The sequence below is a fragment of the Triticum dicoccoides genome, chromosome 4A, assembly GCF_002162155.2.
Source record: "Triticum dicoccoides isolate Atlit2015 ecotype Zavitan chromosome 4A, WEW_v2.0, whole genome shotgun sequence".
NCBI lineage: Eukaryota > Viridiplantae > Streptophyta > Magnoliopsida > Poales > Poaceae > Triticum > Triticum dicoccoides.
In genome coordinates, this window is record NC_041386.1 from 486,073,586 (window position 1) to 486,145,674 (window position 72,089).

Sequence of the window (72,089 nt, forward strand, 5' to 3'; positions counted from 1 at the left end):
GTGCTACTCGCATACCCGCTCCCGGTCCTATCAGCAGCAGTCTTACCCTCACACTAAGCCCTTGTGGCATCTGTCGACTCGCAAAGCCCCCCGTGAGAAATACCACAACACAATGCTTGTCTCAAGTTGGAATCCCTTTCTTGTCCACAACCACTTGGTGAAGATGCTTGAATTGCTTACTCATATTGCAATGAGGGAAGCCTTAACTTAAGCCCGTATTCACATGAGCATTATCATGATGTGGACCGCAAGCTTCAAAGCATATAACCTCCGGCTTCTCATCTTGCACTTGGACTCCTCGAACCCGATGACCATCACCACTTGATGTCATCCACACATAGGCTAATTGAGATCTTTCCTTTTGATGCAAGCCCATGAGAAACACCTAACCCACATAGACATAACAAACACATAGCATGGGTTAGGTAAAAAAGCACAATTCACAATTACTTACCATACCACTAGATCACTTGATCCCATGTGGTACAATGTTTGCGCTTTGAGAGTTGACCATCTAGATATAATCTTCGAGCTTCATCTTGGTCAACCAACATCTTTACTCCAAGCTCCATCTTGGTTTCTTGAAAGACACAATGAACTCTTCATTTCCCTTCATTGCTTCAAGATAATATCACCAAAGACTCTTTCATGACCATATCAAGTTCCACTATGAATATCATCTTGATCACCACTTTCCCTTCTAACAACTCCATCACAATCTCTTGAGAGGCATAATGAATTCTTCACTCTAGTTGCTTGCTTTCAGACTTGATCAACTGAAACCCAACACGTGAGCTCACCATGATCTTGTCTTGAATCATAATTTGAATTCTTCTCTTTGATTATTCACTCAAACCCTTGATCCTTAAAAGTCCTCGTGAAACCTCACTGGATATGGGATCTCGAGAGCCAACACCTAGGCCTTGTGATCACGGGGTATACAGAGAGTTGACACTCGACCCCATGCGCATGGTACAAGCCCGTGTGCAAGGGGTATCCAGAGAAGGATACCATGAGGACTTCTTCAGATGCTTTGATGGCAGACTTCACAAAACAACCCAATGCACTTCAAGCATCACTATGGAACATATCTTCATATAAGATTCAATGCACTTGATGCTCCATAGGAATTTCCATTTAACTCTAAAGCATAGAGCAAATATATCTTCATATATATATGGACTTCATCCTTGATTCCGTCCAATATCCTTGAGGCACTATCTTCATATATATGGACTTCATCCTTGATTCCATCCAATATCCTTGAGGCATCATCTATGGACAAAACCTTCAAATATATCTCATTGAGAAACAATAGTCCATAGAGATTGTCATTTAATTACCAAAACCACACTTAGGGGCTACATGCCCTTTCACTAGGCCCTCTCTGGCACCCTGCCGGAGGGGGCCATCATCACCGGAGGCCATGGAGGAGGATCTCGGAGGGGCCATCATCGCCATGAAGGCCAAGGAACAGAGGGAGAACCTCTCCCCATCTAGGGGGAGGCCATGGAGGAGGAAGCACAAGGGGGAGAACCTCTCCTCCTCTCTCTTGGTGGCGCCAGAGTGCCATCGGGAGGGAAATCATCGCCGCGGTGATCGTCTTGATCAACATCACCACCATCATCACCATCCTCATCTCTTTTACGCGGTCCACTCTCCCGCACCCCGCTGTAATCCCTACTTGAACATGGTGCTTTATGCCACATATTATGATCCAATGATGTGTTGCCATCCTATGATGTTTTGAGTAGATATCCTTTGTCTTTGGGTTGATTGATGATCTAGATTGGTATGAGTTGTATGTTTTATTTTGGTGTTGTCCTATGGTGCCCTCCGTGTCGCGCAAGTGTGAGCGATTCCCACTGTAGGGTGTTGCAATATGTCCATGGTTTACTTATTGTCTGCGTTTCTTGAGTGACAGAAGCATAAACACGGATAAGTGGGTCACGACATATGGGATAAAGGGGACTTGATGCTTTAATGATATGGTTGGGTTTTACCTTAATGATCTTTAGTAGTTGCGGATGCTTGCTAGAGTTCCAGTCATAAGTGCATATGATCCAAGACGAGAAAGTATGTTAGCTTATGCCTCTCCCTCATATGAAATTGCAATAGTGATTACCGATCTTGTTAACAATTGCCTAGGAAAATTCCGAACACCGACCCATCATTATTCCACACTTGCTATTTATAATATTTAGTAATATATTCTAACTTTATGATAACAACACCTACTTCTATATTTTAGCTCTTCGATATCATGCAAAGTTATCCTCTTCATACCTGAGGGAGTCCTGGACTAAGGGGTCCTCAGGCGTCCGGCCTGTTGGAGATGGGCCGAACTAATGGGCTATGAAGATACAAGACCGAAGACTCTCTCCCGTGTCTGGATGTGACTCTCCTTGGCATGGAAGGCAAGCTTGACGACCAAATATGAAGATTCCTTTCTCTATAACCGACTTTGTACAACCCTAGTCCCCTCCGGTGTCTATATAAACCGGAGGGCTTAGTCCAGAAATATATATACAGCCATACAGGATAGACTTCTAGGGTTTTAGCCATTGTGATCTCGTGGTAGATCAACTCTTGTAATACTCATATTCATCAAGATCAATCAAGCAGGAAGTAGGGTATTATCTCCATAGAGAGGGCCCGAACCTGGGTAAACATCATGTCCCCTGTCTCCTGTTACCATCAACCTTAGAAGCATAGTTCGGGACCCCCTACCCGAGATCCGCCAGTTTTGACACCGACATTGGTGCTTTCATTGAGAGTTCCACTCTGCCGTCCTCAAAAGGTTTGATGGCTCCTTCAATCATCCACAACATTACTGTCCAAGGAGAGGTCTTCCTCCCTGGACAGATCTTCATGTTCGGAGGCTTCACACTGCGGGCCAACTCGCTTGGCCATCTGGAGAACATCGATAGCTACGCCCCTGGCCATCAGGTCAGATTTGGGAGCTTGAACTACGTCACGGATATCCACGGAGACTTGATCTTCGACGGTTTGGAGACCATGGCAGTCGCTCCTTGTCACCACAATGAACTTGACTTAAATCTGTCATCGGGCCATACCCAGGAAATTGCACCTGTAACCGCTCTGGCCTTAGATCTGGAGCAAATCGCGCCATCCGAGGATGGGAAGCTTAACCCCGCCACGAAAGCCGTAGATTCCGCGGTGTTGGAGCCGCACACAGACCTAACCTCGGGTGATGTCTGAGGGAGTCCTGGATTAGGGGGTGTCCGGATGGCCGGACTATACCTTCGGCCGGACTCCCGGACTATGAAGATACAAGATTGAAGACTTCGTCCCGTGTCCGGAAGGGACTTTCCTTGGCGTGGAAGGCAAGCTTGGCGATACAGATATGTAGATCTCCTACCATTGTAACCGACTCTGTGTAACCCTAGCCCTCTCCGGTGTCTATATAAACTAGAGGGTTTTAGTCCGTAGGACGAACAACAATCATACCATAGGCTAGCTTCTAGGGTTTAGCCTCCTTGATCTCGTGGTAGATCTACTCTTGTACTACCCATATCATGAATATTAATCAAGCAGGAGTAGGGTTTTACCTCCATCAAGAGGGCCCGAACCTGGGTAAAAACATCGTGTCCCTTGTCTCCTGTTACCATCCGCCTAGACGCACAGTTCGGGACCCCCTACCCGAGATCCGCCGGTTTTGACACCGACATTGGTGCTTTCATTGAGAGTTCCTCTGTGCCGTCGCCATCAGGAAGGATGCCTCGTCCCGTCTTTAAAGACGGCACCATTGCTAAGGGAGCTTTGGCTGTCGGCCAAACTCTCCGGCTAGGTGGTTTTCTTATGACCGCCTGTTCGGCTGTTGCGCCGACGATGACCTCTCGGGTCATCAAAAGCAATCTTCACATCAGCTCGGAACTCGTCGAGTAGTTGGATCCAATGGAGCTCTCTTCCATAAACGAGCTCTTGGATCACATCGCCGCCCTGGGAGTCGCTACGGATTACGACCAGATAGGGCCTAAACCCGATCTGAGAGAGATTAACTCTCCCCAGGTCACCCATCACGTTGCCGTGGTAGAGGGACAGTGCGACGACCCTTCATCTATCTTATGGACTAGCTATGTCCGGATTCCCGATCCCTCCAAGACGGATACCCACGGAGGGGAGGACATCACTCAAGACCTGAACCTAGAGTCAGGCGACGGGCTAGATTCATTGGACAACATCCAAGAATCCAAACTTCCTAGTTCGAAAACTCCTTGGCCTCTGAGTCTCAGATTGGGTGAGGTTTCGGATTTAATTCCACCCACCCACCCGAACATAAGCGATCTATCCCAAATTAGGCAAAAGCCCGAAGAAACAGTACATCATTACTGGGCCAGATTCCTCCTGGTTATGAACAGGATCAAGGACTACCGCGAGGAAGACGCAATCTCATTCTTCTGCAATAATTGCACGGACAAGGGAATCCTCAACGCCATAAGTCGCCATGATATTACACGCTTCGCTGACTTGGCGTCCATAGTACGAAAGTACTGTGCGATGGAAAGCGCCTGGAAAACCGAAATAAAATTTTGGGACAATCCGACCCTGAATACAAACCCAGTCCGAAATAAAAGGGTGCATCATCGCCAGACACCCGGGTTAAACACCAAAAAGCAAAAACCCTCTACAGGGCATGGAACCGTACTGGAAGGATGGCTTAATGGACCCTGTAAAATTCACAGTACAGAGGGCGCCACACCAACTCATAGCCTTAGAGCATGTTGGATACTCCGGCAGGTGGCCAAAATTGGCGAAGATCTTCTAATTCCTGAGGCCACAAAAAGCCACCCCAGGGACGCCGGTACGGTATTAACAGTCTTCGAGACTTTCGCATCAAATAATATGCGAAAAAGAACACTCCACAGCCTTGCCGAAGTCTACCAAGTAGCAACAATAAACCCATGGAGTGACACGGCTATTACTTTTAATGCCAGTGATGAACCTAAATTCTGAACAGCCCGAGCACCAGCCGCATTGGTCCTCAGTACAATAGTGGACGGATTTCACCTTACCAAGGTACTCATGGATGGAGGCAGCGGATTGAACCTCATCTATGAGGAAACCCTTCAAAAAATGGAAATAGACTGGAACCGCATGAGCGAAGCAACACAACCTTTAGAGGAATAATTCCCAGTCGGGAAGCGCGCTGTACAGGAAAAATCACACTAGATGTGGTGTTCGGCATGCCGGATAATTACAGGTCCGAAGAGGTCACATTCCAAGTGGCCCCATTCCGCAGCGGATACCATGCTCTGCTAGGGCGGGAGCGTTTACAATCTTCCGAGCAATACCCCATTACGGGTACATGAAGCTCAAGATGCCCGGGCCTAACGGAATCATCACCCTCGCTAGTGATCCGGACATAGCACTCCGCGCCGAAAATAAGACAGCCGCACTGGCCCTCGAGGCACTATCCGAAGCCCTAGCGGCTGAGGAACTGACTGCGCTACGCTCCACGGTGAACAGGGATGATGTGATACTCGAAAAAAGATCCAAGTCCACCTCCTTTAAACCAGCGGATGAAATAGTCAAATTCCAGGTCCATCCAACGGACCCCAATAAAACAGCTTCCATCGGGGCACAATTAAACCCTGATGTAGACGCCGCACTGCGAGAGTTCCTACGTGAGAACTGGGACATTTTTGCCTGGCACCCTTCAGACATGCCAGGAATCCCACGTAGGCTGGCCGAACACAGCTTAATTATCCTAAAAGGATTCAAGCCAGTCAAACAGGCTCTTCGGCGTTTTTCCGAACCTAAGAGACAGGCCATGGGAGAGGAGCTAGCCAAGCTATTGGAGGCCGGATTCATCAAAGATATAAAACATCCGGACTGGCTAGCAAACCTGGTGATGGTACCAAAGAAGGACAAATCCTAGCGCCTATGCGTTGATTTTAAAGACCTTAACAAGGCTTGCCCAAAGGATCCCTTCCCCCTCCCCTGCATCGATCAAATTATCGATGCTACCGGAGGACACGATTCGTTGTGTTTCCTCGACGCATATTCCGGCTACCATCAAATCAAGATGGCAGAGTCAGACCAAGCCGCAACGGCATTCATCACACCATACAGCCCATTCTGCTTCAACACAATGCCCTTCGGGCTCAAAAACGCCGGCGCAACATATCAGCGCATGATTCAGACATGTCTGGCAAACCAGATCGACAAAATAGTGGAGGCATACGTAGATGACATGGTTGTTAAAACAAGACATGTCGAATCTCTAGTAGACGACTTGAGGCTCACATTCGATAACGTTCGAACATACGACATCAAGCTCAACCCGGAAAAATGCGTTTTCGGCGTTCCAGCCGAAAAGCTCTTGGGCTTCATTGTATCTGGTAGAGGAATTGAAGCAAATCCAGCCAAGATCTGAGCTCTGTCACAATTGGATATCCCAAAGGACCTCAAACAAATACAAAAATTAACCGGATGCGTGGCGGCTCTAAGCCGCTTTATCTCCCGCTTGGGGGAAAAGGCACTACCCCTTTATCACCTCCTCCGGCGCACCGAACACTTCGAGTGGACGGATGCAACCACGGCCGGACTCGACGAAATAAAAGCCATATTGGCAACAAACCCAGTCCTGGCCGCGCCAAACATTGGCGAACCAATGCTATTATACATTGCAGCAACCCATCAGGTTGTAAGCGCAGTGCTCGTCGTCAACGAGAAACGGACGGACACAAATTCCCCCTTCAAAAGCCGGACTATTATGTGTCCACTGTCCTCACTCCATGCAAATCACGGTACCCGCATTATCAAAAGATTGCGTAAGCGGTATTTATGGCATCCCGGAAGCTGCGACACTACTTTCAAGAGTGTTCAACAACAGTAGCCTCGGAAGTGCCACTTAACGATATTATAAACAACCGTGACGCGACAGGCCGGATTGCAAAATGGGCCATTGAGCTCCTCCCGTTCGACATAACTTACAAGCCACGACGAGCTATTAAGTCACAGGTTTTGGCCGACTTCGTCGCAGAATGGACGGAGGCCGAACTCCCTAAAGAGTACGACACATATTCAAACTGGATCATGCACTTCGACGGCTCCAAAATGTTGGCCGGTCTAGGGGCTGGCGTCGTTTTGACGTCCCCCACAAGAGACACAGTTCAATACGTACTCCATATTATGTACACAGACTCCAACAATGCATCCGAATATGAGGCCCTTTTACATGGTCTCCGGATGGTAGTATCCATGGGCATTCAACGCCTAGAGGTGCGCGGGGATTCAAACCTCGCGATATCCCAAATAAATGGAGACTTCGATGCCAAGGATCCAAAAATGGCAGCTTACCGCAACGCCATCTTAAAAATGTCAGCTCGGTTTGAAGGGCTCGAATTTCACCATATAGCCCGGGAAAATAATCAGGCGGCAGATGTCCTGGCACGCATCGGTGCAAAACGCGATGTAGTCCCCCCAACATCTTCTTGGAAAGGCTGTTCAAGCCATCCGTAGTATGGGAAGGGGAACCCGGCAATAACAGCCTGGACCCAACCGCACTACCCGACACCGAACAATCTGACATAATTGGAGGCTCTGCCAATGAAACCACACCTTCAGCCCACGTAATAATGGTCGTCATCGCCCCGTGGACAGAACCATTCGTAGCCTACCAACTAGGCAGGAACTCCCAGAGGACCAAAACGAGGCATGCTGCATAGTGTGGCGATCTAAAGCCTATAAAGTCCATGAGGGAGAGCTTTATAAGAAAAGCACTACCGGAGTCTTTCAAAGGTGCATCTCCGAAGAGGAAGGGCGGAACCTTCTGGCTGAAATTCATGCCGGACTCGGTGGTCATCACGCTGCAGCTCGGTCCCTTGTAAGCAAGGCTTTCCGTACAGGCTTTTATTGGCCGACGGCCCGGGCAGACACTCAGGACTTAGTCCAATGATGTGTCGGTTGCCAGCTTTTTGCAAACCAAAGCCATATGCCACCCACCGCCCTCCAAATTATCCCCATCACTTGGCCCTTCGCGGTATGGGGGCTTGACATGGTCGGACCCCTTAAAGGCGAAACCCACAAGAAAAAATACTTACTGGTCATGGTGGATAAGTTCACCAAATGGATAGAAGCCAAGCCTGTTAAGACGGCCGAATACGGACCGGTGATAGACTTTATATCTGGGGTCGTACACCGTTACGGCGTCCCCCACAGCATCATCACTGATAACGACACGAACTTTACAGCCGATGAGGTAAAACTCTGGTGCAAAAACATGGGCATCAAGCTCGATTATGCTTCCGTCTATCACCCACAAAATAACGGCCAGGTCGAACGTGCAAATGGTCTTATCATGAGCAGCATCAAACCTAGATTAGTGCGGTCCCTTAAGGAATCTAATACGCACTGGGTAGAGGAGCCCGACTCCGTACTCTGGGGGCTGCGGACCACGCTGAATTGCACCACCGGATACACACCATTCTTCATGGTGTACGGCGCAGAGGCAGTTTTGCCCTGCGACATAATTCATGACTCACCTAGAGTGCGCATGTACGAAGAAAGAGAAACCGAGCTTGATCGGCAGGACGGTTTGGACGCCTTGGAGGAGGAGCGTGACGTGGCAAAAGCCCGTTCTGCATTCTATCAACAGCAGGCTCGAAGATATCAAAGCAGAGAAGTATGGGCCAAAAATTACAACGTTGGCGAATTAGTTCTACGCCTGCCGGACAAGAAAAAGGACAAACTCAAGCCCAAGTGGGAAGGTCCCTTCGTAATTGACCAAGTCCTGACTGGTGGAGCGTACCGCCTGCGAGATGCATCGGATAACCGACTCGAGCCGAACCCATGGAACGCAGCCTGTCTCCGAAGATTCTATGCCTAGCGCCGGACTCTGTGTTCGTCTCCTTCCTCTATCCATTTTTTATATACTTCCTGTCTTACATTTCTCTCCTTCTCCCCTTCCTTTCTCTTATAGCCTTTAAAGGCTCATCAAGTGACGCGCTATCCGCGCTCATTAAACCTGGGGGCTTCTTTAAACAGAAGCTTATTTATACGGGCTTCATGCCCAACACATGTGTCACACTTCCGCATGTACCTTTTATTCACCATTATATGCATCGATATGACTTAAGTTTTGGCCAAGCTGGGTTACCTGGCTCCTGTGCTTACCCCTACATTCCCGATTGTTCAGCTAGGTGGTAAAGGGAGCACCTCTGCGATTGTTACTGCTGGGTCAGCCGGATGTGTACCTCAGACTGGGTGAAGCCGAAAGCTAGCGTTCTTAAGGGAATATTTGGTCGGTGAACTAAAGATGATTCTTCACTTATTTATTTATGCGCCCCCAGATGTTTTTCCCGCGTCTCTTTTCGCAGAATGGACATGCACTTTAGGGCATGCCTCCCAGGGAAAGGAACCCCTAACAGAACTATTCTCCCTGGAAGATGTTTCTTACTAACCATGTAATATAACATAACTAGTTGGGCACTTGTCTGTTCAAGCACTAATGACCCCTACGCCTGGTCTCCATGCATACCCCGGTTCTTATATAACCGCAAGGGTATTCGGACACACTCCGGACCGTCAGGTCCCGAGGTTGAAGCGAAAAGGTCGGCCATGACAAACGATCTACAATCCGGCTAGAAGGCATTACACATGTCAATTAAAATTACATAGTCAATCTGACTGATTGTATTCCTCTTCAATACCATCTAATAGGCTGTCTAGTTTACAGTCCCATTGGGAATACTTTGCGGCCAATTCTACTTGGACGTATACTAAGCTCACAGGGATCTCCTTCCCATCGGGCCCCACAGGTCCGACCTCGGCCATGTGGTTTGGGTCAGCCTTCGTGTACCGCGTCTTCACCATGGCCCAGGCCTCCCTGGCGCCTTGACGGTAGGCAGATATCTTCCACAATCAGAAGCGCCGCCGCGCTCCTTTCAGCTTCTCTGCAAGCTTTCCAAGGCCCTCGGGCATGGAGACGGATGGCCACAAGGCCTGGGCGACGCCTTGCATCACCTGCCGAACTCGCTCGTGCAGTTGTGAGAGCTCGGGAAGAAGGTCACCCGTAGAACCAGGCATCTCCTCTGCAGGACGAGCTGTTAGCATACCTACAGACATTACTCTGTTAGTCGACTTCCTCGCCGAACTCTTTTTTCAAAGTTCGTTTAAGCACTTACTAAAAATGCCGCGTCGAAGCCGTTGATTCTCCTTCAAGGAGTCCGACAGCTGGGCACGAACATCCTTTAGTTCCTCGCCCAGCTGGGTGTTGGCATCTTGGAGATTATTCTTCTCCTGCCTCACCCTCGTAAGCACGCTCTCGCCGGCTTTTAACTGGCGCAATAGTTGTTGCTTATCCGGATCTACTCCGGCGCCATCTGCAATGTTATTGTCATATTTGCACACACGCCGCACTTCACAAACTACTTATCTTTTTGAAGCATATATTACTAGAGGGGGTCTCCTTGGGATCCCCTGTCGCGGCTAGTGTGGCCTCAAGTTGGGCTTTGCACTCTTCTAGCTCCTGGGACAGTTGGGTATTCTTTTCCGCAAGTACCTTCATTATAAATGATCCTTAAATCAGTTATTCTAACTGTTTTCAAGTCTCGGGGGCTACTGATATATATATATATATATATATATATATATATATATAACCATTAAATTTTCTCACCCGTATGTCTTTTACATATTGCTCCGTGGCTCTGGCTAGACCATTTTGAGCGGCACGGAGGTATGCATCTCCCGAATTGAAGGCATCCAATGCCTCTTGGGAGAAACAAGCGTCGCGAAGAACTGTCCGGCGACGCCTGTGGTTCATGGCACTCTCCACCTCGGAATTGGTGGCAGACAGCCTGTCTGCATCCTCTATCGGAGGAGCGTCCAGTGCGCGCCTTGTGTTCGCCTCCGCCTCCGGACCGGGCTTTGGAGCCTGGCTGGTGGAGGCGCGATTGGCAACCTCTCCGGATATAGTCCGGCGAGGTCTCTTTGTCCTGAAGAAAGCATGAGTGTTAATATTCCTTGAAGGCATAACACCTGAGAATGAGAGGGCGCGCTATACCTTTGCGGCGATGTCTCAGTCCGGACTGCACTTCTTTTCAACCCACGGGGCCCTACAGCCCCTCGTTGGCTAGTCGCCACAGGCTCGGCCTCCCGTCTCAAGAACCTCCCCTGCAAAACATGGTTGTTATCAGGAAACTGAAAACACACGAGGAGGGACCCTTTTCAAGGTGCTGGGACTTCGGTCTCAGTTACCTGGGAGGCCGGGAGTAGCCCTGGGTAATCGGCCATAATGGCCACCAAGGTGTTGTCCATGCTCAATTGATGAAACACCCCATCAATCAGCTCCACAGATAAGTCCGGATCCTCTTGGGAGGCCGGGTCAAGGGACCGTCCCGGATCCTCGGGTTGTGGAGAAGGGCTGTTTATTTCTTTAACAGCCTGGCGCAGTTCCTGCGCTGAAGTCATTAGACTATATATTTAACAATGGGAATATAAAACGGGTGGGCAAGTAAAAGTGTCCACTTACCCAACTTGGAGGATTGTACATAGTAAATCCACCCTGTGGGTTGATGCGGAGAAATTCCTCCTCTTCTCCCTTGTACAAAGCAGACAAGATCTTTATTAGGGCGGCAGCTAAATCCGGCCCCTTACGGCCGTGGCGGGTGGCGTCGTCCTCTCCGTTGAAGTCCCACATGGGGTGGCCTCTATACTATAGCGGCTGCACCCCTCGCATGATACGTGCAGCCATGACCCCGATCATGGTCAGTCCGGAATGAGCTAACAATCTTATCCGGCCCATCAGGTAAAGAACGTCCTTGTCGCTTTCCCTCTGAGGGCTCCGTGGACGCCAGCTTAGGCGCTTCTTCAGGGGAGCACTGTCGAACTCAGGTAGGCCGATCCGAACAGGATCCGGCAGCGGGACGTCCTCTATATAAAACCATTCCGAAGGCCAGTCCTCGAACGCCTTCTTTGGGGTTCCGGATAGATATCCGGTCCCGGTGATGCACCACACTTCGGCTCCGCCCACTTGATATATTGACCCTTTCTGAGAATGGGGCACAAGGCAGAATAGCCTCTTCCACAGCGCGAAATGAGCCTCGACACCCAAAAACAGCTCGCAAAGGGCTATGAAGCCCGCAATATGCAATATGGAGGCAGGCGTGAGGTTGTGTAGCTGGAGGCCATAGAACTCCAGGAGCCCCCGGAGAAACGGATGAATTAGAAATCCGAGCCCTCTTATTAAATAAGGGACAAGGCATACCCGCTCTCCTTTGGAGGGATTGGGGGCGCTCTCCGCTTGCTCTCCGCCATTATAGGTGGCAAGTCCGGCTCGAACCGGGACCATATAGGCCGGGGGGAGAAATCCCTTGGTCTGGAGCGTCACTAGCTCGCTGTGCGGGATGGAGCATCTCTCCCAATCTCCAGGCTGAGGCCTGGAAGGGCGAGAGGAGGAGCTGCGACGGCTGCCCATGGTGGAATGGACCTTTGTCGGATGCGCTTTGATGAATACTCGCGGAGGGGAGAAGGTGTGGTTTGGATCTAAATCCTCGTCCCTTTAAATAGGCTGCTCATTTACGCGGCTAGGAGTGTGAATGTAAAAACACCCTAACTTTTTGTATTCGTTTGACACGTGGAAGACGGCCATTATTGGGCGTAGAAGCCAAGGAGCGCTACATTTACAAGAAACCGGACATTATTCAACAGGTATACGGAATTTGGAGGAGAACCCGCCTTGCAATGCCGAAGACAATTTGCGCGCCGGACTCGTCGTCATTGAACCCTGGTTCGGGGGCTACTGAGGGAGTCCTGGATTAGGAGGTGTCCGGATGGCCGGACTATACCTTCGGCCGCACTCCCGGACTATGAAGATACAAGATTGAAGACTTCGTCCCTTGTCCAGAAGGGACTTTCCTTGGCGTGGAAGGCAAGCTTGGCGATACGGATATGTAGATCTCCTACCATTGTAACCAACTCTATGTAACCCTAGCCCTCTCCGGTGTCTATATAAACTGGAGGGTATTAGTCCGTAGGACGAACAACAATCATACCATAGGCTAGCTTCTAGGATTTAGCCTCCTTGATCTCGTGGTAGATCTACTCTTGTACTACCCATATCATCAATATTAATCAAGCAGGAGTAGGGTTTTACCTCCATCGAGATGGCCCGAACCTGGGTAAAAACATCGTGTCCCTTGTCTCCTGTTACCATCCGCCTAGACGCACAGTTCGGGACCCCCTACCCGAGATCCGCCGGTTTTGACACCGACAATGTCCGTTTCATCGGAACCTCGGACTCGTTTCCGGCTATAAGGTCCGAACTATCTGCGTCTGCGTATGTCGAGAAGGATCGGTCATCGATCACCGAATTCAGTGCCACAGACATCTTCCGGCACTCATTTAGGAGACGAGCTGAACTCATTAAAAAATCTGTCCTTAGCGGGGGACTCAAAGCCGAACTGTATCTGGTTCGAACTGGAGGCCGATGACGGGGAATTTCGCTTCCCACGCGCCACCTACTACATAGCCACTGTCGAGGACTTAACTGACATGCTCGATTACGGCTCCGACGACATCGATGGTATGGACGACGATGCAGATGAGGAGCACGGCCAAAACCCGCCGTTCACCGGACGCTGGACGGCCACGTCTTCGTACGGCGTATACATGGTGGATACACCTAAAGAGAATAACAACGATGACAAGGAAAATCCAGTGGAGGATGAGCCTCCTAAGAAACAACCAAAGCGCCGGTGTCAGTGGCGCTGCTCTAAATCCCGCCGCAACAAGGATAGCAACACCGGCACAAGAGACGATAACACTCCGGACGGTGCCGAAGACAGAGAAGATCCCGATGAACAAATGGCCGAACAGGACGATCGGGAAGATGGGCAAGTTAGCCCTGATGAACGGGCCATAAACGACGACTCGGAGGGCAACACTATCTTCGACCCTCCGAGGATGAGGCGAGCCTTGGCAACGAAGATTTTATCGTGCTTGAGGAACCTCTCAAGCATGAGCGTGTTAAGCGCCAGCTAATAGCCACTGCAAGGAGCCTGAAAAAGAAGCAGCAGCAACTCCAAACTGACGAAGATCTGCTCAACGATAGATGGACTGATGTCTTGGCAGCCAAAGAAATACGGCCTCAAGCGCCCAGCCAAAAGTTACCCGAAGCGAAAATTGCTACCTCAATTTGACGATGAGGCACCGGAGCCCGTACCATCATCGCACAATGCGGCTGACCGACCACCACGCGGTCGGGATAAAGCAGCAACTCAAGCCGAACACCAGCCCACCCCACCTTGCCGTAAAGGCAGAGATAAAACAGCTCGGGGCTATACATATGACCTTCGGCAGGACCTGGACAGTAGAGCAAGACATACCAGATCAATCTACGGATCGCGAGGACGTGCCTCAACACGTTACGACGGCTATCTATTCGGACGTGACAGGCCTAGTCACGCCCAGGACGAAAACCACAGACGGACTCCATCGGAGCTACGCCGCGATGTGGCCTGATATAGAGGCGCCGCACACCCTCTTTGCTTCACTGACAAAGTAATGGATCATGAATTCCCAGAAGGGTTTAAACCCGTAAATATTGAATCATACGATGGAATAACTGATCCCGCGGTTTGGATCGAGGATTTTATTCTCCACATCCATATGGCCCGCGGAGATGACCTTCACGCCATCAAATACCTCCCACTCAAACTCAAAGGGCCAGCTCAGCACTGGTTAAATAGTCTGCCAGAAAATTCTATTGGCAGCTGGGAGGACTTGGAAGAAGCCTTCCTTGACAACTTCCAAGGTACATATGTCCGGCCACTAGATGCCGATGACTTAAGTCACATAGTCCAACAGCCTGGAGAGTCAGCCAGGAAATTCTGGACTAGGTTCCTAACTAAAATGAACCAGATTGTCATCTATCCGGATGCCGAAGCCCTAGCGGCCTTTAAACATAGCATCCGTGACGAATGGCTCACCCGCCACCTCGGCCAGGATAAGCCGAAGTCCATGGCAGCACTCACGGCACTCATGGTCCACTTTTGTGCGGGTGAGGATAGTTGGCTGGCCCGTAGCAAAAACACAACAAGTGAAACGGGCACCTCCGAGGTCAAAAATAGCAATGGCAAGCTCCAACGCAGCAGACACAAACACCAAAGCAATGGTGACAACACAGATGACACGACAGTCAACACCGGATTCAGTGGCTCCAAGTCTGGTCAGCGAAAGAAGCCATACAAAAGAAACAACTCGGGGAAATCTAGCTTGGACCACATACTCGACCGTCCGTGCCAGATCCATGGCACCCCAGACAAACCAGCCAATCATACCAACAGAGATTGTTGGGTTTTCAAACAGGCCGGCAAGTTAAACATCGAGAACAAGGAAACGGGATCGCAAAGCAAGGACGATGACGAGGAGCCCCGGCAACCAAACATAGGGGGACAGAAGAAGTTTCCCCCTCAGGTCAAAACGGTGAACATGATATATGCTACACACATCCCCAAGAGGGAGCGCAAGCGCGCGCTCAGGGATGTCTATGCGATAGAGCCAGTCACCCCAAAATTCAATCCATGGCCGTCATGCCCGATCACTTTTGATCGTCGGGATCATCCAACCAGTATCCGTCATGGTGGTTCAGCCGCACTGGTCCTCAACCCAATCATTGATGGATTCCACCTGATGCGAGTCCTCATGGACGGTGGCATCAGCCTCAATCTGCTCTATCAGGATACAGTGCACAAAATGAGCATTAACCCATCATGGATCAAGCCCACAAAGCCTACCTTTAAAGGAGTCATACCAGGTGTAGAGGCCCGCTGTACAGGCTCAATCACACTCGAGGTTGTCTTCAGATCTCCGGATAACTTCCGAAGCAAAGAGTTAATCTTCGATATCGTCCCCTTTCGCAGCGGCTATCACGCACTGCTGGGACGAACGTCATTTGCTCGATTTAAAGCGGTGCCACATTATGCTTATCTCAAGCTCAAGATGCCCGGAACATGCGGCGTCATAACAGTTAATGGAAACACGGAACACTCCCTCCGTACCGAGGAGCACACCGCTGCCTTAGTAGCAGAAGTACAGAGCGGCCTTCTCAAGCAGAACCTCAATTCAGTGGCCGAACTCCCTGGCACTATCAAGAGAGTTTGGACTATTCTACAGCAGGATAACTCGGCTCGTCGAGAGCTCGATTAGAAATTTGGCCTCCGTCCCAGTCCCGATCAAGTGGCGGCATTCGCACCGCGCGTACATAACTACACACTCAAAATACCATGGGCATAGACGGAGGCATACCTACCTTGTGATCCACAATACGGCTCGACCGTTCCTGGACACATATACTTTCACTATTCCCTTTTTCTCCTTTTCAGGTTTCTTTTCCGCTGGCCTCCTCTGACGGCATGACCAGCTGTCCTTTCGAAGGATAAATACACCAAGATGGCAAAAAGCACATACGTACAGGGGAATTTCTAGGTGGTTTCTTTAACGATCACTCTACCTATTTTCAGGACCCACACGCAACTCTCCCTTGGTTGTGACATGTTAAATATCATGTTGCTTATCGCACTACTTGTATCAATGCGCTTTGACGTATTAATCAAATTATAATGGAAACAATTTGCGGCCCAAATTTTAGGGCCCCAGCTCATTACCTTTGCTCCATTTCTGTTTTCCTTTTTCTATTGATAACCTTATTAGACAACACTCGTACACTTTGGTACGTTTCACATTTGCCAGGGGCTTCATAGCGCCCCACACTACGGCAACAAAGTCCGAACACTTTTTACAGTATAGTTCGGCACCCCGAATTTAGCACTATATGCATTGGCTCCGAATCATGTCTTTGGTCAATAGTTGGGTTTCCCGGCTCCTGTGCTTGCTACCTTATGTTCCGCTATATTGGCTAAGGTAGTAAAGGGAGAACTACTGCAGTTGTGCCCTGGTTTACTCGAAGGAGCACCTCAGTAGAGAAAGCCGAAAACTGACTGTCATGATGCGGCGAGAGCCGGTCAGCTCTTCGGAGGTCTCAAATCTTTAGAGATTTTTTCCGCGTTACGCGAGGGATTGGTACTTGCCCGATCAGCTGTTTACAGCTTCCTAGTTTGGATACCAGGGGCTGCACCTATTTTTTTTGTCAAACTCCTATGGCTAAGTGGGGGTGTTCAAGCCGAATAGTCTGATTGCCTGGTTCGTTGCGCTAAACACCTCCTTCAAGGACCAAACAATTGGATCAAGAGTGTTTAGATTACATATCGAACACCCCCGTACTACCTACGTGGGGGCAGAAGCTGATGACTGGCCAACTCTCAGATTTCATACAATACGGCCGCACAGGAGGTGATTTTTTTAAACAAACATTATATTACATAACAACTTTGTTTCATCATACAAGGTAGAGACAACATGGATGTATTCATTCAAAGATAATGTCTTGCACACATTGCATCGCCACAATGCGAGACCCCTCCAGGACGTCTTCAAAATATTGCTCGGGCGTGCGGTGCTCCTTGCCCTCAGGTGGCCTCTCGGTCACAAGCTTGACGGCGTCCATCTTCGCCCACCACACCTTGGCACGGGCAAAGGCCATGCGCGCGCCCTCGATGCAGACCGACCGCTTGATGATGTCCAGCCGAGGGCAGGCATCTACCAGTCGCTTCACGGGACCGAAGTAGCTGCTGGGTATAGCTTCGGTAGGCCACAGCCGGATTATTAAATCCTTCATGGCCAGTTCGGCCACCCTATGCAGCTCGACCAGCTGTTTTAGCTGATCGGTGAAGGGCACTGGATGTTCTGGTGCAAGGTATTGCGAACAGAACAACTTGTCCGTCGAGCTCCCTTCTTCGGCTCGAAAGAACTCCACAGCGTTTGACACACTGCACGGCAGATCCACAAACGCCCCTGGAGAACTCCGAATTCGGGTTAGTAAGAAATACTTCTTCTTCACATACTTGCTTTGCACACTAAACGCCTTACCTTCTGCAATCTTCTTGGCCTCCTGAATCTCCTGGAGGGCGCCCTGGGCTTCAACCCGGGCCTCTTCCGCGCTTTGGCGAGCCTTGGCGAGTTCGGTCTCTCGAGCCGAAACATCACACTCCAAGGCCTCGCACTTTTTCACAGCGTCCTGGAGCTCTTGTTGGACCTCGTTAAGCCTCGCCTTGAGCTTCTTACGGGCGGCTTGCTCCTTGGCAACTTTCTCCTCGGCTTCGGCCAGGGCCTTTTTAAGGGCCTCGACCTCGGTCGTCGCTCCTACACATATTATGACAACCCGGTCAATACACATCATTTATTCTTTCTGAATATATAGCGAGTCATTACATACCTTGCTTGTCTTCTAGCTGCTTCCTCACCTGGCCGAGCTCCTCCTCGGCCCGCTCCAGTCTCTGCTTTAGTCTGGAGACTTCAGCACTGTGTGCAGTCGTAGCCAGCAGCGACGCCTGCTTATTCATATAAGACACATTTAGTCAGATTCCTGCAAAAATGAATTGATCCTCTGTCCGGCCTTGCTTTCCAAACACCGGACAGTGTCTCAGTGGCTACTGTCTATACTAGGATTTTCTCTTTTGCGTCGCTTACCTCTAAACCTGTCAGCAGGCCGCTGCAGGCTTCGGTCAGTCTGCTCTTGACGGACTGAACCTTCTCAATCACTGTACCCATAAGGATATGGTGTTCCTCCACAATGGAAGCGCCTCGTAGCGCTTCCAGAAGATTGTCCGGTGCCCCCAGTTGGATAGAGGTCACAGGTGGGATAGGCACACCTCCTTTTTTCAAAGGAGGCTGCATGCCGAACTCCGGAGCAGTATAGGTCTCCAGAACCGTATCCGGATGGGGGCCGAACTGAACATGGCCCCCACGCCAGTCTCCATGGGGATCTGCTCCCCCATGTGTCCGGCGGTCGAGGTTTCGCCCTCTGGCGCCACTCTGACGGCCTCCTGAGACTCCCCCTGGCCTGGGAAGATCCTTCGCCACAACACCTCGGCGTCGCCCTTGGTCGTGGGAGAGTAAGCGACCGGCGGTGACTCCCTGGCCATCGCCTTTGAATCCAACAAGCCTCTTGATGAGGATCACTGGGAGCTGTCGTGGGCCAGACTGCAATAACGTGATTAACCATATTAATACCATAAAGAGGAGAGGCCGGATACAGGGATGCATCTGGGCTTTTTTAGTACTTACGATGCGGCCAGGGGTTTGCTTCGGGGGGGGGGGGGGTCGCTCTGGGCTGATGTCGACGTCCCACACGAAGTTATCCATGAGGGGGCCCTTCCCCCTCTTGGGCGCCTCCGCCTCCAGATTTGTGAAGGCTGCCCTCTTCTTCCTCCCCCCATCATTGGGAGAGTTGCTTTCCTCCGCCTCCTCATCGTAATCTTCGGCGGCCGAGGAGTGAGTCTTGTCTTCGGACGTCATGCCCGAAGCGCCCTTGCGGCGAGGGCCACCTTTGGCCCCCCTTGGCCTTCTTCTTGTCCTTCTTATCCGGTGCCTTGTAGGGCGCCGGAACGAGCATCTTTTCCAGGAGAGGGATGACTGGTTCTTCTGGCAGCGGAGCCGAACATTGAATCCACTCCGCTTTCTCTGTCCATACCTAAAAGGATAAGTTAGTAGAGTTTAGTTACCCTCCTTGGACAAGCAAGTAGAGGGTACGCCTTGAGATGTGAAGGACTTACCGCATTGGCAGGATGGGAAAGATCGTGCCCACGGTCCGATTCTATGGCCGGCAGCTTCTCGTCGCCCTTGAAGAGCAGCTACCAGGCATCTTCATGAGTGGTTCCGAAGAGCCTCACCAAGGTCTAGTGCTTCTCCGGATCGAATTCCCATAAAGGGGACGTTCGGCTTTGGCAGGGGAGGATCCGGCGAACTAGCATCACCTGGATCACATCGACGAGCTTGATGTTTCTGTCCACCATGCTTTGAATGTGCGTTTGCAGCGCCATCAGCTCATCCGACGAAGACCAATTTGGGCTCTTCTCCATCCAGGAGGTCAGCCGCATTGGAGCTCCTAACTTGAATTCAGAAGCCGCGGCCCAGGTGGCGTCGCGGGGCTCTGTGATGTAGAACCACATCTTCTGCCACTCCTTGACAGTATCCACAAATGTGCCTTTGGGCCATGTGACGTTGGGCATCTTGCTCACCATGGCTCCTCTGCACTCCGCATGTTGGCCATCTACCACCTTCGGCTTCACGTTGAAGATCTTGAGACATAGTCTGAAGTGGGGCTGGATGCGGAGGAAAGCCTCACACACGACAATGAATGCCGAGATGTTGAGGAAAGAGTTCGGGGCTAGATCATGGAAATCTAGCCCATAATAGAACATAAGTCCATGGATGAAAGGGTGGAGTGGAAACCCTAACCCGCGGATGAAATGAGGGAGGAACACCACCCTCTCATTGGGCTTCGGTGTAGGGACGACTTGCCCCTTGGCCGGAAGCCGGTGGGTGATCTCTTTCGCAAGATACCCGGCCTCCCAAAGCTCGGCAATGTCCTTCTCCTTAACGGAGGAGGCCATCCACTTGCCTTGCCCTCCAGACCCGGACATGGTTGAGTGCTTGCTCGAGGTGGAAAAGATAAGAACTTGGGCGCTGGAGCTCGAGAATGGAAGGGCAGAGGAATAAAGAAGGCGTGGGTGAAGAAAGGGAATCCTTATCCCCTTATAAAGGCAGTGAATATCGAACGCCTCCCCACTCGCCTTAAAACTCGCCTATTCCCAAGGGTTGTGCAAACGACACGGTTGGATTACCCATGCCCGTATTGATGAGAATCCCGCAATAAGGGCACATGATCTCTGCTTTGACAAGACGTGCCAATGGAAACCGCATCTCGAAATGCGAAACCGCAGACGAAAACGGTTCGAAATAATGACAGGGCAGACATGATGTCATCTAGCAAAAAGTTGTCAGAGGATGGGACTCGTGAAATATTATACTCTCTACGACTGTGTGTGTGGTACTTGTGTTGCAGATCCGGATATGTTCGTTGCATCCGAAGACAATCTTGGAGTATTCGGAAAGGGGAACCCGCCTTGCAATGCCGAGGACAATCTGCGCGCCGGATACCTCGTCATTGAAGCCTGGTTTAGGGGCTACTGAGGGAGTCCTGGACTAAGGGGTCCTCGGGCGTCCGGCCTGTTGGACATGGGCTGGACTAATGGGCTGTGAAGATACAAGACCGAAGACTCTTTCCCGTGTCCGGATGGGACTCTCCTTGGCGTGGAAGGCAAGCTTGGCGACCAAATATGAAGATTCCTTTCTCTGTAACCGACTTTGTACAACCCTAGTACCCTCCGGTGTCTATATAAACCGGAGGGCTTAGTCCGGACATATATACAATCATACAGGCTAGACTTCTAGGGTTTTAGCCATTGCGATCTCGTGGTAGATCAACTCTTGTAATACTCATATTCATCAAGATCAATCAAGCAGGAAGTAGGGTATTACCTCCATAGAGAGGGATCGAACCTGGGTAAACATCGTGTCCCCTGTCTCCTATTACCATCGACCTTAGACGCATAGTTCGGGACCCCCTACCCGAGATCCGCCGGTTTTGACACCGACAATACCCACAACATAGTTTTATTTCTCGTATCTAGTTGGAAGCAAACGTTCGGTGTACGTAGAGTTGTATCAGTGGCAGATAGGACTTGAGAGAATATTGATCTTACCTTTAGCTCCTTGTGGGTTCGACACTCCATACTTATCACTTCCACCTTTGGATATTGCTACGATGATTCCCTGCACTTGGGGATTATCATGCTCTTTTCTGGCGCTGTTGCCGGGTAGCAATAGCGTGGGGTTGGTATTCTTGTGTGTGCTTGTTTGCTTTCTTCACTAAGTAGATTTTGTTTTTCCTTTTTGTTTCTGTTTAGTTGTGGGTGAAACATACAAAAAAAATTAAAAGAATGAAAATACCAAAAAAATTACTTGCCTCTCATTCCTAATTTTTTTTTCAAAAAGAGAAGTGATTGGAAAGTTATGCATTGAAGAAGTGAGGGTCGACCTTGAGCACTTGTGTTCATGCTCATGGAAACAATGTAGAATTTTTCATGGAAGTTTCTCTGTAAATAATTATCCCCTTGTATATATCCATTGTATTATAAAAATAATGTGCCAAACCATGGTTTTAGGATGATTAGATTGCTTGTTTACTATGTGCAGAACAAAAACAGAAACTTTGGCTGTAGCGCGTGATTTTACATGTTTTACTGGAAAGTCGAATTGGTCTGAAACTTTTTGCACATTACTTCTGTACATTTTTTTTAAATTTCATATTTTTTCTAGAATTTTTGGAGTTATAGAAGTTTACTAAACTTCCATATTACTACAGACTGTCCTGTTTTTGACAGATTCTGTTTTCTATAAGTTGTTCGCTTATTTTGATGAATCTATGAGTAGTATAGGGGGGTATGAACCATGGTGAAGTTGGAATATAGTAGATATAGTTCTAATATGAAATTGGAATAAGTTTGCAACAGTATCTAAAGGTAGTGATTTGCTTTATTATACTAACGGATCTCACAAAGTTTTTGTTAAAGTTTTGTGTGGATGAAGTGTTCGAAGATCGAGGAGCTATCAATATGAGAAGAATAAAGAGAGGAAAGAGTTCAAGCTTGGGGATGCCCAAGGCACCCCAAGTAAATTTCAAAGATACTCAAGCATCTAAGCTTGGGGATGCCCCGGTTGGCATCCTATCTTTCTTCTTCAACAATTATCGGTATACCTCGGTTTTTGTTTTGTTCACATGATTTGTGTCCCTTGTATTTTTAGTTTTTCTTTAATAACCATGCTAGTATGAGATATCCCTTCATTGATTTATAGAATGATTCATGTGCTTCACTTATATCTTCTGAATATGACCTTATAGAATGCTCTTTGCACTTCACTTAAATCTTTTGAGTATGTTTTATAGAATGCTTCATGTGCTTCACTTATATATTTTGAGCTTGGATATTGGTTAGCCTATATTAATTGTAGAATGCTCCATGAACTTCACTTATATCTTTTGGAGTATGAATAATACTATCATCTAAAGTGGGTTTGGAAGAGTGTCAACTCTAGAAATTAGTGACCCCACTATTCCGAATGAGAAGAATTTTGCTTATGTGGAGAGTAGAAAATTCTCTATGCTTCTAGATCATGAAAAGAATGCTTTATGTGATGGTTATATTGATGAATTCATTCATGATGCTACTGAAAATATTATGAGGGAGGAATATATGCTTGTAGGAGTTGCAATAATATCAAATTTCCTCTCTATGTGCTTAAAGTTTTGAAGTTATACTTGTTTTGCCTTCCTATGCTAGTTGATTCTTGTTCCTATAAATTATGTTCTCACAAAATCCCTAGGCATAGGAAGTGGGTTAGATTTAAATGTGCTAGTCATATTCTTCATGATGCTCTCTTTATGTTTCAATTCTTTTCTTTTATGTGAGCATCATTGAAATCATCATGCCTAGCTAAAAGGCATTAAAGAAAAGCGCTTGTTGGGAGAAAACCCAATATTTACCCTTACTGTTTTTGTGTGTTTACATGATTAAGATACTGCAGTATTCCTGTTTTATTGCTTTTGTTTCAATAAAGTGCCAAGTAAGACCTTTGGGAAGACTTGGGTGAAAGTTAATGTGATCTTGTTGTAAACAATAGAAACTTTGCGCTCACGAGATTAGCTGCCATTTTTACAGAAGAGTGCTTTTGAGTTGATTCTTTTTGCAGAAGATTAAATGACAAATTCCTCACATCCACCAATTTATTTAATAATTTTTGGAGTAGCAGAAGTACGGTTGCTATTCAGATCATTACAGACTTTTCTGTTTCTGACAGATTCTGTTTTCATTGCATAGTTTGCTTGTTTTCTAGTTTCCATGGCTTATATTTCTCAATATAAATTGTTGAAATGATACGGTACAGTAGGCATTGTGTGAGAACAATTATGAACCTTGCCTTTTACAGTACCAAAGTGAATGGTTTACTCTTTATCATACTAACCTATCTCACGAAGTTCCGTTAAATTTTGTGTGATTGAAGTTTTCAAGCTTGCGGATGCCCAAGGCACCCCAAGGTAATATTCAAAGAAGACTCAAGCGCCTAAGCTTGGGGATGCCCCGGAAGGCATCCCCTCTTTCGTCTTCGAAACTATTGGTATACCTTACTCGGAGCTATATTTTTATTCGTCACATGATATGTGTTTTGCTTGGAGCGTATTTTCAATTTTACTTGCTGTTTGAATAAAATCATTGGGTCTGAAATCTTGAATGAAAAAGAATCCTCCCATGGCTAGTTAATTATTTTACTACTCAGTGTCCTCACTTATATCTTTTGAAGTAGTTTGTCATTTACTCACGTGCTTCACGTATATCCTATGAGTAAATGGTTGAATGAATTGAATATCATAAATCTGAATTTAGATATGTTTCATATGCTTATAACATGTGGAGTAATGACTTCACACATAATAAGTATAGGTAGTAAACTTATTGAGAGTTAGCAAACGCAGAATTGGTCACTTGAACAATTCATGAAAGAACATTGAAGGAAGAGAGATTTCACATATAAATATACTATCTTGGACATATTTTGTAATTGTGAGCACTCATTAAAATATGACATGCTAAAAGGTTGATGTTGGACAAGGAAGACAACTTAATGGGTTATGTTTTCCTATATCCGAAACGTTATATTGTCTTGGATCATCCAACATGTTGAGCTTGCCTTTCCCTCTCATGCTAGCCAAATTCTTTGCACCAAGTAGAAATACTACTTGTGCTTCCAAACATCCCTTAAACCAGTTTTGCCATGAGATTCCACCATACCTACCTATGGATTGAGTAAGATCCTTCAAATAAGTTGTCATCGGTGCATGCAATAAAAATTGCTCTCTAAATATGTATGATCTATTAGTGCAAAGAAAATAAGCTTTATACGAACTTGTGATAGGGAAGAAATAAAAGCGACGGACTGCATAATAAAGGTCTTTATCACAAGAGGCAATATAAAGTCACATTCTTTTGCATTAAGATTTTGTGTATCCAACCATAAAAGCGCATGACAATCTCTGCTTCCCTCTGCGAAGGGCCTATCTTTTACTTTTATCTTCTACCCTTATACAAGAGTCATGGTGATCATCACCTTTCCTTTTTACATTTTATCCTTTGGCAAGCACATTGTGTTGGAAAGATCCTGATATATATATCCAATTGGATGTAAGTTATCATGAACTATTATTGTTGACATTACCCTTGAGGTAAAAGGTTGGGAGGTGAAACTATAAGATCCTATCTTTCTCTGTGTCTGATTAAAACTTTGAACCCATAAATATCACGTGAGTGTTAGCAATTGTGAAAGTTTAAATGATAGTTGAGTATGTGGAGTTTGCTAAATCAAAGCTCTGACATAGACCCTTCCTGAAAATAAGATGAATTGCAATTGTTTGGTGACTGAGAATATAGTTTGTTAGTTTCAAGAAAGTTTGTGATCTATACTTTAACATGTGAATAGCTTGTTACTTGATCATGAAAAGTTTTATGAGTTGAGCTACTGTTATGATATATAATGATGCTAGAAAAAGTGTTTGGAACTATCATTGATCAAACTTATGCACTTGCTAGCATTCACACTTCATAAATTATTTCTTTTATCATTTACCTACTCGAGGACGACCAGGAATTAAGCTTGGGGATGCTGATACGTCTCCAACGTATCTATAATTTATGAAGTATTCATGCCATGTTTACAATATTTTTATATGATTTTGGTATGATTTGATTAGAACTAACCTGGACTGACGCTATTTTCAGCAGAACTACCGTGGTGTTCTTTTTGTGCAGAAATAAAAGTTGTCGGAATGGGCTGAAAATCAACCGAGATTTTTTCTGGAAAATATAAAAAATACTGGAACGAAGAGTTATTGGAGGGGAGTCTCGTGGGCCCCATGAGAGTGGAGGGCGCACCCACCCCCCTAGGGCACGCCCTCTACCTCGTGGACTCCCTATGGGCCCCCCCCCTGACTTGTTCTCGACGCCAACATCTCCTATAAATCCCCAAACTTCCAGAACTTGACCTAGATCAGAAGTTCCACCGCCGCAAGCCTCTGTAGCCACGAGAAATCAATCTAGGCCCTCTCCGGCACCCTGCCGGAGGGGGCCATCATCACCGGAGGCCATGGAGGAGGATCTCGAAGGGGCCATCATCGCCATGAAGGCCAAGGACCAGAGGGAGAACCTCTCCCCATCTAGGGGGAGGCCATGGAGGAGGAAGCACAAGGGGGAGAACCTCTCCTCCTCTCTCTCGGTGGTGCCGGAGTGCCATCGGGAGGGGAATCATCGCCGCGGTTATTGTCTTCATCAACATCACCACCATCATCACCATCCTCATCTCTTTTACACGGTCCACTCTCCCGCACCCCGCTGTAATCCCTACTTGAACATGGTGCTTTATGCCACATATTATGATCCAATGATGTGTTGCCATCCTGTGATGTTTTGAGTAGATATCCTTTGTCTTTGGGTTGATTGGTGATCTAGATTGGTATGAGTTGTATGCTTTATTTTGGTGTTTTCCTATGGTGCCCTCTGTGTCGCGCAAGCGTGATGGATTCTCGCTGTAGGGTGTTGCAATATGTCCATGGTTTACTTATTGTCTGCGTTGCTTGAGTGACAGAAGCATAAACACGGATAAGTGGGTCACGGCGTATGGGATAAAGGTGACTTGATGCTTTAATGCTATGGTTGGGCTTTACCTTAATGATCTTTAGTAGTTGCGGATGCTTGCTAGAGTTCCAATCATAAGTGCATATGATCCAAGACGAGAAAGTATGTTAGCTTATGCCTCTCCCTCATATGAAATTGCAATAGTGATTACCGATCTCGTTAACAATTGCCTAGGACAAGTACGCACACTGACCCATCATTATTCCACACTCATTATTTATAATATTTAGTAATATATTCTAACTTTATGATAACATCACCTACTTTTATATTTTAGCTCTCCGATATCACGCAAAGTTATCCTCTTCATACCCACAACGTAGTTTTATTTCTCGTATCTAGTTGGAAGCAAACGTTCGGTGTACATAGAGTCGTATTAGTGGCAGATAGGACTTGAGAGAATATTGATCTTACCTTTAGCTCCTTGTGGGTTCGACACTCCATACTTATCACTTCCACCTTTAGAAATTGCTATGATGATTCCCTGCACTTGGGGATTATCACCCACCATGGAGCGACGTCTGCATGAAAGTTTATTGCCACGCAAGGCTCATCTCTTTTGCTCTACATATTCAGTTACATTGTGTACAATATCTGACATGCATAGGAATAAAACATAGTGAAATTATGTAAGGAGTGCATGCAGAAATCCAGAGTGATAGTAGCAAACTGTGGATAGACCCAAAACCAATGATAGCATGCAGATAATAGCTTCAGTTAAAAAATACAGATAATGGCTCCTTTAATGTTTATTTCCACCCAACATGAAACTCATAGTAGAAACCCGAGATTAACCAGATAGTAGACAAATATTATTGATTGTTGCCCCAATATGTACCCCACAACCATTTAAAAACTCAAGTTTGAGCATTAGTATAGACCTAACTTGGAGTCTAATAGGTGAACATGACGATAAAGTAGCATGTCATCATATTAAGTGATGCATAACGTAAGCAGACATGAAAGAGTGCGACCTCTCTTGCGGACCCGTGTAGTCCTCAAGGTCATCTGCTCAGTTGATGATGGTAATGCAGTTGTCGTGGCTGCCGGCGGCGGGGAAGAAGATCTGAGGCGGCGAAAGACAGTTTGGAGAGCAGATCCCTGCTGTGGTGAACCCTTCCGTCGTTGGAGCAGCTGAGCTAGGGTGGAATACAGTACAACAGGAGCGGGACAAACCACACAAGGTTTTCTTTGACACATATCTATAACAGAAGTAATTGTGTAAGGGCTTGTTTGAATTTGAGGATTCTACAATGCAGGGATAGGAAATACACAGAAATATGATAGGAATGCATGTGCAAAACAGAGAATTTAAAAACACATGATTTCTGCCAATCTGGGTGTTTGGTTCACAAGAATTGGAAGATCACAGGATACAAAGAAGCATGGTGAGATTAAGTCAAACCACAAGAAAATGTACGGTTATAATGCTATTATGCTACTATCTCTTAGTCTTGTGCTTCATGAATAGGAATTTGAAAAGGAGGACAAGTAGATATTAAAATTCCTACAGTTTTTATTTCAAGGAGACGCTAAAGGAACAAATCCTACAATTTTCCTTTGCTCCATTCCTTTGAACCAAATGCATGAATAGTAGTACCATAGGAAACTTTCCAATTCCTATGTTTTTCCTTCACTTTTCCTTTCAAGCACTGGTGATTCTAGTAGGCAGGCTTGAGCAGGGAAAAGCCTACACTCAAAAAATGTTTTTGTGCTACTCCTACTACTTTGGACCGAGGCCACTGCCCTACTAGCTCAACTCCCAGGCCTATCTACAAATGCACATCTCAAATGCGCAGAGATAAATAATGATGGCATTCAAGAGAGTCCATCACGGATAGCTAAGTTGCCTGGTACCTCACTTCTTGTCATATAGTAGGAGAAACTAATCGTATTTCATGTTACTACGTGTGATCAGTGGAAAATATATATAACAAGTAGAGTAAAAAAGAGATGCAACAAGTGTACAACCTCTTTGGCGAAGCCATGTCGATCTCAGCATGATTGGGTTGGTCGGTGAGGATGCTCTGGCTGATTTGGCTGTTGGAGGAGGGGAAGAAGTGTAAGTGCATCTAGTGCCCCTTATTTATTTTGGTGTATTGAAGACTTATAGGTTAAGGGACTAATGTGTTTGTGAGTGTACATAGGTTTATAAGTCTATGAGGAGTTTTATATTTACAGAGAAAGTCGACCCCTAAAAACGAAGTTCTTCGACTGAAGACTTTGGATTTCTGAAGACTTTGAAAGTGAAGAAATTGGTGTGACCTTGAAGACTTGGTATTCATTAGAGGAACATGAAGCGTGAAGACTTTTGTTTTCGTAGTTTCATTTTCTCTTTATTTATTCATAGGAAACACCGTACTGTTAAAGGGGTCGAGGAAATACTAAGGAAAAATTTCCATGTGATGCTCAACTCAAAATCCTACACCTACCAATCCCTTCGAGTGAAGCCATTGGAAATCTCATACAGTTCAGTCAATTTCTTCAGTGACAGAGATGAAGTTCTTCTGGTCACTGAGGAATTTGTTCTGACTGAGGAGTTAGGAATTCGCCAGTGCGGATTGCCTACACAGTGAGGAACATGATAGCCCTGAGGTATTTGATACTCAAAATTCCGACCGTTGCTGTGCTACCCGCCAGCTGTCCCAAATATATCTACCCACCTAACGGTCATATCATTGAAGGGCATTTATGTCTTATCATGTCGGGCTGCTCCCTAGGCTATAAATAGCCGCCCCCTACAACCACTAGCTGGTTGGCTGCTCCGAGAGAAACTGACACTTGTCATTTGAGAGCATCCCATCCCCTGAGGACTTTGAGCGAAAATCATCAAGTGATGAAAAACCAAACCCAAACACCTACAAACCCAAAGTGATTGAGCATCATTGAAGAGATTGATCCTGCGTGGATCCGATGCTTGTTACCTTTGAAGACTGTGCATCTTCTAGACGGTTAGGCGTCATGGTCTAGAGCATCCAAGAGGAAATTGTGGATCGCCGAGTGACCGAGTTTGTGAAGGTTTGGAAGTCACCTGAAGACTTACCACGAGTGATTGGGCGAGGTCTGTGTGACCTTAGCTCAAGGAGAATACGGTGAGGACTGTGTGTCCAGGACTGTGTGTCCTAAGGTTTAAATACCTAGCCGCTCCAACCAGACGTACAACTGTCACAGCAGTTGGAACTGGTCTACCAAATCATTGTCTTCACCAAGCCTCCTGGTTCTATTTCCTCAACTCTTTCGTTTCCTCAATACTGTGTTGTGTGCCTGTTCATATCTGTTCGAAGACTTTGACTGAAGACTTTCTCAATTTCCTCAGTTCAATTTCTTGAGTGTGTTTGTCTTCATCCCGTGTTATCCTGTGTTTACGCTTTCTGTACTCTATGTTTGTCTTCATTTCATTATGATGACCATGCTTGTGTTCTGTTATGTTTACATCTGAGTACTTATTCCACTGCAAGTAGTTCTTCGCTTAGGAATTTCCTCACCCACAAATTCCTCAGTGAAGAATTCATAAAAATTGCCTATTCACCCCCCTCTAGTCGATATAACGAACTTTGAATTGGTATCAGAGCAGGTTACTCCCTTGTTCTGTGTGATTTTGGTTTTACCGCCTGGAGTTTTAGTTATGTCGACCGCAGGTATGAAGACCGTGTCATGCCCCATCTTTGATGGTCACGAGTATCCCAAGTGGAAGGCCATGATGAAGAAGCGCCTCATGGCAATGAACAGCAAGCTGTGGACCGTCACTGAGATTGGTCTTACCGATCTGTGCAAGATGGCGGAAGCTGATGACATTCGCAAGTACACCCTTCCCAACCTCACGGCGAAGGACATCATCTGCTCCTGTCTGTCTCAAAACCAGTTCAGGAATATCATGCATCTCGATCATGCAAAGCTTATCTGGGACTATCTCTCTGAGGTCTATGATGGTCATCGAACCCGTCATGATCCTTGGTTTGAGGATTTTAAGGAATCACTCAAAGCGATGACATTCGAACCAGAATCATCATCTTCTACACCATGCCTTATGGCAGAAGATGCCAAGGTAACTGAATGCTACCTATCCGAGTCCAGTGATGATGAAACTGGTGATGAATTTGGACCCAGTTATGTCAAACTTGCTTCCCTTGCCACTAAACAACAAAGAGCTTTGGAAAAGGTTCAATACATGCTAAATAAGATCGATGATATGTTGGCTGAAGAAATGGATCAGTCAAAAGCTTTGGCTGAAAGTCTTCAAAGACTTCAGTCTAGGTTTGACAACCTTCAAAGTCATCATAACACTCTCTTATCTGATCATGAGAAGCTTTCTTATGAATTTCTTCAAAGAAAGCAAGATCTTGAAAAGCTAAGAGTGAGTTATGAAGATCTTCAGAAGGAGCACGATTCATTACTTGCTCAACAAATCAACGCTGCTTAGGAAGAATTTGTTCCTCCATGTTTGAAGTGCATTGAACGTGAATCTGCTAATTCTTCACCTGAATGTTCAAATGCTTCTAATGCTACAATTTCTTCACCTGTCTCTGCTATCACTAATTCTTCATCTGAGGACATTGCTAGTATCACTGATGATGCAGGGCTGAAGGAATTGTACATGACAGGCATGTACAAAAGCCTCAAAGGGCATCAGACTCTTTGTGATGTGCTTAAAAAGCAGATCCTCAATAGGAACCCTAGGAAAGAGGGTCTTGCCTTTGAGAGGAAAATCAATGTTGATGGAACATATTGGAAGCCTGAGTAGTACCCCAAAACCTCATGGGTTTCTGCAAAGGGTCCTCCAGTAGATCCATCTAATCTATCTGGCTTTACATGTGATTCTCCTCATTCTGCTGTTGAGTCATTTGACTCCAACTATAAACTATTCAAAAATCAGAATGGTGAAGTATTTTCTAGATATGTTTGCACTAACTACAGGAATGGTTCCCCTATGAAGAAAATCTGGGTTCCCAAAAGGTGCCTTGAAAATCTTCAGTGAATGTCATCATGACACCACCTGTGAAGAATAGGAACCCGAGATCAAATTCTTCATATGGACCAAATTCTTCATATGGATCCAAGTCCTCATACGGACCAAATTCCTCATGTGGATCAAATTCCTCAAGAGGATCAAAGTCCTCATATGAATATCATCGTGCTAACTCCTCTGTTTCGCAGGAAAGATTTAAGGGCTATGAATATGAGCATTATTCTTCTAATTATTATGTTCATAAGTCCTCGAAGAATTTCTCTGCTTATTCATATGCTTACCCTAACTCTTCTTATAAGAAATGAAGTGGACTGGCTTCTATGCCACCTTTCTCGTATGGATCTCGCAGAGTGATGAACTCTTTGCCACCTCTTCAGATGTGGGTGGTGAAGAAAAAGAACTAATTTCTTCTGCAGGGTCAGATCTCGACATGCTTAAACGTCTGAAGAAATTGCTGGAGACCTGAAAATGCCTGAAAGGACGCAGGCTAATCATGAAGAAATGAATCCTCATTTCTCACATCCTAACACTAGTAGAAAAAGGGCCTTTAGTCCCGGTTCTGGAACCGGGACTAAAGGGTCGGTACTAATGCCTATCCCTTTAGTCCCGGTTCAATCCAGAATCGGGACTAAAGGGCGCAGCCATGTGGAGCTCCACCTTTAGTCCCGGTTGGTAACACCAACCGGGACTAAAGGAAATTTTATGAATTTTTTTGAAATTTTTTTTTGATTTTTTTTGATTTTTTTATTTTCAAATTTCTAAATTATTTTAACCTCTAGTCTGTAATCACCACCCCTCATCACTTCTCAATTTATCCTCTAATCACCCCTCATCATTCCAAATCATCTAACTTCCCGAACAGGCACCCATCCTCCCACTCCCCCAGCCTCTTCAGATGTGGGTGGTGAAGAAAAAGAACTAATTTCTTCTGCAGGGTCAGATCTCGACATGCTTAAACGTCTGAAGAAATTGCTGGAGACCTGAAAATGCCTGAAAGGACGCAGGCTAATCATGAAGAAATGAATCCTCATTTCTCACATCCTAACACTAGTAGAAAAAGGGCCTTTAGTCCCGGTTCTGGAACCGGGACTAAAGGGTCGGTACTAATGCCTATCCCTTTAGTCCCGGTTCAATCCAGAATCGGGACTAAAGGGCGCAGCCATGTGGAGCTCCACCTTTAGTCCCGGTTGGTAACACCAACCGGGACTAAAGGAAATTTTATGAATTTTTTTGAAAAAAAAATTTGAATTTTTTTTTGATTTTTTTATTTTCAAATTTCTAAATTATTTTAACCTCTAGTCTGTAATCACCACCCCTCATCACTTCTCAATTTATCCTCTAATCACCCCTCATCATTCCAAATCATCTAACTTCCCGAACGGTCACCCATCCTCCCACTCCCCCAGCCTGAGCACGCTTAACTTCCGGGTTCTATTCTCCCTCGCTCCAAGTGTGCACTTGTTGTTTTCCTGACAATACTAAGATGTCAAATCCTATTAACCTTTAGGAATTTTGCTTGAGCATGAAGTGACACATTTCATAGTTTTATTTTGAAACTATTGTTTTAAAAAACAATAATTATTTAGTAACACTAATATTTCTTGAATAATTAGTTTGACCATTGTTTGACCACAATTTGACCACAGTTTGACCAGATTTGACCAAAATTGAAATAACAGAAATAATTATTTAGTAACTCTAATATTCTAGAATAATTAGTTTGACCATTGTTTGTCCACAGTTTGCCCACTGTTTGAATTTTTTTCGATTTTTTTCACTCTAGATCTTAAATGCCCCGTAACTTTTTTCTATTAGGTTTTTGAGGATTTTGAAAATGTTTAACGGGGTTCCTGCTTTCTACTAGTGTAATACTGCTTTATCTGTTTGTTGCTTGATGAAATTGATCTGATGAAATTGATGTCATATTCTTCACTGATGAAGTATATGAGTTCGTAAGCTGCACTAATTCATCTGCAGGATGATCAACCCAAAGCCAATGAGTGGGTCCTCGATAGTGGATGTACAAATCACATGACTGGTGACAAGAATCTCTTGATGGATGTTCCCTTATCTCCATCGCATCTGAAGCATATCATCTTCGTTGACAAAGGCAAAAGTCAGGTATTGTGTCTAGGTAAGGTTGCGATCTCAAAGGATCGACACATGGACAAAGTCATGCTTGTCGAGTCCTTAGGATACAACCTCACGTCTATCTCAATGCTTTGCGATCTTGATATGGTTGTTGTCTTTGGCAAGTATCGTTGTGTTGTGATCTTGGAGGCTGACAATTCCAAAGTCTTCGAAGGCTTTAGGAGAGGAGACTTGTATATTGTTGATTTCTCTACAGGACCTCAACCAGCTGTATGTCTACTTGCAAAAGCTTCAGAAGGCTGGCTATGGCATTGACGACTTGGTCATGCAGGCATGAGGAATCTACACACGCTCGCGAAGAAGAAGCATGTCATTAGCATTGAGAATGTCAAATTCCTCAAGGATCACTTGTGTGGAGCCATCGAAGCTGGAAAGATGACCAAGGCCAAACATCCAGCAAAGACAATCATGACTACCACTCGACCATTTGAATTGCTTCACATGGATCTCTTTGGTCCTAATCGTTATTCAGTAGTTACAAATGATTCATCTCTATATGGCTTTGTTATTGTTGATCATTACTCTCGTTACACATGGGTGCATATTGTCACTTATAAACATGAGGTGCAGGAAGTCTTCAAACGATTTTCCTCGAGGGCTTCAACCAACTTTGGTGTGAAGATCAAGCACATCAGAAGTGACAACGGAACCGAGTTCAAGAATTCCGGTCTTGCTGACTATCTTGATGAACTTGGTATTACTCATGAGTTATCTGCTCCTTATACTCCTCAGCAGAATGGCGTCATGGAGCGCAAGAACAGGACTCTTGTTGAGATGGCTCACACTATGCTTGATGAGTACAAGACGCCTCGTCGTTTCTAGATTGAGGCAATTGATACTGCATGCCACATCATCAATAGGGTATATCTTCACAAATTCTTCAAGAAGACTGCTTATGAACTCCTCACTGACAAGAAACCCAATGTGAGTTATTTCAAAGTCTTCGGTGCTAAATGCTGGATTAGAGATCCCCATCACAACTCAAAATTTGCACCAAAAGCACATGAGGGTTTTATGCTTGGTTACAGAAAGGACTCGCACACCTACAGAGTCTTCAACAACATTATCCACAAAGTTGTTGAAACTGTAGATGTGCGGTTCGATGAAACTAATGGCTCGCAAAGAGAGCACCTACCTTCTGTGTTAGATGAACAGTTACTTGAGGAGACTATCAAGTTCAAGGCTACTGAGGATGTCATTCCTACAGAAGAATCTGTTGAAGAAATCATTCCAGAACGTGAAGAACTTCATGCTGATGCACCTGAAGAAAATGGTGCTGAAGAAAATGCTGATCAAATTCCTCGACGACAACCCGCTCATCCTCACGTTGCAAACGAAGTGCAGATTGAGAAAATCATCAGCGACATCAACATTCCAGGTCCTCTCACACGCTCAAAAGCTTCACATTAGTCTAACTTTTGTGGGCTCTTTGCTTTCGTCTCTATCACAGAGCCCACTAAGGTAGATGAAGCATTTCTGGAGCCTGAGTGGATTCAAGCTATGCAAGAAGAATTACATCACTTTGAGATCAACAACATTTGGGAACTGGTCAAACGTCCAGATCCTCGCAAGCACAATATCACTGGGACAAAGTGGATCTACCACAACAAGCAAGATGAAAATGGCCTTGTGGTGAGGAATAAGGCACGACTTGTAGCTCAAGGCTACACACAGGTTGAAGGAATTGATTTCGATGAAACTTTTGCACCTGTTGCTAGACTTGAGGCTATTCGCATATTACTTGCTTATGCTAATCATCATGATATCACTTTATATGAAATGGATGTGAAAAGTGCATTCCTCAATGGTAAGCTTGAGGAAGAAGTATATGTTGCTCAACCCCCAGGTGTTGAAGATCCAAAGCATCCTGACAAAGTCTTCAGACTTAATAAGGCCCTCTATGGCCTCAAGCAGGCCCCTCGGGCGTGGTATGATACTTTGAAGGAATTCCTCATGAAGAAAGGCTTCAAACCCGGTTCACTTGACCCTACTCTTTTCACTAAATCTTATGATGGTGAATTGTTTGTGTGCCAAATATATGTTGATGATATTATCTTTGGCTGTACTAACCAACGTTACACTGACGAATTTGGTTATATGATGAGGGAGGAATATGAGATGTCTATGAGGGGAGAATTGAAATTCTTCTTAGGTCTTCAAATTCATCAACAGTGCAATGGCATATTCATATCTCAGGAGAAATACCTCAAGGATGTACTGAGGAAATTCGGCATGCAAGACTGCAAAGGGGTAAAAATTCCAATGCCCACAAATGGCCATCTATGCACTGATGAAAATGGTATTGACTTCGATCAAAAGGTATACCGCTCCATGATTGGTTCATTATTGTACTTATGTGCATCTAGGACGGATATTATGCTTAGTGTTTGCATGTGTGCCCGATTTCAAGCTACACCAAAGGAATCACACCATAAGGCTGTGTAGCATATTATTCGATATCTAGCTCACAGACCAACACTTGGATTATGGTACCCCAAGGGCTCGAGTTTTGATCTCATTGGATATTCAGACTCTGACTATGCTGGTGATCATGTGGACCACAAGTCAACATCAGGCACATGCCATTTCCTCGGACGATCTTTGGTCTGTTGGTCCTCGAAGAAACAGAACTGCGTATCATTGTCTACTGCTGAAGCTGAGTATATTGTTGCTGGTTCTTGCTGTGCTCAATTGTTGTGGATGAAGCAAACTCTCAAGGACTACGACGTCAACATGAAGAATGTGCCTCTCTACTGTGACAATGAGAGTGCAATCAAGATTGCTCATAACCTAGTTCAACACTCGAAGAAAAAGCACATTCAGATTCGTCATCATTTTCTTCGTGATCATGTGTGGAAGGGCGACATTTCTATAGAGCATGTAAGGACTGAAGAACAGCTAGCCGATATCTTCACTAAGCCCTTGGATGAGAAGAAGATTTATCAAGTTGAGGTGTGAGCTAAATATCCTAGAATCTTTGAATGTTCTTTGAAAAGGACACTCATCCTAACACTTATGCAAAATTGATGACTTAGATGTGAAACACATGAAGAAATGTTTTTCTTCAATCAATGAATATTAACACTCTAAGTGTGAAGAAATTAACGAAGAATTTGATTCTTAGAACCCTACGATAATTGTACGCGGTGTCTGAAATCATCATTCTTATACGGTGGGTCATGCCACCACCAAAAGTTGAAAATCTTCAATTTGAGTTTTTCCTCAGTTTTTGAAATTCCTCAGTTGTTCAATTTCTTCAAATTTGCAATGTCTTCACCATTTCCGTTGTTTTTCTTCATTGGCTATAAATATATATATGTGAGTTTATGTCCTCTTGCTATTTCTGCTAAGGGAATGTGATCGAACCCTCCCCCCTCTATGCTAAACTCAACCCAGTCTATTCACAATTTCTTCATGTGCGTTCTATTTGGAACACGTACACAATCTTCACTGTGTCCTTGTCAGATGAAGAATTTGCGAACGTAACGTTAAAACTTATCTTATCTGAATTTTCAGCGTTTGTCGCTCAAGCTGTTCCGATTCCACGATAATACTTATCTATTCACCCACGATCTCACATGATCGCCACCTCCCAGTACATGGGTGACACATGTGAAGCGAATGAGAAGGGTCAGGGGCACGTTCATCCAAATTCTTCGGGCGAACAGGTTTTCACTTCGGCTATAAATACCCCTCCCCTTCCTCACTTCGTTTTTACTCCACTCGACGTCACTCCCGCTCGAGCTTCTCAAACCCTAGCGCCGCCGCTACTTCCATCATCGCCGGTGAGGAAGAGCTTCACTGCCTCGACCTCATCGCTGTCGTACTCGCGCCGGCTGCGGATTTCTTCACTCCGCCGCCGCCATAGCTGTCTTCCTCCGCCAAGTTAGGGCGTGGAAGATCTGAACTGACGAGCTTCACATCTACACTTCCCAGTTCGTCGTGTTCTTCATCAAGGGTAATTAAAAGTTACTTTTACTGCCCTCTTTGATTCAAATGTTTTCTACAAAATCTTCAAAGGTGTTTATTCCTCAAATCATCACACACTGAACACCTCTCATAACATATGTTCTTGATCTGTTTCCCTAAGCAACATTTTTCTTCAAGATTCCTCAATCGTGTGGATTTCCAATCTGCACAACTCTAACCTAAGACAAAGAACGCTTAGTGTTGGGGATATGACTACTGGGCGTAAACCGGCCAGGACAGGCCGGGTTAACTTCATTAGTAGTCAAGTATGCTTGAAGCCCATGAGGATGTTCTGTAAGGGCCCAAGGCCCAGAATCGGTTTAAGGCCTGTAGCCGTGAACCGGCATTAGTATGTAACTTGTGTTGTAAGTTAGAAATAGCGGAAACCGAACCGGACACGTTTATGAGCCGGTCTCGGGACTCTGTAAACCGACGGGCGTCACCCATGTATATAAGGGCACGACCCGGCGGCAGTTCAGGACAACAGACAACAACTCGAGGACTAGGCGAAGCATATTCGCTCCCTGGTCATCGAAACCCCATCAATTCCATCACAACTAGACGTAGGCTTTTACCTTCATCGAAGGGGCCGAACTAGTATAAACTCTTTTGCGTCCATTGTCCGCTTTAACCCCTTCAAGCTAACCCATAGCGATGGCTCCATGACTAAGTCCTTTCATGAGGACATCTGTTGTGACAAAACCACGACAGTTGGCACCCACCGTGGGGCTATCGCACGATGGTTTCAAGTTCTTGGAGGGCAACTTCGAGGACTCAAGGGTTACGCTATGGGCCGGATGACCAAGAGTCGTCGCGGCAAGCTCTACATCGACGATGCAGGATGGGGCCCCTAGGTCGGCTCAATCGAGTACGGGTACCGGGTCCCCTTTGGTGGCATACACGTCTTCCTCGGCAAGATTAGTGAACTGGGCCCTGAGCCGGACATCTACACCGACCTCGTCGAAACAGCTCGGCGCGCACGATCTTCCCGGGTCAATCCGGCCGTGAAGCGTGCCTTCAGGGGAGTCATCCATGGAGGGGAATACGAGGATGGATCGGAATCTGGTGGTGAGACCGTTGTTTATTCCGGCGATGAGTCATCGACCGGAGAGACCGAGTCGTTATATTAGTTACAAGATGGCCGGATTGGGGGCTGTTCCGATGGCGACAGTATTCCGGACCCCTCTGATCTGCCGAACCGAGTTGGGATATTCATGGCCGGTACACAAGCAACGATCCACTCTTCAACCGCACCAGCAATGATCTCCGGGTCAGTAAGGCGACGGCAGCCAGGGCAGGAGGCCCTGTGCACCCGCCGGCTCAAGTTTTATCTGATCTATTTGATGCGTTGGCTACGCTCATGGCAGAGGCTAACCCGGTAGATCAGGATGCCCACAATACGAAAATCGCAAAGGTGAAGGATCAGATTACTCAGGCCAAGGCCGATTTAGCACCTGAGAATGCCAGGATGACCGCAGAACGGGCCGCTTTGGACGCACAGGCTTATCGGCTTATGCTGGATCAGAACACATCGCATGAAGTCCTGAAGAGGAAGCACCGGTCTCGCCTACCTCCGGTTTATGAGGCTAGGGACCTCTTTAACACCCCAGGCGCAGGGACTAGTAACCCACCGGTAGTAAACCAGGCGGAAGCACCTAGAGCGGGCACGCCGGTTCAACCACGCTTTATGGATCCACCTCGTTAGAACAATATTATGCCTCAGCCTGTCCCGACGCCTCCGGGTCATTATTCTAATCCGATGGACAATCTTGTTGCTGCCGCTTCACGACTGGAGGCCATCCCAATTGAAGGTGATTCTCCGGCGGCGGTGGAAACGCGCCGAGTTAAGGAGCTTCTTCGAACAGCTTTGGTTCAACAAGAGGCGTATTCATACAGCCGTGATCGAATTCATTCCACCCCTCGTCCAAGCCGGAGCTACAGCAGGCGTATGGATGAACCGGCCGTGTCAAGCAATGCAAGGAACCGTGAAGCGCCCTATGGCAACAACCCGGCAGGTGGCGTTGGTGATGCCGAGGAAGTGGTAGACCGGGCCCGAGCGCGCAGCAAGGCCGAATTAGCGGCGCAGTATGAAGCTCGTCAGCTTATACCGGTTCGTCCGACCACATCAGTCGAGCCAGGAGTTACCTCTAGTTCTTCGGGGGTTCCGTGCCTTGTCCCTGCATTATGCAATGTGCGCCTGCCCAAGGATTTCAAGGGCCCGCGCAAGGTGCCAAATTACACCGCCGATTTATCTCCAGAGACATGGGTGGAGAGCTATGAGATGGTCATGGAGATGCTTGATGTGGATGATGCGGCGTGTGCGAAGTATTTCACCATGATACTAGAAGGGACGACCCGTACTTGGTTAGAAAGTTTACCGCCAACTCCATCAGTTCATGGGCCGAGTTGAGAGCCCGGTTTATCCAGAATTTTAAGGATACATGCAAACAGCCTATGTCGATAGTAGATTTAGCTGCCTGTGTCCTGGAGGAAGGAGAGTCAACAACCCGTTGGGTACGCCGGGTCTCGAAAATTTTGCATTCGTCAGACCGCATCAATGCCGATACAACAGTTATAACCTTGGAAGGCAACTGCCGGTTTGAACCTCTGAAGTTGAAATTGGGACGGTTAAAGCACCATTGCAACGATATGGGGACCCTCATGGCTGCGTTAGTGAAGTATGCCGATTCTGATAGTACCAAGGATCCCGAGTCTGATGATGATAAGACAGGGAAGGGAAAAAAGAGCGGCAACACCAAAGCGCAACACTACAACTCGGCGGGTCATGGAAACGGCGGCAGGCGTAAAGCGGATAACATCATGGACTTTGTGGCTAATACCAACACACAGGACAAGGGCCAGCGACGAAAGGGTAAACCGCCGAATCACAGCGGAGCGCCTAATCCTAACCCGGACCGCCTGTCTTACATGTTGAACCAGCCTTGCCCAAAACATGGGACGAAGGAGATGCCGGCCAACCACCTTTGGAAGGACTGCTACATCATGCAAGAGTTCAAAAATTCTAATGCTTTCCGGTATGATCATGGATCAGGTGGCGGTTCAGGATCCGGATCTCATGGGTCGGGTTATGGTGGAGGAAATTCCGGTTCAGGCTTCAATGGTAATCAGGGCGGACATAACAATCAAGGTAATCAGAGCAACCAGGGTGGTTACAATCAGCAGCAGCAGCAATCGGGTTATCAGAGCAACCCGAAGCAATTAAATAGTGGGCAATATCATGTTTTCACCACTAGTTTGGACAAGCATGACTGAAAGGTTCATAAGCGGGCAGTGAACTCTGTTGAACCGGCAGTGCCCCATTACTTACGCTGGTCCGAGCAGCCAATCGTGTGGAGCAGGGAGGATCATCCTCCCCGGGTTGACAATCCGGGTTAACTGGCATTGGTGGTGGCGCCTCAGGTGGGAGGTTATAAGTTCACCAAGGTACTCATGGATGGAGGAAGCAGTATCAACATCCTCTATTATGAAACCTTCTGTCGTATGGGGTTAACAGATAAAAATCTTAAACCGTCCAATACGGTGTTCCACGGCGTGGTACCTGGTAAGTCAACATATCCTGTTGGCAAGATAGCTCTAGAGGTGGCTTTTGGAGATGATCATGACTCCAGATAAGAAATATTGACCTTTGAGGTGGGAAAATCCAGAGTCCATATCACGCCCTGTTTGGACGGCCGGCTTATGCCAAATTTATGGCACGGCCCTGCTATGTTTATTTGCAGCTCAAGATGCCGGGTCACAAGGGAACAATAACTGTCCATGGGAGCCGCAAGATCACTTTGGAGTGTGAAGAAGGTGATGCGGCCTATGCTGAGTTGGTTTGTGCCACGGAGGAATTAAAATTTTGCAAGGATAATGTTGATCCGGCAGACATGACTCCGTTGAAAAAGCCAACTACGGAGCATGATCTAGCCCTGAAGTTTAAATCGGCTGCTGAGACTAAGCTTGTTGACTTCTTACCTGGCGATTCGTCCAAGCAGTTCAACATCAGTGCAAACTTGGATCCAAAATAGGAAAGCGCGCTCATCGAGTTCATCCATGAGAATCGGGACATCTTTGCGTGGAAGCCTTCTGACATGCCAGGTGTACCGAGGGAACTCGCTGAGCTCACTCTTAATGTTGATCCTAAGTATAAACCGGTGAAGCAGTTTCTCCGCCGGTTCAATGAAGAACGACACAAAGCTATTGGAGAGGAAGTGGCTAGGCTCTTAGCGGCTGGATTTATCGTTGAAGTTTTCCATCCTGAATGATTAGCTAATCCGGTGCTGGTCCTTAAGAAGAACAGCACCTGGCGTATGTGTGTGGACTACACAGATCTTAACAAAGCTTTTCCAGCAGATCCTTTTGCTCTCCCCCGTATTGATCAAATTATTGATGCTACGGCGGGTTGCGAGCGTTTGAGCTTTCTGGATGCATATTCTGGTTATCATCAGATCAAGATGGCAGTTAAGGACCAGGAGAAGACGGCCTTCATAACTCCCTTTGGAGCCTTCTGCTATGTGTCTATGCCCTTTGGGCTCAAGAGTGCCCAGGCGACTTATCAACGGTGTGTGCAAAATTGTCTTCATAAGCAAATCGGCCATAATGTTGATGCCTATGTGGATGATATTGTGGTCAAGTCAAGGAAGAAGGAGACTCTGGTTGACGATTTGAAGGAAACCTTTGATAACCTGCGGACATACAAGATGATGCTCAATCCGGCCAAGTGCGTCTTTGGTGTACTGGCAGGCAAGTTATTAGGCTTTCTGGTATCTAACAGGGGCACTAAGGCTAATCCGAAAAAGATCACAGCTATAACCTCCTTGGCTAAACCAAAGTTTATCAATGACGTTCAACGCCTGGCTGGCCGGATTGCCGCGTTGAGCCGGTTTATCAGCCGCCTCGGTGAGAAGGCGATTCCTTTGTATCAGATGCTGAAGAAAACGAATAACTTTGTCTGGAGTTCTGCCGCAGATGAGGCGTTTGAGGACTTGAAGCGGCATTTGGCTAATCCGCCCGTTCTTGCTGCTCCGGTTGACAAAGAACCATTGTTGTTATATGTGGCAGCTAATGCTCGAGCCGTCAGCATGGCTATTGTGGTGGAGCGCAAGGAGGCATGCAAGGAATATCCGGTTCAATGTCCGGTTTACTATATCAGTGAGGTACTTATTGAATCCGAGCAAAGGTACCTGCATTGGCAGAAGTTGGTGTATGGAGTTTTTATGGCAAGCCGGAGGCTTAAACAATACTTCCAAGGTCATCCCATCACAGTGGCCAGCTCTGCTCCTTTGGGAGATATAATCCAGAATAGGGAGGCAACTGGACGGATTGCCAAGTGGGCTATAGAGCTTGGGCCTCATGGGTTGAAATACATACCTCGGACGGCGGTCAAATCTCAAGCACTTGTGGATTTCATCAACGATTGGACGAAACTGCAAGCACGGGAAGAGAAGCCGGATCACACCTACTGGACTATTCATTTTGATGGGTCCAAGCAATTGGAGGGCTCGGGGGCTGGAGTTGTGTTAACTTCCCCACGAGGTGATAAGTTTTGTTATGCTCTCCGCTTAATGTTCCATTGTACTAACAATGCACTGAGTACGAAGCTTTACTCCATGGTCTTCGGATGGCTAAGGAAATGAATCTAAGCCGAGTTAAGTGCTTCGGTGACTCGGACCTGGTGGCACAACAAGTGTCTGGCACTTGGGATTCCAAGGATCCGCTCATGGCAGCATATCGTCGTGAGGTGGATATGGTTGCAGGTCACTTCAAAGGTTATCAGGTGGATCACGTGGACCGACGGAAGAACGAAGCGGCGGACGCTTTGAGCCGATTGGGTTCTCAACGTAAACTGGTCCCGCCTAATGTCTTCTTGGATGTTTTGCATAATCCATCTGTCAAGCTTCCCGGTGAAGAGGATCTGGCTATTCCTGATCCGGAAGCTCAATTGGTGGCGGCTCTTCATGTCATCCCAGATTGGACGGTTCCTTATCTCGCGTACATGAACCGGGGCGAGTTACTAGAGGATGAGACTCTAGCCAGGCAGATAATCCGGCGGTCCAAGTCCATGACTATTATCAATGGAGAGCTGCATCATTGCAGTGTGTCAGGGGCGTTTCAACGCTGTGTGTCTCTTGAGGAAGGATGTGAAATTTTGCGTGAGATCTACGAAGGAGATTGTGGTCACCACGCCGGTTCAAAATCTTTGGTGGCTAAGGCGTTTCGCCATGGTTTCTATTGGTTGACTGCTCATGCTGATGCGGAGGACCTGGTCAGACGATGTGATGGCTGTCAGAAGTTCTCAAGACGTGCTCATGTGCCGGCTCAAGAATTGAGGATGATTCCAATTACTTGGCCGTTTGCGACTTGGGGGTTGGATATGGTTGGGCCTTTCAAGAGGTCCAAAGACAAGAAGACCCACCTCTTGGTGGCGGTTGACAAGTTTACAAAGTGGGTAGAGGCAGAGCCCGTTAGCAAGTGTGACGCAGCCACGGCGGTTCAATTAATCAAAAAGGTGATTTTCCGGTTTGGCTTTCCACATAGCATTATCACTGACAATGGTACCAATGTATCCAAGGGTGCCATGAAGGAGTTCTGTCAACGTGAGCACATCCGGCTTGACGTATCATCAGTGGCTCACCCACAGTCCAATGGTCAAGCGGAGAGGGCCAATCAAGAGATCTTGCGAGGTATCAAGCCCCGGCTTATGGTTCCTTTGCAGCGGACGCCGGGTTGTTGGGTTGAGGAGCTACCGTCTGTGTTATGGAGCATCAACACCACACCTAACAGATCGACAGGATACACCCCGTTCTTCATGGTTTATGGAGCGGAGGCGGTTCTCCCCAGCGACATCCGTCATGATTCACCCCGTGTAGTGGCATATGTTGAACCAGACAACGAGAAAGCACGACAAGACGCTCTTGACCTGTTGGATGAGGAGCGTGACATAGCGGCTGCCCGCTCGGCGATTTATCAGCAAGATCTACGTCGCTATCACAGTCGCCGAGTTAGAACCAGAACCTTTCAAGAAGGAGATTTGGTGCTTCGGCTCATCCAAGATCAGACGGATATGCACAAGTTATCCCCACCTTGGGAAGGACCTTTTGTGGTCAGCAAGAATCTGCACAATGAGTCATACTACCTAATCGATTTTCGAGAGCGCAAAGACTCACGCACATCGGAGGAGGAGACCAACCGGTCATGGAACATAGCTCATCTTCGGCCTTACTATACTTGAGCCATAGGCTCTGCTTATGTACATATTATGATGATGTATATATTATGATCAATGCAATAAAACCGGAACCTCAGCTAAAGCGGGATCTCTGTCATTTTTACATCATGTGTGGTTACACGGAGTTTCTGCCCTTAAAGCGGCTTCCGGTTTACCCCTTGAGTTAGCTTCTCAAAAGCTTTATATTATATCACTTGGGGGTTTGGTCGTGTCCGAACCATAGCAACACCTTTGGATAGGCGAAAGCCATAGCATCACTTGGGGACTTGGTCACGTCTAAACCAGTCACGCCTCTTGATCGTCCTAGTGCCATAACATAACTTGGGAGCTTGGTCGAACCCGAACCATAGCTACACCTCTTGATCGGCGTAATGCCAAAGCATCATTTGGGGACCTGGCTGACTCGAGCCATAGCTACGCCTTTTTGGGGGCTTGGTCGTGTCCGACCATGGTAATGCCTCTTGATCGGCTCAAAGCCTCATTTGCAATGGTTTTACTTCTTCCTTTGCTGGAATTCTGTTTTTTTATAAACATTTCTTTTGTTGTGTTTTCAAACCGACATTATTAAACCGGTTCGACTGTCAGTTACAAATTGACGGAACACAGTCCAATCTTAATCCGGAGACTATCTGCCCGGTTTGATTTTCTGTTACCATCCTATTATGGGGTAAACCAGTGTTTATCATAAGCCGGAACGGTTTACATGGTACATCGATCTTATAGGAGCTATTTTCTCCTCCAAAGTTTGGGTTATCAACCCCGCTTCAAGGTTGGCCAGCCAACATCATACCTGACGGTGGCAGGTATTATGTATTTCCATATTTGGTTATATGTTCTAACCTAAGTTTTTTTTGAACAAGGGATGTTCTAACCTAAGTTATCATCTTTGATTTTACATACATGGATATCATGACCCATCTGGCGGTAAACCGCCAGGGCCTTTTAAGCTTCTTAACTGCAGAAAACAGTTTGGAAAACTATGATTCAAACAGGCATCAGTTGAAGATAAATATGCACGAAAGCATATCAAGACCAAGTTTATCAACTAGCCTATTACAAGGCATTCCAGTGCCCAAAAAGGATCATTGTTTTTTACATGTCACAACATGCAGTGGTTTAAACCGGCCTCCGGTTCACGCTTGCTCACCAGCTTGACCGGATGGTTGCGGATCATCTCGCGCCGGTTCAGCTTCTTCCTCCCTACCCAGTGGCTGGAAATCGACAGTTGCCCAGTCGATTCCAGTTAACGCTTGAAACACAACTTCATCACTGATCAACAACGACGGTTCAATGTCAGGAGCATAAGTATGCTTACGGATTGGGGGTATAAGGTTCTCCGCTTCAGGAATTGGTGCAGCAACCCGCTTGTTTTGATCATCATATTGGGCTTGATAGTAGGACAGATCTGCCTCTTCAACCAATTGACAAGCCAGAGGGCGCACTTCCCGGTTTATAGTTCGGATATCATCTTCATCAAATTCTGTCCCGTCTTCCTTCAAGCTGGGATAGCCTTGGGCCGCTTCAACAGGATCAAAGTCAGGCACCCATGCTTTAGCCTGGATTAAGGCGTTCAAAGCACCGGTTCTAGCAGCAGATTTCTTTAGCTCTTCAACCTGGGCAGGGAGCATAGACAACCTTTTAATAGTATCTTGGATCAAGGTGGGCGGCGGATTGTTGTGGGAAGTAGTGTAGATGATCCGTTGTGCACCCGTGTACAGTTGCTCTATCAAAGTATAGGCATCTTTCAACTTCTTCCGCACATCTGATCCCAAGTGGCCAATGCGAGTTCCTGTATCATTGCAAGGGTTAGTAAACCGGCAGCTACATGAAAAGGCCTGTTTAATTCAGAAAACAAGGATGCTTACCAAATACAACGGCAGTCATGGCATGAACTTGTCGCTTCACGCTGGTCAATTCATCAACCACCGGTTTAAGAGGGGCCTCTGCTTTTTCAGCCCTTTGCTTGAAAGCAGATTTCTCAGTCGCCCAATCCGCCCGCTCTTTGTTGATGCCCTCTTTAAGCTTTTCCATGGCGCTTAAAGCGCTGGTCAATTCTTCTTTTGCCTTGGAGGTTTCTGCCTATTGCGACTTAAGGTTCTCCTGCAAGTTGGCGGTTTGACTTTCTCTCTTGCTCAGCTCAGGCTGCATACAAATAGTTATACGATGAAATGACAGTACAGATTTGAAGTGCCAACCACATAACAAGTTATGCCCTTGGTACTTGGGGGCTAATGCATATTTGCTCTTCATCGTACAGTTTCTACAAAGTCCCAAGCTCAATACAAGTATTCAACTTGGCACTTGGGGGCTAATGGCTATTTGTTCAAAGACTACTGATACATGAATTTTTATTCTCTAAAGTCCCGGTTTAACTTCGTAAAGTTGAACCGGCCTTTGGGGGCTGCGTCAGCAAAGTTCAGATGAATTGAGGTTCACATTGAATATTTACTCAAGTCCCGGCTTAAGTTGATATCTTAAACCGTCACTTGGGGGCTACTAGAGTTGATAAAGCTACCAAATAATACAAGAAGGGAATCATATAGGAAGTTACCTCATATTTCTCCTTCATCATATTGACTAGGCCGGCTTCATAGTCGCGGCTGGTGTACAGCCGGTTCAGATAACCGAATGAAGATCTTCAGCATTCAGAGCGGCGTATGTTGATAAATCAGCACTCCATTTGCCTTTGCCAACCGCGGAGAATTCCTGTTTTGCAGTATGTTTTGACAAGGCAACAGGGATGCTCGGTTCAGTACGACCAAAGCCAGTGATAAGCACATCATCATCTTTTTCTTCCGCGGCGCGTATTGGGGTCACCGTTTGTCAGTATTTTTTGCTAGGCTTGTCGGTTTATCAGTCGCTATAGAGCTGGTCGGTTGATCAATAGGACCTGTGGCATCAACTTTTGCCTGTTCAGTAACAAGGTCATGGTCTTGCGGCGGTGGGCCATTCAGCACGTCGTCAAGGCTGGCCTCTTCAGGGTTTGGTATACCCTCCGGTTCAGCAGCTGCATTTTCCTCTGCTGTTTTGTTCAGGCGAGCTTTCTTGCTTGGTCTGGGCTTGGCTCTGAGAAAAATTAAGAAGGATCAGTACATCATATGTTAAATTAATATGTCCAAGATAAGGCAAGTGAACAACTTACCCAAGCACCGTCTTAAGCGGTGGAAGCTTTGTGGCTGATGACTCGCCAGAGGATGAATGAGAAGTGCCCTGATAATTAGAATCAGACGGATTAAGAGGTTGATGAAAACAACCCACTTTAGGGCATGCAGTGACAAGGGAGTTAGAGACCTATGAACGGCGTTTCCGAACCGGACTATTCGGTAAACCGGCGAAGGTAACTACCTGGCTGCTGTGCCGGGTTGTGCGGCGAGCCTCATGCTGTTGTGTCTTCACAAGAAAGTTTGGGTCCAAATAAGCAAGAGGATGAGAAAATTTAACTTTCCGGTTTGCTCGACGGATTTTTAATGGAGGCAAAGGGTTTGAATCGAAGGAAAGAACGATTACCTCTACAGCATCAGCATGACTGACTTCAGCGTTGTCCTGGCAATAATCATCATCAATAAGGCGTATGAAAAATAAACCAAGTGAGTCAAGTTCTACCTCAAGATCCGGGTTACCCGCATCATCGTTGGCCGGTGGATCGGAGGATGCAGTGGTTCTCTTCATGTTAGCAGGTTTCTTTACAACTTTGGTCTTTGGCCGGGTTGGCTTCTCCGGTTTATCTTGCGGATGCTTCTTGCTCCAGAATGGATCATCGCCCTATTAAAAATGATAATAACATTTTCAGAGAGTATTGGGACAAAGGTAGTTTCAGGAAAGCATAAGGTATGAATCTTACAGCTGGCGGTTTGTTAATGGCGCAGAAAGGGGGTAGGCCGGTTTGAGCATAGACATTTTCCGGTTCATTTAATATCTTTTTCATAGCCTCAGTAACTTCATCATCTGTAAGCTGGATATCAATGTGCCGTTGAACATCTTTTACATCTCCTGTATATTCGCACATCAAACCGGGGCGCTGGCTTAAGGGCAGTATGCTCCAAGATATCCAGCATCGAGCAAAGTCAACCCGTTTGCCATGAAGGCCCTAAGCTTGGATAATTGAGGAGCATATTTTCTTCTCTCCTTGGCAGTCAGCCTCTATGGAAAGGGGTGTGTATTGCTCAGACGTTCCGGACGGTAACCCGGTAGGGGATTTTCTTCAGAAGGAGAAGTGTCATTGCAATAAAACAATGTTTGGTTCCACTCTTTGGGGTGGCTGTGAAGTTTGGCGTGAGGGAAGGTGACTTGTTTCCTTTTTTGAATCGCCATACCACCCAGTTCTGTATTGGGTCCGTCTGTGAATTCAGTATGACGGTTCAGGTGAAAGCATTCCCGGAATAGCTCTACTGTAGGTTCCTCTTGAAGGTACACCTCACATAACACTTGAAAATGACAGATGTTGGTTATGGAGTTGGGACCAATATCTTGTGGACGCAGTTGGAAGTTAGCTAGGACATCCCGGAAATTTTTTGAACTGGGAGGGTTGAAGCCCCGGGCTAAATGATCAGCAAACACAATAACTTCTCCGTCTTCGGGCGTGGGAGGACATTCCGGGCCAGGGACCCTCCAGTGAATGGCGTCTTTCTTACTTAAAGCGCCCGTTTTGACCAGATTGTTCAGTTGGCCTTCGGTCACTCGAGACGGGACCCAGTTGCACTCGTACACTTGTTTGGCCATGGCAAGATCTACAATACAATAATTGCCGGTTCAAGAATATGTTGGACAGGTATATAATGATGCATATTTGCTAAACCGGAGGCAGATATCTATAAACCGGAGTTCTACAATGCAACAGTGCCCTGGTAAAGGATTTTGGCGGTTCAACAAGGGGCTAATGGTATATACCGGATTGTCATTTTTTCTACAAAGTTAAACCACCTAGTCTAAGCATTGAAGAGTCAAGATTGCAGATGAGTAAGTAAACGAAAACAGGTTTCACAAGGTTATGTTACAGTTTTGGATCTGGGGCATGTCATAAATGGGAAATATATTCAAAGCCTAAAGAAGCAGTACCGAACCAATGAGCAAGGGTTTGAATAAGATCTATTGTTTTGAGACGCGTAAGTAGAAACGGAGGCTAAAGGCTACCGTTACACAGAGCGCATATTTGGGAGTTTGTCAGAATCATCATATGAACAAAGAACGAAGGATGAACACCGAAGAACCTAGGAACCCTAGAACAGATCTATGGCGGAAAAGGAAGAGGACTTACCGGAGCTGAGGAAGAAGCGGAAGTGTGTCGCAGTGTTCTGGTGCGTTCAGGGTGATGCAGCGGCCAAGGTCGGAGCAGAGACGACGCTCAACGGTGGCGGCGGAGCTCCGGAAGCTGAGCAGAGCAAGGAGGACGACGCGAAGAGGCACGAGGGGGAAAGAGAAAATGACCCTTCGGTCCTGTTTATAAAGGCATGAGATAAGTGTCAGGTGCGAAAATCAAGGGGCCGCGAATTTGGAAGTGAGGCGCATCTGTTGCCTTGATTGTTGGAGACCCATTAATGAAAGATATACCCTACATGATTTTTTTTACAGATGACGTCACGCTGGTTCACTACGATCTGAGAAGATGACGTCATGGTGGTTTACCAAATTACAAGAAGATGTTGAAGACGAAGTTTTTGCTAAGGATTGACATGAACCTGTTCAAATCAATCTGGGGCCTAATGTTGGGGATATGACTACTGGGCGTAAACCGGCTAGGACAGGCCGGGTTAACTTCATTAGTAGTCAAGTATGCTTGAAGCCCATGAGGATGTTCTGTAAGGGCCCAAGGCCCAGAATCGGTTTAAGGCCTGTAGCCGTGAACCGGCATTAGTATGTAACTTGTGTTGTAAGTTAGAAATAGCGGAAACCGAACCGGACACGTTTATGAGCCGGTCTCGGGACTCTGTAAACCGACGGGCGTCACCCATGTATATAAGGGCACGACCCGGCGGTAGTTCAGGACAACAGACAACAACTCGAGGACTAGGCGAAGCATATTCGCTCCCTGGTCATCGAAACCCCATCAATTCCATCACAACTAGACGTAGGCTTTTACCTTCATCGAAGGGGCCGAACTAGTATAAACTCTTTTGCGTCCCTTGTTCGCTTTAATCCCTTCAAGCTAACCCATAGCGATGGCTCCATGACTAAGTCCTTTCATGAGGACATCTGCCGTGACAAAACCACGACACTTAGTGAAATTCTTCAAGACTCGTCTGGTCAAATTCCTCAAACTTGTTCATTTTGCAAAACCTTCTGAGAACGCATATGACCTCTCCAAATTACTCGCAACTATACTCTGTTCACAGGTACTCATGACCGCTGCTAAACCACTAGGTTCTCATCAACTTAACTCATTTCCAGCGTTCCTCGAAGAAAAGTTGCACACCTCTTCAGAAAATTCTGTTGTTCATATTCCTCAGCTGAAGAAAATGGCTGATGGTAAAAAGCCACAGAAGGGAGGAAAGAGGCCTGAGGTCAATACTGCTTTTGAGATCCCTGATGACATATACAATGATTATTGCACTCCTGATGAGGCCAAGTTTGGCAAGGAGGACAAAAATTAGCGCAAAGTGTGCATACAAAGGATAGAGAGGAGATGGGCACGGGAATGGAGGGAGTACAAGTATGTTACTCCCAAGTATATGAAGAAATTCGCTCTAAATCCTCCGTGCCCAAGACCTCCATTTGCACCTGGCCAAGAAGCTGATCCCACCAGCCTCAAGCGTGGTGAGTACTATACTGATGAATGGGCCAAGCTAGCCAAAATAGCTAAGGAAGCAGTGAGGAAGTTTAATGAAGACTCTGCTGCTGCTGCTAGCACTGTGAGGCCTCTGCAAGCAAGCCAAAGAAGGCCATGGAGAATAAGCCTGCTCATAAGCCAAGTGCTTCACCCCAAATGCCCTCACGGCCTAGTTCCTCAGCAATGCCCTCACGGCCAGATTCTTCAAAGCCCTCATGGCCAACTCCTCAAGCTGCTCCAGCTCCTCCAAAGTCCTTAGCTCCTCCGCCAAAGTTCTCAACACCTCCGACAAAATCCTCAGCACCTGTGCATCTAGCCATGTGCCAAAGGACTACATGCATCTCTATTGCCTCAGGAGCTTCTGCTTGTTCTTAAGCTCCACCAAATTCTTCAACTGGCCCCTCTCTGCTAAAGAAAAAGGCCACAGCTGGACGAGGCTCTCGACCAAGTCCTCACAAGAAGTAGGTCGCCTTTCAAGTACCATCTGATGAAGACAAAGCTCATGATGATGAACTTGCTGAAATCATCAGAGACAGGCAGCTCAAGGCCGCTAGAGCCAAAGGCACAAATGTGCCTCAACTTTTGGATCCAAAATTGATCCTTGACTACATTGATCTCTGGCACAAGGACCCCAACACTCCTATGCTGACTGCCTTCATTCAAGAAGAAAAATGGAAATTTGAAAAGGCCAGGCAGTTGAAGAAAGCGCAGTGCAGGAAGGAGCGTTTCCTGAAGAAAAATGTTGTATCTATGACAACTGAAGAACTTATCACTATTCAATCTGAGATTAAGAAACTCAGTGATGAATTTGACGTATACCATGCTGACTGTCTTGGAGCCAAAGTCAGGTTTGTGAATTTATCTAAGAGGTTCACTTCCAATGTTGCAGCCCCAACGCAACAAGAAATTCCTCAGGCTGAGGCATCTGCTCAGCCGGATGAAGAACATGCTAGCACCGCTGATGACAATCAGGCTACTGAAGAAACTGCTAGTGTCAGGGCTGATGACTGCATTCCAGCCACTGAAGAAATTGCCAAGGCAACCACTAGTGTTGCGCCTGAAGAAACTGTCAGGCCAGCTAAAGCTTCTACCGCTGAGCCTGAAGTAAATGAACCAAATTCCTCTGCTCCTCCTGCACCTACGCCAACTCCAATTCTTCCTTATGCATCAGATGTGAAGAAGACCAAGGCTGCAGAGCGTGCAGCTGTGAAGAAAAGGAAAGCATCAACTTCATCAGATTCTTCAGCTCCGAAGAAGATGAAGCCACTGACTAGCTCTTTTGAAAATCCGATTGATGCTATTCCTGTCTCATCCATGCCATCAAAGGACCTTGTTCCTTTTGATGAAGAATATGTGATCCCAAGTGGATTAGATGAAGATATTCCTTCTGCTGCTTCTTCAGAGTAGTTGGATCAAGAAATTAAAGCGGATGCAATCCCTTCAACCCCAATAGTCTCATCGCCCATGCCTCAGTTCACTTCTGAAGAGGCCGACATTGAAGAAAAGAGTGAAGAAGAAGATGTGGACATTGGATGTACAACACCAGTGTTGAATGATGACTTTTGGGAAAGTCAGCACCCCAACTATTCTCTGTTCACACCTCTGCAACAAATTCCTCAGTCCCCAGTGACTATAGTTCAAATGGGATCTGAAGAACCTCATGCCACACCGTCTGTTCATGAAGAGATTCCAGCCACTAATGCTGAAGAAAATGTTAATGAAGAATTAAAGACCCAGGCTGCCACTGAAGAAGAACCTGAAATTCCTCATCCTATGGATCCTGAGATTGCAATTCCTGAGGTGGTGATGCAATTAACTGATACTCCTCAGCCCAAGCCAAAGGATCCCTTCTCGAAGAAGCAGAAATTCAAGGCTGATGACTTCTTCGGCGAGCATGTTTTCTTCACTGACTATAATCCTTATGACTCTGCTCATCTTAGAAGGAAGCGCTTCTGGACTGCCAGCCAAGCAAATTTTTATTCTTCTGTGCTCTTCAACAAGGATAAAGTCTTCGACCATGAGCATATTCCTCACGTGGATATGGAATCACTGCCTTGCTTCTCTCCAGTCCTCAGTGTGCTTCATGATGCAGGACTGCTCAACTTTTGCTCTGACATTATTGATTGGAATGAAGAGCTTATTCTTCAGTTCTACGCAACGCTGGATGTAACAGGTGATGCTAACGACATCAACACTTGGGTGTTGGACTAGATGACCGAAAATACTCATTACAAAGCACCGGCCTCTGAATTACTTCATGCCCTGCCAATCAGTCCTTCCCTTGAAGGTGCTGAACTCACTGCTCATTATATGCAAGTGCTAATGAAGCCTCTAAAGCCCGGTCAAGCCCCAAGGACCAAATTCCTCGTGAAGGAATTGTTGTATGTGCCAAGAATAGTCTATCGCATTCTGACGAAGACTTTGAGTCCTATCAAAGGCCATGACTCATCTGATGAGGAAATCGTTGGCATCATGAAGAATCTACTCTTCAACATCATGCATGGCATTCCTGTCAATTATCATGATTTCTTCATGAGGACTCTAGCAAATGTTGCACTCTCTCCATTTGAGTTGAAGCCTTACGCACCTTGGATTATGAGATTCCTCAGGATAAGGTCTTCACTCAACTACAAGGCTGATTTTTAGACTGACCTCAGCTACTTGCCCCCAATTGAAGTCCTCAAGCGGACAGATTCCTTAGCTGATGACAAGGGCAAGGCTCCAACTATTATTGATGAAGGCATTAGTCCATTGGATGGTCAGTTTCGCAAAGCTGCTTCTTATTCCAGCAATGATGACTCTGCCACTCATGACTCTACTGCCAATGCATCCAAGCCAAATCCTCAAGCCACAACTCCCAGGGTGATGACTGACCGTGAGCTTCTTCTTAGTCTTCACCAGAAGGTGGATCGAAATCACAAATGGGTTAAGCGTCAGTTTGGTTCTATTCTTCACAACATTATGCACTTGCTAGCATTCACACTTCATAAATTATTTCTTTTATCGTTTACCTACTCGAGGAAGAGTAGGAATTAAGCTTAGGGATGCTGATACGTCTCCAACAAATCTATAATATATGAAGTATTCATGCCATGTTTACAATAGTTTTATATGATTTTGGTATGATTTGATTATAACTAACCCGGACTGACGCTGTTTTCAGCAAAACTACCGTGGTGTTGTTTTTGTTCAGAAATAAAAGTTCTCGGAATGGGCTGAAAATCAACGGAGATTTTTTCTGGAAAATATAAAAAATACTAGAATGAAAAGTTATCGGAGGGGAGTCCCATGGGCCCCACGAGGGTGGAGGGCGCGCCCCCCTGCCTCGTGGACTCCCTGTGGGGCCCCCTGACTTGTTCTCGATGCCAACCTCTCCTATAAATCCCCAAAGTTCCAGAACTTGACCTAGATCAGAAGTTCCGCCGCCGCAAGCCTCTGTAGCCATGAGAAATCAATCTAGGCCCTCTCCGGCACCCTGCCGGAGGGGGCCATCATCACCGGAGGCCATGGAGGAGGATCTCGGAGGGGCCATCATCTCCATGAAGGCCAAGGACCAGAGGGAGAACCTCTCCCCATCTAGGGGGGAGGCCATGGAGGAGGAAGCACAAGGGGGAGAACCTCTCCTCCTCTCTCTCGGTGGCGCCAGAGTGCCATCGGGAGGGGAATCATCGCCACGGTGATCGTCTTCATCAACATCACCACCATCATCACCATCCTCATCTCTTTTACGCGGTCCACTCTCCCGCACCCTGATACATCTCCGTCTTATCTACTTTTCCAAACACTTTTGCCCTTGTTTTGGACTCTAACTTGCATGATTTGAATGGAACTAACCCGGACTGATGCTGTTTTTAGAAGAATTGCCATGGTGTTATTTTTGTGCAGAAACAAAAGTTCTTGGAACGACCTGAAAATCAACGGAGATTATTTTTGGAAAATATAAAAAATACTGGCGAAAGAATCAAGGCTAGGGGGCCCACGCCCTCTCCACGAGGGTGGGGGGTGCGCCCCCTGCCTCGTGGGCCCCCTAGAGCTCCACCAACCTCAACTCCAACTCCATATATTCGTGTTCGGGGAGAAAAAATCAGAGAGAAAGATTCATCGTGTTTTACGATACGGAGCCGCCGCCAAGCCCTAAACTCTCTCGGGAGGGCTGATCTGGAGTCCGTTCGGGGCTCCGGAGAGGGGAATCCGTCGCCATCGTCATCATCAACCATCCTCCATCACCAATTTCATGATGCTCATCGCCGTGCGTGAGTAATTCCATCGTAGGCTTGCTGGACGGTGATGGGTTGGATGAGATTTATCATGTAATCGAGTTAGATTTGTTAGGGTTTGATCCCTAGTATCCACTATGTTCTCAGACTGATGTTGCTATGACTTTGCTATGCTTAATGCTTGTCACTAGGGCCTGAGTGCCATGATTTCAGATCTGAACCTATTATGTTTTCATGAATATATGTGAGTTCTTGATCCTATCTTGCATGTCTATAGTCACCTACTATGTGTTATGATCCGGCAACCCCGAAGTGACAATAATTGGGACCACTCCCGGTGATGACCTTAGTTTGAGGAGTTCATGTATTCACTATGTGTTAATGCTTTGGTTCGGTACTCTATTAAAAGGAGGCGTTAATATCCCTTAGTTTCCATTAGGACCCCGCTGCCACCGGAGGGTAGGACAAAAGATGTCATGCAAGTTCTTTTCCATAAGCACGTATGACTATATTTGGAGTACATGCCTACATTACATTGATGAATTGGAGCTAGTTCTGTGTCACCCTATGTTATGATTGTTACATGATGAACCGCATTGAGCATAATTCTCCATCACCGATCCAATGCCTACGAGCTTTTCACATATTGTTCTCTGCTTATTTACTTTCCCGTTGCTATTGTTACAATCACTACGAAACCCAAAAATATTACTTTTGCTATCGTTACCGTTACTTCCATACTACTTTGCTACTAAATACTTTGCTGCAGATACTAAGTTATCCAGGTGTGGTTGAATTGACAAGTCAACTGCTAATACTTGAGAAATATTCTTTGGCTCCCCTTGTGTCGAATCAATAAATTTGGGTTGAATACTCTACCCTCGAAAACTATTGCGATCCCCTATACTTGTGGGTTATCACACCCCGCTGTAATCCCTACTTGAACATGGTGCTTTATGCCACATATTTGATGTGTTGCCATCCTATGATGTTTTGAGTAGATATCCTTTGTCTTTGGGTTGACTGATGATCTAGATTGGTATGAGTTGTATGTTTTATTTTGGTGTTGTCCTATGGTGCCCTCCATGTCGCGCAAGCGTGAGGGGTTCCCGTTGTAGGGTGTTGCAATATGTCCATGGTTTACTTATTATCTGCGTTGCTTGAGTGGTAGAAGCATAAACACGGATAAGTGGGTCACGGCGTATGGGATAAAGGGGACTTGATGCTTTAATGCTATGGTTGGGTTTTACCTTAATGATCTTTAGTAGTTGCGGATGCTTGCTAGAGTTCCAATCATAAGTGCATATGATCCAAGACAAGAAAGTATGTTAGCTTATGCCTCTCCCTCATATGAAAATTGCAATAGTGATTACCGATCTCGTTAACAATTACCTAGGAAAATTCCGCACACCGACCCATCATTATTCCACACTCATTATTTATAATATTTAGTAATATATTCTAACTTTATGATAACAACACCTACTTTTATATTTTAGCTCTCCGATATCATGCAAAGTTATCCTCTTCATACCCACAACGTAGTTTTATTTCTCGTATCTAGTTGGAAGCAAACGTTCGGTGTACATAGAGTCGTATCAGTGGCAGTTAGGACTTGAGAGAATATTGATCTTACCTTTAGCTCCTTGTGGGTTCGACACTCCATACTTATCACTTCCATGTTTGGAAATTGCTACGATGATTCCCTGCACTTGGGGATTATCACCCACCATGGAGCGATGTCTGCATGAAATTTTATTGCCACGCAAGGCTCATCTCTTTTGCTCTACATATTCAGTTACATTGTGTACAATAAATGACATGCATAGGAATAAAACATAGTGAGATTATGTAAGGAGTGCATGCAGAAATCCAGAGTGATGGTAGCAAACTGTGGATAGACCCAAAACCAATGATAGCAGGCAGATAATAGCTTTAGTTAAAAAATACAGATAATGGCTCCTTTAATGTTTGTTTCCACCCAACATGAAACTCATAGTAGAAACTCGAGATTAACCAGATAGTACACAAATAATATTGATTGCTGCCCCAATATGTACCCCACAACCATTTAAAAACTCAAGTTTGAGCATTTGTATGGACCTAACTCGGAGTCTAATAGGTGATCATGATGATAAAGTAGCATGTCATCATATTAAGCGATGCATAACGTAAGCAGACATGAAAGAGTGCGACCTCTCTTGCGGACCCATGTAGTCCTCAAGGTCATCTGCTCAGTTGATGATGGTAATGCAGTTGTCGTGGCTGCCGGCGGCGGGGAAGAAGATCTGAGGCGGCGAAAGACAGTTTGGAGAGCAGATCCCTGCTGTGGTGAACCCTTCCGTCGTTGGAGCAGCTGAGCTAGGGTGGAATACAGCGCAGCAGGAGCGGGACAAACCACACAAGGTTTTCTTTGACACATATATATAATAGAAGTAATTGTGTAAGGGCTTGTTTGAGTTTGAGGATTCTACAATGCAGGGATAGGAAATACACAGGAATATGATAGGAATGCACGTGCAAAACAGAGAATTAAAAAACACAGGATTTCTGCCAATCTGGGTGTTTGGTTCACAAGAATTGGAAGATCACATGATACAAAGAAGCATGGTGAGATTAAGTCAAACCACAAGAAAATGTACAGTTATAATGCTATTATGCTACTATCTCTTAGTCTTGTGCTTCATGAATAGGAATTTGAAAAGGAGGACAAGTAGATATTAAAATTCCTATGGTTTTTATTTCAAGGAGACGCTAAAGGAACAAATCCTACAATTTTCCTTTGCTCCATTCCTTTGAACCAAATGCATGAATAGTAGTACCATAAGAAACTTTCCAATTCCTATGTTTTTCCTTCACTTTTCCTTTCAAGCACTGGTGATTCTAGTAGGCAGGCTTGAGCAGGGAAAATCCTACACTCAAAAAATGTTTTTGTGCTACTCCTACTACTTTGGACCCAGGCCACTGCCCTACTAGCTCAACTCCCAGGCCCATCTACAAATGCACATCTCAAACACGCAGCGATAAATAATGATGGCGTTCAAGAGAGTCCATCACGAATAGCTAAGTTGCCTGGTACCTCACTGCTTGTCATATAGTAGGAGAAACTAATCGTATTTCATGTTACTACGTGTGCTCAGTGGAATATATATATATATATAACAAGTAGAGTAAAAAAGAGATGCAACAAGTGTACAACCTCTTTGGCGAAGCCATGTCGATCTCGGCGTGATTGGGTTGGTCGGTGAGGATGCTCTGGCTGATTTGGCTATTGGAGGAGGGGAAGAAGTGTGAGTGCATCTAGTGCCCCTTATTGATTTTGGTGTATTGAAGACTTATAGGTTAAGGGACTAATGTGTTTGTGAGTGTACACGGGTTTATAAGTCTATGAGGAGTTTGATATTTACAGAGAAAGCCGACCCCTAAAAATGAAGTTCTTCGACTGAAGACTTTGGATTTCTAAAGACTTTCTGAAGACATTGAAAGTGAAGAAATTGGTGTGACCTTGAAGACTTGGTATTCACTCGAGGAACATGAAGCGTGAAGACTTTTGTTTTCGTAGTTTCATTTTCTCTTTCTTGAATCATAGGAAACACCGTACTGTTAAAGGGGGTCGAGGAAATACTAAGGAAAAATTTCCATGTGATGCTCAACTCAAAATCCTACACCTACCAATCCCTTCGAGTGAAGCCATTGGAAATCTCATATAGTTCAGTCAATTTCTTCAGTGACGGAGATGAAGTTCTTCTGGTTGCTGAGGAATTTGTTCTGACTGGGGAGTTAGGAATTCGCCAGTGCGGATTGCCTACACAGTGAGGAACATGATAGCCCTGAGGTATTTGATACTCAAAATTCCGACCGTTGCTGTGCTACCCGCCAGCTGTCCCAAAAATATCTACCCACCTAACGGTCATATCATTGAAGGGCATTTATGTCTTATCATGTCGGGCTGGTCCCTAGGCTATAAATAGCCGCCCCCTACAACCACTAGCTGGTTCACTGCTCCGAGAGAAACTGACACTTGTCATTTGAGAGCATTCCATCCTCCGAGGACTTTGAGCGAAAACCATCAAGTGAGGAAAACCCAAACCCAAACACCTACAAACCCAAAGTTATTTAGCATCACTAAAGAGATTGATCCTACGTGGATCCGATGCTTGTTACCTTTGAAGACCGTGCATCTTCCAGACGGTTAGGCGTCATGGTCTAGAGCATCCAAGGGAAAATTGTGGATCACCGAGTGATCGAGTTTGTGAAGGTTTGGAAGTCACCTGAAGACTTACCATGAGTGATTGGGCGAGGTCTGTGTGACCTTAGCTCAAGGAGAATACGGTGAGGACTGTGTGTCCTAAGGTTTAAATACCTAGCCGCTCCAACCAGACGTACAACTGTCACAACAGTTGGAACTGGTCTACCAAATCATTATCTTCACCAAGCCTCCTGGTTCTATTTCCTCAACTCTTTCATTTCCTCATTACTGTGTTGCGTGCATGTTCATATCTGTTTGAAGACTTTGACTAAATACTTTCTCAATTTCCTCAGTTCAATTTCTTCAGTATGTTTGTCTTCATCCTGTGTTATCCTGTGTTTACGCTTTCTGTACTCTGTGCTTGTCTTCATTTCATTATGATGACCATGCTTGTGTTCTGTTATGTTTACATCTGAGTACTTATTCCGCTGCAAGTTGTTCTTCGCTTAGGAATTTCCTCACCCGCAAATTCCTCAGTGAAGAATTCATAAAAATCGCATATTCACCCCCTCTAGTCGATATAACGCACTTTCAAGAAGATCTTAGACGTCTAAAGATGGAGCCCGGGGTACTGCTGTGTTGTGATGGAGGGTTTTGTCGTTGGAGCAGCTCTGGTGACTTGTATGACGACGAGGCTGAAGCAGGACAAGACAGACAATGTTAACCTGAGTGGAATTCTAATAGCATCTCCAATAGATGACGTAAAATACATAACCACAAAGTGCTAGATGTAAAGTACATCAACCGCTCATCTCTGAACTTAACTGTCAAAACTGAATTTAACTGTCAAAACTGAATTTAACTGTCAAAACTGATTTTCGCTGTCGAAACTGAATTTTACTGTCGAAACAGAATGCACTAATAGCAGAAAAGTAGTAGCAGCAACAACCACGCCTGGAGCAGCAGTGCGTGCGAGAGCCGTGGCAGTTGGTCGTGTAGCAGCATCTCGGGTAGGAGCTGCAGGGGCTCGAGGGAGAGCAGGGTCTGCTACTCGTGCAGCAGTTGTGCGCGCAAGAGTAGAGCAGCAGCGCAAGCAAGAGCAAGAGCGAGAGAAGCAACACAAGCAAGAGCAAGAGCGAGAGCAGCATCGCGAGCAATAGCAAGAGCAGACAAGGCAGGGGACCGAGAGCAAGAGCAGAGCAGCAATGCAAGCGAGAGCCAAAGCAGCAACAACTCCTATTGATGTGGATGTTGCCACCGAGGGAGCGACGCCGTGGAGGAAGTGGCCGGCGACACCGCCATGGATGGAGCCGCACCATGCCGGCTCGGGACTGAGCGCCGACATCACCATGAGATCAAATCAAGAAGAAAATGCGGCGATTAGTGTAGAACCTCTTTGGTGGTGCTGATTAGGCTTCAGCTTCTTATGAGGAATCGGTGATGATGATGCTCTTTCGGTGGTGCAGGTGAAAATGGCGGTGTGGGAATGGAGGTGGCCCGAAAGATGAGGGGAATGTCGGGGCAGCTCCTTGGAGGTGGAGGACTGGGTGGCTGAACCAGCGGGATGACGAGATCAACGACAGATCCTCATCCGGTGCGGTGGATGAGGGACGTCGAGGAGTTGCTGTGGACGATGTCGTCGGGGAAGAGGCTCCTGCTGGGTGGCGGACGGAGGAGGGTGTGGGGCTTCACGGGTTTTCGCGACCTCGGTGTACGAATGGGTGGGCGGATGGGATGGAAGGGGGAACAATGGCTTAGGGACGCGCTTATACGAAATGTGGGGTAAGTTATGAAAGTACCCCCACTGATTTGAGCTAGGCGGTTCTTTCGGTTCAGGGGTGTCACAGGCATTTCGCGTGTCAGGATTTCGCAGGAGGTGGGAGTTTTCGCGCACATTGTAATTTTGGGATAGCAAGGCGCGGGTTGAGATGGAGGGAGTTTTCGGAGCACAACGAGACAAAGATATATCTTAAATATTTCGGGGTAACAAGGCTCGGGTTGAAGAGGCGGGAGTTTCGCAGCACGATAGACAGAGATGCTAGCTTGAAATTTTGGGAGAACAAGCTTAACGTGTACAAAAAAAGACAATTTGCACCTCATCACTAGAGAAAGCCATGTTCCGTTTTACTATATTATTAGAAATGCATTCAAATGCAACAACAAAAAAACTAAAAAGATCATGACAACAAACATAATGTGTACAGTACCAAATCAATTTGCACTTCCCTCAACAATAAAAAACAATTCGTGTCGTCTAGCATATTAACTAAATTTGAGTACATTTTCCCTGTTTGAATGGGATTGTACTCTGGTTAGTTATACAACCATCTAAATATTATCTTCACAACACATGACATGAATATATGAGTAGTAAATACCTATATAAATACAAACTATATGTACATATGATCTCAAATTCAAATATATGTATCCATTTTATGTTGAGTTCAAATCATAATGCATGTATGCTCTAGCTATATGTTCGGAATCTAAACCATGTATGATACTACATACAATGTGTTTAACATGCACTACACACACAAACACCATTTAGACTAGTAAGGTACACGTGCATCGCACGCATGAGATTTGGCAACCAAATTATGAATAAATACCACATTATAGCATGTAAGCTTTGAGTCATATATGCATGATGTAGATGTTCGTTTAATTCTTATAGTTCTTCTCATTCAAAATCATTTAGTTTTTATAAAAAAACCTGATCTATTTTAAGATTCATGGAATTGTGCGTTGTAAAGCATAAAGTAAAAACAAATAATGGCAGTTCATGTAGAAAAAATTTTGGGCAATTATGATAGGAAGATTCTAGAACAAAGGAGAAGTGCTTGTGTTTTGAGGTTTGTGCATTATGCTTAAGTTCAACCATGGAGTCTTCTAGATTGCACACATGGCAAAATCTGGTGGAATGTAGATGATATTCAACAGCCAGTAGTGCTCGGATTTGCCATCTCCGCACCATCGGATTGGCTTCATCCAACGACCATCTTTCAAAGTTAAAGTTATTCGCACACTATATATAAAATATAAAATATAATATATAGGGGTATAGATATAGATATGTGATGCGAAAGCCACCCATCATCTCCAATTAGAATAGTGTGTCGATGCACGAATGCAATGTGGCCAAACGTTGTCTGCCATCGGTATCTCAAATTCAAATCAGTCTGACCTTGTTCAATGTGTATACAGTATAGCATGCTTGTTTCCAAACCACACCGCGCATATCTCAGTTATATTCATGCATGCATGATCTCTTATTCAAACATTTGAATTCAACTTCACATTGATTATGATCTCACCTAGTCTTTTACACCCACACAATCGTCTTCTCTTTATAATTGTACCACTAACTTTCTCTCGTGCATGCATGCACACACACTACCACTCGGCATTATCCATCACACACATGCAATCTTTTTATTCAGGTCGGTCTCCCATGCATGCACACACTCACACCTCCCCCTCTTCATCATATCAGGCATTCTTTATCTCTTAGGTGCATGCGCAACGATCGATGTTCCTCTATGTGTGTGTGTATAGCTAGGTCCTTCCTAGTTTTCCAAACAATCCGATCGATCTATATATCTAGTGAGGTCTCACCCTCTTTCCCACATACACATCAATCAATACCTCTCTGTATAGGATTACATAGCTAATACACCCACATTAATTATATATCCAACGTCCCCTTCTCATCATCCATGCCTTCTGCTTTATCTCTCAGACGCGCGCATAGTGGCGAAGACAGGGGCAGCAAGGGCCCTGCCCCCCTAACATCACTATATATTGAGGCTAATATGAATGTGATCAGTAGATCAATTGCTGGTAAAATGGTTTAAGTTGATGAATTGGCCCTCCTCGTAAAGGATTGGCAATGCTTGGCCCCTAGCTCATTTATTTTTCATGGCTCCGCCACTGCGCGCAACAGCGCACGTTCTCGCCCCCTCTCTTTAAATATCGATCTCGCACTTGTGCACTCCTTCATAGTCTCCCTCCACTTGGCCCCTCGCACCATCTTTCAGCCCCCACAAGATTTTGCCACATGTACAATCTAGAAGACTCCATGGTTGAACTTAAGCATAATTCACAAACCTCAAAACACAAGTGCTTCTCCTTTGTTATAGAATCTTCCATATCATAACCGCCCAAAATTTTTTTCTAGTTGAATTGCCATTATTTGTTTTTACTTTATGCTTTACAATGCACAATTCCATGAATCATAAAATAGATTAACTTTTTTATAAAACTAATTGATTTTGAATGATATGAACTACAAGAATTAAACAAATGTCTACATCATGCATATATGACTCAATGCTTACATGCTATAGTGTTGTATTTATTCATAATTGTCACGACCGGGTTTTCCGGGTATAAATTTCCAGAAAAAGACCGTCGTGCTCATCAGTCCCAGGATTACTGTTAGCTGATGAGGCTCCAACTTGATACAAAAATTCCAAGAAAAAATACAAAATATGTAGTACAAGACCATTCTGGCCTGTGAGTACAACAATTGGGTTTCTAGTGGTCGATGGCGGAAGCGGTTTGTGAGACATCAGTGTCTATGGGACTCCATTTCCCATAGGAACAGCTGACCAGGTTAACTCCTATCTTCGCGAGGCTGCTATCACCGTTGCTTAGATTCCAGGGCTGTCATCGCCACGCTCCTCTCCAAGCAAGCAATCTAGCCAAGACAATAGCCAGGGACAAGCTAGTGAGTACTTTGAATGTACTCGCAAACATTAAGAACACAAGTATAATATAATTGATAATCATGCACTGAAAAATTCCATGATCACATCATCAGTCATAAATAAAACATCTTTTATGCATGCAAGTAGGTTATTTTCATGCAACATGAATAAGCAGTAATAGAGTGGGAATAAAATGCCGCAGTCGGGCGTCTGAGCGACACCACATAAAGGGATTTAAAAGAAATGCCACAGTCGGGCGTCTGAGCGACACCACATAAAGGGCTTTAAAAGAAATGCCACAGTCGGGCGTCTGAGCAACACCACATAAAGGGCTTTAAAAGAAATGCCACAGTCGGGCATCTGAGCGACACCACATAAAGGGCTTTAAAAGAAATGCCACAGTCGGGCGTCTGAGCGACACCACATAAAGGGCTTTAAAAGAAATACCACAGTCGGGCGTCTGAGCGACACCACATAAAGGGCTTTAAAAGAAATGCCACAGTCGGGCGTCTGAGCGACACCACATAAAGGGCTTTAAAAGAAATGCCACAGTCGGGCGTCTGAGCGACACCACATAAAGAGCTTATAAGATAAATAATCACAATGAATATCCAGGAGGTAGAACCGCCCCAGGGATACTCAATAATACAATTAATGCAACGGGTTAGTCCATCACAAAATAATAATCATGGTCCTCACAAGTAATCAGTCGGTATCCAAGTTTAGTTTAACAATTTCACCTCCGAAGACCGACACTAAGACCAACACTTGACCCATCCCAGACTGTAATCCTTAACCATGGACACGGCTATTCGAATAGGTTTAATCTCTGCAGAGGGTGTACTCTTTACCCACGAGTAACGGATTCCTTTAGTCCATCGGGACTAATTCCGTCTACGGCCTTTTAGTTGAAAACACGCCTAACTTGCACACACCAGCTTAACTCATCGGTGTCTGGAACCACCCATGACACTTGTTAAGCAAAACTCTAAGTGGGGAGGCTACAACCTCGCGTGGCATGGGATCAAATTTATATCGCGCACTCTAAGGGGTGGCCTCCCCTCTCGGACTCTACCAGAAACACCCATGCCCCCGGACCAGGTGGCATGCCTACCGGCTACAACCGATATCTTCCACCATGGCCTCTCTGTACGGTGTGTGCTTGAAAGGGGTTGACGACTTACTGAACCATACCCTACCTGCGGCAGGGACAAGTGGTAGTACATAGCAAGTATGGGGGTTACGGGAACAAGACTCGATCTACGGTCGACTCAGGAGGTTTATAAATTCCCTGCATGACATGTATAACAAATATATTTCAACCAACAAAATCACCACTCAATATACCTTACCATGCCATACCGGACGTAACCGTCCCGACGGAGACCGGTGATAAGCTCACGCCTACCCAAGGCAGAGGCTTTCCCGGATTTCTTTCCGGCATGCATGCAAGGCACATGAGGATGATTACCATCACAAGTATATTCATTTCCAACAGCAAGGAAACCACTAATATGCATTCATGCAAATGATCACATCGCCACATAAAATAACGAGTTCTCCGAATGAGATGGTGTTATAAACGAGTCAACTAACACACCAAAAATATTATGCCGGGGTTCAGAATGCTTGCCTTCAATGTGTGGAAAGGCAGGGTGCACTCCAAAACTTTTGAAAGCTTCCTTCTCTCCCAAAAATCCTATTTCCAAAAATATGCAAATAACACATATTTCAAAAACAGTACAAAAAAGTTGTTTGGAAAATTTTCAAATAAATCTTAAAATAAACTAGACAATATTTGAGAGATGTAGGAAAAAGAATTAATTCATTTGGAGTTATATTTAAAAAGTTATAGGCAGTCAAAGTTGTGGTCAAAATCTGTTATTTAAAATAAAACAGAAAAGAAAACGTTTCAGAGGGGAATACGCTTTCGGAGTGGGGAAAACGTACTGGGGTGGATTACGCCTTCACTTAACCCACGTGGATAGGTGCAGGGTCACTGATAGTGGGTCCAGGGGGCCCACTGGTCAGGTTTGACCAGTCGCCGCGCCTCCTTCTTCCTCCTTTGTCCGAGCGAGGCTAGGTTTCGGCGTTGCTCGCCGGCGAACGGCGGCACCGTTCGAGAAACCGAAGCCATCCACGGGCTCAGGGGGTCGAGGCGGTCCCGTCGGTGGTTGCTACGGTCTCGGGGGTGGACGGAGTCGTCGGCGGTGAGCTTCGCGGTGGAGGGAGCTTCGGGAGCAAAGTGTGTTTGGGGCTACGGTGATTCCTGATTAAAATCGAGTAGGGGGATGGGTTCACGGGAGGAAGAGAGAGTTCCTGGTGAAGAGAACGGAGAGGGGGAGGCCCTGGTGGTGCCGGAATGGCCGGGGCAGTGGCGGCGGCTGCGGTTGCCGGAGATGAGGAAGGAGGCCTCCCCGGGTCGATTGGCTGCCAATGGGGGTCCTCAGGAGATGGCTTGGGACTGCCTGCGTGCGGAGATGAGCTCGGGGCTCCTTAAATGGGCGAGCCAAGGCGGTTCCGCGGCGGCCGCGGATAAGGTCGCCGGCGACCGCCATTCTGTAGCTAGGGCGTCGTGGCGGCGACGAGCGCTAGTGGACACACTCGTGGATGAGCTCGTGCTATTCCAGGGGCCAGGTGGCGAGCGGGAGAGGCTCGGGCGGCGCCGACATGAGCAGAGGCTGTCGGGCGGCTGCGGCGGCTAGCTCTTGGCCTGCCGGGCGTGGCGAGGGGCGGCTTGGCGCGTAGCGGTGAGGAGGGACGTGTGTGGCGTGGCTCTACAGTGGTGGCAAGGCCAGGGGCGCGACGCGTCGTCTCGGGCGCGGCACGTGCAAAACGCGTGCCAAACGCACGCTCTGCTCGCACTCCGGGCATGCACGGGACATGCTCGACGTAATGCCAGAGCATGCTAGAGGTTGCGGTTGAGGCTGGGAAGAAACAGGGCTAGGTTAGGGTTAGATAGAGGGTGAATGGGCATGGTGGTTAGGTCAGGTGGCCAAGTTCACAATGTAAACTTGAATCCATGCCAAATCTGGCTATGCACACAGGGTGTTTGTCAAAATGCCAAGGGCATCTAGGCAATACTTGGGGTGGCCAAAATCTCCAGATCAAGGTCTCCTTAGATGAATGAGAAGGTGGTGAGGTTAGTTGGCCAAAAGCAGAAACTTGTTAGTGCAAGTTTTGCAAAACTTCAATTCTAGACAGAAGATAAATGACATTATTTCATGAACCAAAAATAAACCAATGGGTGCATGCTCCCGGATTTAGGGGTTTGGTAGGGCTGTCTACAAGTAGGAGAAAGCACAAGATCATTGGAGCAAAATTAAATAGGGTTGTAGTAGAAATCACAAGGCTGGACCAGAATGAAAATGAGGTTGATTCACTCAAATTTTTCAAAGAACAACACTAGGTTTTTGCATAATGTTGAATCATATGCTACTACCAATATCCCATAATTTTGGTGGAGGCTAGAAAGAAATATTTGAATGGGTTGTAGTGCAAAATTGCACTCTGGACCAAAGAAGAAAAATTGGGTGCAGAGCTCAAAATATTTCATGAATAAAAGATATTTTTGTATAAAAGTGATTTAAAAACATCACATGACATCTCCAAATTTTGGTTGGAATTTTAAGTGAATTTATCAAATGGTTGTAGTTCAAATATGGCCATATAACCTTGAAAAACCATTTTTCAAGAAAATAAAGATCAAGCAAATTAATTATGTAATTAGTTATACTGATAAAAGAAAAGTTTTTCTTGAGAGGTTAAACAAGTCCAATAACATATTTGAAAGGTTTTCATTTTAGGAAACAACTCAATGATAATAAGAAAGGAGATGTTTAAAAAAATCAAAAAGGAGTAAAAAAATCAAAGTTTTAATTCCTGGCAAAAAATTTAATTTAATAAAACAAGGCCAAAATTTTGGGGGTGTCACAATAATTTGGTTGCCAAATTTGATGCGTTCAATGCACGTGTACCTTACTAGTACTTCCAGTATGTGCAAAACACGTAAATTAGAATTCCAATGGCACGCTACACGGTGTCTCTCTTTCAGTTCATGAAGCCATGTGGCACATGTGGAGGCGTTGTCGCGACCTCCTTGTGTGGATTGATCACAGTGATGTGCTACTGTTTCCAGAAGAATGTACTCGTCCTCTCTCACGCACACTGGCAGTACATGCACGAAGCGAAGATGTGCACGCACGCACTCATTACCTTGTAGGCACACGCGGGTACATGGTGGGATGCATTTTTGTACGATGTTCCACCCCATGTGATAATTTGACGTGTGTAAATTCCTTCACTTCATTGATGGTCAATTAATACCGCACATGCAAATTGAGTGGACGTGAGGGAGGAAGTAGTTGAGAAATACATTACTACTCCACTGCGTGCATGCAAGTAGTTAAATCATGAGTTTCTACTTCCATTGGTCTCCTTCGTATTTTGTGCCAATTTTTGACCATATTTTGAAGTAACATAATATTTATGCATGTCATAAAAAGTGGCACAAAAAAAAGGGGGCCAATAAACCAGGACGCAGACATCATGATCAATTTTTGCCAGGGCTACTGTTGGTGGCCTTTCTATTTAAATATGGATAGAGTGGAGTAGTACTATCTTTATCTTAGCCTCGTAGGGCTCTCCCAGCGCCTAGGCTTGCCTCCCCACCTCGCCCACCAGATCCCGCCATGGAGGATCCCGCCATGGATAATCCCTTAGATTCCAGGATCCCGTGGGCTGCCCTCTCGTTGCGGCTCGCAACACTGCCGCCTTTGAGCGAAACCCACATGTGTTTTAAAGGGGATCCATTGCTCTGGAATCACAGATGGGTGGCGCCGAAGGACATGCGAGGCCTGCGTTTTAGGTGGTGGGCAGCAAGGGCAAATTGGATCGAGGAAGAGTCGCATCGATTGGAGAGAAGTTCGAAGGAGCTGCGCCTGGCGTAGCACAAGGTGGAGGCGCAAGTCGATCTCAGGGGAGAGATGCTGAGGGATGTCAGCATCTAGTAGCGTCGCATTGATTTCGAGCTAGGGCTAATGGCAGAGATCATATTCACGGAGTCAACTACGGAGGAAAGAATGCGCATGCCTGCGAAATGGCATGAGCATCCGGTGCGACTGTTCAAATGGGCGGTAGGAGAAGCCAAATCGCGGGACCAGCTGCGGCGCCGCCGCTGGGCATGCATCGTAGGCGAGGTGAGCTGCCCTCCTTCCCTGCCAGCGATGCAATGACCTACTTGGTTGCTGCTGTAGTGAACTTGCGGCGCCATGGCGGTTTGCAACCGTGATAATCACTCCATCTATATGTATTGTATTCCTATCAAAATACTTGGTCATTTGAAAAAATATGGTAATTGATTTATCACTAATTTTTTAATGCTTGGCCGTGACAATCACCCGAAGCCACAACTAGAAGTCTCCATCACGTAATACTTACGGTCGGTCACACCAATAGATGGTCGGTTGGACCCGCGACACGCATTGGCTTGGTCTGACATGTACGACCAGTTACATCACTGACTTGTGTGACCGCATTTGAGCAGTAGTACTTGAAATTTGTGTTCCAAGAAACTCATCGGGAGCCGTTTTGGGTCTCGAAACCAAAACCATCAATTAATCTTTAGCTTGTTCCCATCACATTCCAAAGTGTATAGTATAATTAAGTGCAAAACTGATCACACCTAGTATGTATCAAACCTGAATGTGTTCCAACTATGCAGATTTTAGTACTAGTGCTAGTACTAGGTTATGAAAAGGGGAACTAGTACCTAGCCGAAAATCACTCTACCTCTTCCTCCTCATAAGTCTTTCTTGTTCGTCCATCCTTGCCATGGTTGGTGTGTAGAGCTCTAGGTCAAGAACTACTCGTAACAAGGGAGCGGCAACCAAGGCCGCGAAAAAAGAGGGCTCGCCGCCTAGTAGAGACCTCGAAAGATCTCGCACGGGCAGGCAAGGGCTCCCAGGAGCGCCCTAGCCGCGGAGGCGAGGGCTCCCAGGAGCGCCCTAGCCGCGGAGGCGAACATGCCGAGCTGGCGGCGGTGGAGTCGTTATCCCTCGACGACATGCCCGATCAGCTCAATAAGCAGTAGGAGTTCATCGACAGCTTGATGGAGCTGCTGAAGGAGAGCCTCGATGACATGCCCGCTGAGCTCAGTGAGCAGGGGGAGTTGACCGCCGACTTGGTGATGCTGCTGAAGAAGAGCATTGCCTCGGATAAGAAGGCGACCGGCGAAATCCTGCAACTTCAGGAGGACAAGGCGAAGCTCCGCCACGAGATCGACCTGCTGAAGGAGGAGAAGGCCGGCTGGAAGAAGCTGCATGAGAAGAGTAGTTCCTCGATGAAGATGATACAGACCCTCATTATGGAACAGAAGGAGGAGTTGGCGAAGCTCCGCATCGAGCACCCGGCTGCTGTCAAGGTACGTAATGTGGCCGTGGAAGAGATGATGAAGGCTCTCGTCGAGAAATCCCGCGTCATGGACAAAATGAAGAAGATGGTAGAGTAGATGCGCGAGGAGATGGAGGACGTGGAGGCGATGAAGAAGCAGTTATGACTCCGTGGCCAACAACCCTTCATGTAGTAGAGAGGAGCGCCCCAGACTTGTGTGTGCGTCTTCCTTCTTTTTCTGGGGGGATGATCTTTCCTTCTTCTTTTGCTCTTGTGTTTCTTCTTTTGCTTTGGGTGTTTCGTCACATGTGTCATGTTCTCTGTGAGGCATGAGTAGAACAATGCTAACGATGAGCGGCGCCGTGGGATCGATGACTAGCAAATTAGATCATTTTTATCGCCATATCGCACTGGGCTGCCGTGTTTCATGCTCCTTAGTCGTACTAGTACTCCGGTGGAAAACTTGAGCATACCGCATAGTTCTTTGCTCCTCCTCAGGTCGTCGACAACATTTATACAGCAATGAAATCACAAGGCCCCACCTTTCAGTAGTAATGAGCCGTCAAATCACAAAGGCCCTCGCCTCTCGTGAAACCGACCAAGCGAGACTGCCCCGCCCTCTAGCCTTTTAAATGTATACTTTTGTACAGTAGTAGTATATATGGATTGTGCCATGGAGCAAAACTAACAAGATGAAATTAAAGAAAAAAAGTGGTACATATAGAGAGCGCTCGTCGCCAAATTATGCATATAGTACTATTAAAAAAAGCTAGTACATGCTTAGATGGGGTGCTAAATTCTATTAAAGAAAATTAGCATACCTATT